The sequence below is a fragment of the Triplophysa dalaica genome, chromosome 13, assembly GCF_015846415.1.
Source record: "Triplophysa dalaica isolate WHDGS20190420 chromosome 13, ASM1584641v1, whole genome shotgun sequence".
In the NCBI taxonomy this organism is placed as follows: Eukaryota; Metazoa; Chordata; class Actinopteri; order Cypriniformes; family Nemacheilidae; genus Triplophysa; species Triplophysa dalaica.
The window spans coordinates 6,859,790-6,930,700 of NC_079554.1; the positions used below are offsets into that span (position 1 = coordinate 6,859,790).

The window sequence follows — 70,911 nt, forward strand, 5'->3', positions numbered from 1 at the left end:
CTGCTCTGTGGTAAGCCAATAGAGAGTGTTAAAACAAAGCTGTATCTTCTTAGTAATGGCGTGCTACAGCACCTCAGATGGACAACTTTAACTGCAATTTTGATTTTGCAATTCAGATTCCATATAGTTATATGTCAGCAAAATATTGTGCTATCCTAACAGAACCATGCATCAATGGAAAGCTTATTTATTCAGCTTTCAGATGATGTCACGTGAAAATCTCAATTTCAAAAACATGTACCCTTATGACCAGTTTTGTGGTCCAGGGTCACAACTATAAATGTTACCCACAGTAGCAATCAGCTTGCATAAACTTTTGAAGACACTTCAATTCAATTCAAGTTTATTTATATAGCACTTTTCACAATGTGTATTGTTTCAAAGCAGCTTTACAGGGGCAAACAGGAAAAACAGATAAGTTAGAACACAGCACAGTGCATGGTGTTTATACAACGAGTAAGATCATTCTAATAATAATATCTAATTTATAAATAAATAAATGAATGAATGCAGTCTCCCGGTGAGTAGGCCAACACTGCCCTGCTGTGGCGAGGAACCCAAACTCCAATGATTGATTAATGGAGAAAAAAACCTCGGGAGAAACCAGGCTCAACCGGGAGGGCCAGATCCCCTCTGACGTGTCATAGCTGCACTCAAACTGGTGACATGTGATTTTAGTTTAGCATTTAATACCAAATATTGTAACTTCAGCATTAATAAGACAAATAATCCGTCTTTGCTCTTGGTTGGGGATGTAGTGGTCTGAGCTGGGATGGTCTGATGGTCATATTTCTCTTGGCTGGTGGTGGAATTGCCTTAGATGGAGCTGGGATGGTCAGTCAGTCTGCAGCTGTAGCTGGCGTAATCTCAATTTGGGGATGGGCATCTGTCAGTCGTCTGGACACGGTGGAACTTCTTCTTACCTCGGGATGGGCATCCCGAGGCAGAGGCGGAAAGAGAATAAAGAGAATAATTAGCGTAGCTGCTGTTCATTACCTATGCATTAAGTGAAAGCTTGGCTGAAAAGATGTGTCTTTAATCTAGATTTAAATTTGGAGAGTGTGTCTGACCCTCGAATAGTATCAGGAAGGCTATTCCAGAGTTTAGGTGCTACGTATGAGAAAGCTCATCCCCCTTTGGTGGATTTTGTTATTCTAGGTGTTATCAAAAGTCCTAAGTTTTGAGATCTTAGAGAGCGTGATGGGTTGTAACGTGATAAAAGCTTGGTTAAGTAAGTAGCTGCTAAACCGTTCAGGGCTTTGTAAGTAATTAAACGAATTTTAAAATCAATACGATACTTAATGGGTAGCCAGTGAAGCGATGATAAAACTGGGGTTATGTGATCGTATTTTCTTGACCTAATAAGAACTCTGGCAGCTGCATTCTGAACTAACTGTAGTTTGTTTATCGATGATACAGGACAACCACTAAGTAGAGCATTACAATAGTCAAGCCGTGAGGTCACAAATGCACGAATAAGCTTTTCTGCGTCTGCAACACATAAACTATTTCGTAATTTGGCAACATTTCTAAGGTGGAAGAAGGCTGTTTTTATAAAATTGGAGATGTGATTTTTAAATGACAGGTTGCCGTCTAATATAACGCCTAGGTCTTTAACTGTATTTGTTGGAGAAACAGTGCAGCTTTCAATTTGCAGGCTGTAGTCGGAGATATTATGTTTACTTGATTTTGGTGCTAGAAGTAATATTTCTATTTTGCTAGAGTTTAAAAGGAGGAAATTACTAGTCATCCAATGTTTTATATCCTCGATGCACTCTGCCAGTTTGGATAGCTTAAAGGAATCATCTGGTCTTGATGAGATATATAGCTGAGTATCATCTGCATAACAGTGGAAGCTAATTCCATGTTTTCTAATAATGTTGCCGAGGGGCAGCATGTATATGGAGAAAAGCAAGGGTCCTAAAACCGATCCCTGAGGTAATCCGTAATTTACTTGCGTAAGATTTGATGATTTCCCATTTAAATGGACGTATTGATATCGGTCTGTTAAGTAAGATCTGAACCATTGCAGTGCCTGTCCCTGAATACCGATATAACTGTGTAAGCGATCTAGTGGTATTTTATGGTCTACAGTATCGAAAGCAGCACTAAGGTCAAGCAGGACTAAGAGTGAGATGTTACCTTTATCTGAAGCAATAAGGAGGTCATTTGTAATTCTAACGAGCGCAGTTTCAGTGCTGTGATGCGGTCTAAAGCCAGACTGAAACTTTTCGTTCATGTCATTATTTTGTAGGAAGGTACACAGTTGAGTTGACACTACTTTTTCTAGTATTTTAGACAAGTACGGTAGATTTGAAATTGGTCTATAGCTTACAAGTTCATTGGGGTCTAAGTTTGGTTTTTTGATGAGAAGCTTGATTACAGCCATCTTAAAGGGCCCTGGGACATGTCCTAGATTAATTGACGAGTTGATTATGTTACAAATGGGCTCAATTACAGCAGGTAGTAACTCTTTTAATAAAGTAGTCGGAATGGGGTCTAATAAGCATGTCGTCGGTTTGGATGTTGCAATTATTTTAATTAAATCTTCCTGATTTATAGGAGAAAAACACTCTAGCTTTTCTTTTTGGGTGACGGTTGAAACTAATTCTTCCGACACACTTGGAGGTTTGGTTTTAGCTATGTTTCCTCGTATTATTTTCTCAGTAAAAAACTTCATGTACTCATTGCTACCAAGGTGCGGCGGAATACCCAGGTCAGGTGGAGTCTGTTTGTTTGTTAGTTTAGCAATTGTACTAAATAAAAACCTTGGATTGTTTTTGTTATTTTCTATGAGGTTACGGAAGTGCTCGGCTTTTGCCGCTTTTAGTGCCTTTTTGTAACAGCTTGCACTCTCTTTCCATGCAATTTTAAAGACCTCTAATTGGGTTTGTTTCCATTTGCGCTCTAGTTTACGCGTTTCTCTTTTTAAGGCGCGAGTGGTGTTATTATACCATGGTGCTGTGATCTTTTCATTTATCCTTTTTGACTTCATAGGTGCGACCACTTCTAATGCATTAGAGAAAATGGTGCCCATGTTGCTGGTCATGTCATCGAGCAATTTTATATTCGTTGGAAAGGTTATTAGAGGAGTCAGATCTGGCAAGTTCTTTACGAAACTATCTTTAGTAGTTGAGGTGATTGTTCTACCCTGTCGATAACGAGATATACAACTGATTTCTGCAGTGCGCAGTGTACATGTTATAAGATGGTGATCGGAAACATCGTCGCTTTGAGGTATAATATCGATATTGGTTAGATCGGCTCCGTGAGATATAATCAAGTCTAGGGTATGATTAAGGCGATGAGTAGGACTATTGATGTATTGTGCTACACCACAAGAGTCTAGTAGTTCTTTAAACGCCACAGCTAATGGATCGTTAGCAATATCTACGTGGATATTAAAATCTCCAACAATCAGTACTTTATCGACATTAACCAATAGATCCGATAAGAAGTCTGCGAACTCTATCAGAAAATTAGTGTAAGGCCCAGGGGGTCTATACACAGTAACCAATGTAAGAGAGACCAATGTTTTTTTTACTTTTATTTGGAACAGTTATGTTCAACGCAAGCACTTCAAATGATTTAAATGTATGCATTGTTCTCTGGGTAACGGTAAGAAAGTCTCTAAAGATTGTTGCGACACCACCACCTCGACCAACCGGACGTGGCTCATGAATATAACCGTAGCTTGGTGGAGTAGACTCATTTAGACCGAAGTAATCATTTGGCTTAAGCCAGGTTTCAGTAAGGCAAAGTATATCAAAACTGTTGTCTGTGATCATTTCATTTACAATAACTGCCTTTGGATTTAGTGATCTAATATTAAGTAGCCCAAACTTTAGGCGTTGGTTTTGCTCATTAAATATATTGTCTTTTGGTTTAATCATGATAAGATTTTTTCTCATACTTTTAAATAAATTATTATTTGGTTGTATTATTCGGGGGACAGACACAGTCTCTATGCATTTGAAAGCAGTTACATTCTTAAGTGTAACATTCTTAACAGTTGGGTGAGAAGAACACATTAAGAATGTTACATTCTTAACTGTAACATTCTTAACAGTTGGGTGAGAAGAACACAGACTATGGTTAAAATTTGTACTTACTAGTCAAATGGTGCGTAGCGTCTTTGAGATGTTGTCGGACAGAATTTCCGCTCCAATGCTGCTGGGGTGCAGCCCGTCGGGGCGGAAGAGCCTTGGTCGCTCCCAGAACAGATCAAAATTATTTACAAAGAGCAGCTTCTGTTCAATACACCATGACTTTAACCAGTTATTAAGCGTAAATAGTCTACTGAACTTTTCGTTCCCTCGTCGGTAAGTAGGAAGCGGCTGATACGATGATCCTCGCCGTGGGTGATGCGTTGCGAACAGTATCGACCAGACTCCTGAAATCCCTCTTCAGGATCTCCGACTGCCGCATTCTCACATCATTCACCCCCGCGTGCAGAACTACGGCTCCCACTCTTGCATCCTCCTTCAGAATCGCAGTTACCTGCGCAGAGACATCGAGAACACGGGCGCCAGGAAAACAGTGAGTGCGCACCTTACCTTCATTGAAGGAGGCGCGTACGTTCCGGACGATTGAGTCTCCGATGACCACAGCGTTGGATTTCGTCTCGCAGAGGGCGGCATAGCGATTTCTCGTAGAAATCTCGAAGACCGGTGGCGGCGGTGGGGGAGAGGTCATCGCTCCGGTCCTGGATTTCGCCTCTCGCCGTGCGTGTGCAGGTGCAGGAGTGAAGTTCATTTCGGCTCGTCGTGCTCTTGATGTCACGGTTCATGGATCCGTGTGTTCATTCCTGCTTGTTTGCCTTATGTTCTGTGTACTGGTTAGTGTTCCCTTGGCAGCCTGGGTGCTAATTAGCAATCAGCTTGGCGGCACCTGTAGTGCATTGCCGGCTGCCTATATCTGCCCTGCTATCCCTAAACTCCTTGTCAGATCGTTGTGACTCTTGCTCTGTGTTCACCCTTAGTCTCTTGTCGGATCTGTCCAGGAGTAGTGGATATTATCTTTCTTGCTGAGGACTACCAGTGGAGATTATCATTCTTGCTGAGGACTACCAGTAGCCGTTGGGTTCTTCGGGACGGTTGGACTAGATCTGTATATGATCGGAGATCAGCATCTAGACACTACTCACTTTGGTTTCCTCCTATTATTGTCCTGTCTTTGCTCTCATTATAGCATTAAATCTGTTTACACTTGCGATTGGATCTTGTGTTCTCTCGGCCGTGACAGAACGATCTGACCAGCATGGATCCAGCAAGTATGACAGAGATCACAGACTTTTTTACCAACAGTAACGCTCGCATGACACAGCAGGATGAACAAATCTTGGCCACAGGACATGCTGTTCAGGCCTTAGCATCACAGGTTTCAGAGTTGACCGCTCAGCTTCAACAGGTTAGGACGGAGTCTGCTCAACAGCCTGCGGCGCACCACCCTCTTGCGGCTTCATACCCTCAAATCTCCAGCCGGAATGTCGAGCCCCGTCTACCGTCTCCTACCTGTTACTCTGGTGAGCCCCGATTATGTCGCTCATTTCTGATTACCTGTTCTCTTCACATTACTCTACAGCCATCATCGTTTCCTACTGAAGCAGCCAAGGAGGCTTTCGTGATTTCACTGCTATCGGGACGAGCAGCTCTGTGGGGAACTACTGTTTGGGAACAGCAACACCAATGCTGTTCCTCATTTCAGTCTTTTTCGGACGAGATCAAGAAGGTGTTTGACCGGGCTGCATCTGGTAGGGAGGCGGCACGGGAATTGGCTGAGCTCCGCCAGGGCAAGAGATCTGTGACTGATTACTCCATCGAATTCCGAACGCTGGCGGCCGAGTGTAAGTGGAATGTGGAGGCTCAATGGGATATGTTTAGACATGGACTGGCAGATCGCATTCTCGATGAGATCTACACTCTCGAGCTGCCCACCTCCCTCGATGGATTGATTGACCTGGCTATCAAGGTGGACACTAGGCTACGACATCGCGATCAACAACCTTTTCTGAGGACTGGGGTCGATGCTGAGAATCTACCGTTCATTGGAGCGTATAATACCACCGAACAGGGTTTTGATCCGGAGCCTATGCAGGTGGGCAGAGCTCGTCTCACAAGGGAGGAGAAGGAGAGGCGCAGAGCTCGTGGACTTTGCCTGTATTGTGGTACTGCGGGTCACATCGCGGCAGGGTGTCCAGTAAAATCCGAAGCCCGTCGGTAGGAAGGAGGTTACTGACGGGCGGAGTCGCTTTTGAAAAGTCCTCCTCTACAACTACTCATCTCCCGGTGCAGTTACAGGCCGGCGGCACCACTTTTTCATGCAAGGCTTTGATTGACTCAGGAGCAGAGGGTAACTTTTTGGACCGCAAGATTGCGTTGAGGCTAGGGGTTCCGTTGGTTCCTCTCAAGCCTTCCATTGCAGTCAGTGCCCTCTGCGGTCAACCCCTCCCACCCGTCACCCATGCCACGGAACCGGTGAGTCTCATTACATCGGGGAATCACTCTAAGAACATCTCTTTTTTTTTGACTGACTCTCCTTTGTCCCCGGTGGTTTTGGGTCACCCCTGGCTTTCATGCCACAACCCTAGCATTAACTGGTGCCAGAACACGGTCTCCTCCTGGAGCGATTATTGTCATGTTTCTTGTTTATTGTCTGCCCGTTATCCTGTTTCTCGTTCTATGTTGCAGGATGAGCATGCGGATCTATTAAACGTGCCCGTTATGTATCTTGACCTGAAGGGAGTGTTCAGTAAGTCCCGGGCAGCTTCTCTTCCTCCTCATCGTCCCTATGACTGTGCAATAGATTTAGTGTCAGGTACATCTCCGCCTAAGGGCAGGTTATACTCGCTTTCTACTTCAGAAAGGGAGGCCATGGAGAAATACATTTCTGATTCTCTGGCAGCCAAGATCATTCGCCCTTCCTCGTCTCCGGCAGGTTCAGGGTTTTTCTTTGTGGAAAAGAAGGATGGTTCCTTGCGTCCCTGTATCGATTATCGAGGGTTGAACAGCATAACGATAAAGAATTCATATCCTTTGCCGTTGATGTCGTCGGCCTTCGAGAATCTGCAGGGTTCTTCTATTTTTACAAAGTTGGACCTTCGCAATGCCTATCATTTGGTCCGCATGAGGGAAGGGGATGAATGGAAAACTGCATTTAATACCCCCAGGGGGCATTTTGAATATTTGGTCATGCCGTTTGGGTTGTCCAATGCCCCCGCGAGTTTCCAGGCGATGGTTAATGATGTGCTGAGGGACATGGTGGATCGTTTCATTTATGTCTACCTCGACGACATTTTGATTTTTTCTCAGTCGTTACAGGAACACACTCAGCACGTCAGACTAGTGCTTCAGAGGCTGTTAGAGAATGGGCTTTTTGTCAAGGCGGAGAAATGCGTTTTTCATGCACAGTCTGTTCCTTTCTTAGGGTACATTGTGTCGTCCGAGGGAGTACGCATGGATCCCGACAAGGTTAAGGCTGTGGTTAATTGGCAAACTCCTGATTCCCGCAAGGCCCTGCAGAGGTTTCTTGGGTTTGCCAATTTCTACCGGCGTTTTATTCGCAATTACAGCCAGCTAGCCGCCCCTCTGACTGCTTTAACCTCAACCAAAACGACGTTCAGGTGGTGTAGCGCGGCTCAGACTGCGTTTTCCAAACTCAAGAGTTGCTTCGTTTCAGCTCCTATTCTCATTGCCCCTGATTCCTCTCGTCAGTTTGTGGTTGACGCGTCAGAGGTGGGGGTTGGTGCGGTTCTGTCACAGCGTTCTTCCGCGGACGGCAAGGTTCACCCTTGCGCGTATTTTTCTCATCGTTTATCCCCTGCCGAGAGTAATTACGACATTGGTAATAGAGAGTTGCTGGCAGTCAAGCTTGCCTTGGAAGAATGGCGTCATTGGTTGGAGGGTGCGGGGAAACCTTTTATCGTCTGGACCGACCATAAGAATCTTGAATACATCAGTTCTGCCAAAAAGTTAAACTCTAGGCAGGCTCGGTGGGCATTATTTTTCGGTCGTTTCCGTTTTTCTATTTCCTACCGTCCAGGTTCCAAGAACGTTAAACCTGACTCTTTGTCCCGTATTTTTGACCAATCTGAACGCCCGCTGTCTCCCGAACCTATCGTGCCTATTAGTGTTGTCATAATGAGAACAGTGAGTTAAGCAGTAGAGGCAATATTCAGAAACTAAAGGCTGGGAATGCTAACAGCCGGAGTGCTAATAGCGAATGGTCGTACAAAACAAATGTATCTGTGCGTTATATGACGATATTTGGTATGTGGTACACTTAAGGATAGGTTTAACCCTCTGTGAGTTATCAATTTAGAACATAAATATTAAGAAATAACAGGAATAAACGATATATTTAGAAAAAGTTTGACGGAGCTCTGTCTCAAACCACGCTCTCTCCCAATGTCCCACATAAATACTTCTCATGTTGTGTTAACATTACTAAATAATTAATAATTGCATAATATTGTATGTTGTGTTGGTAATCAACATGACTGTCTTCATGTCATAAATCACCAATTGAGCAAATTAGCACTGAGCAAAATAAACCAGCATTAAAATTTGTGCTAGTGTAGGCTTGTGATTTCACCATTGTAGGTCCAATTCATTCCAAATGATGTGCTCTCCAAATGCTTTGCACACAATCAGCAATTTATTGCACATTGGTCATTAGTTTCTTGGATGAAAACAAACATGGTTGGAAAAAGTTTGTCAAAAAAGCTCCTCCAGCTATTCATTACAATGACGCACGCATTGGATGTTCCTAGGGTTTGCAGATTTACACTGCAGATTTGTCAAATCGAAAAATTAAAGGCCAATATGATGTGATGGTGATCCTCTGCCACATTATTGCAAAATATAAGGTCATGTTTTAAAACCTAGATGTAGCCTTCAAACACAGCATCTAAAAATACAATAATTGACTTGACATGTGCTATACACAAGGACAGACTCTGCACAGCTCAATTGTCAAAAATCAAATGAAAATTTAAAAATATTTTGCTCTTACTTAATAAACCCAGACAGGCTGATCTTGTATATTAAAATTGCTAATTTATGTTTCCTTTATTTTTAAGTTAATTATATGTAAGGTCAAGATGACTGTGAAGTACCCGGATAACAAACATTGTGTGACGAGTCACCCCTAGCACAATCATGGAGACCGAAGAAAACAGAGCGGCATTATCATCACCGTCACCTGAAGCTAGTTCTCAAGCCGCTACAAAAGCCGCTTGCACAAGAGTGAGGGTGAGCAACGGCTCCATAACAGAGAGTCAAACTTAGAGGTGTTATCTTGTGTCTTCAGGCTCGGACGAGTAAACGCAGGCCCACTTCACTTGCGTATACATTTGGGTGGTCTTTGTAAAATCATTCCACAAACTGACGTAGATTTGTGGGGGTGTGGTTGCACGAGGCGTTTCAGGAAGGTCTGGGTGAGCATTCACTTTTAGATATAATGCATCTTTTGATTTTTGCAATTTTACGTGTCTAATACATGCATGGGCAACTTGTAACAAAGACAACGATAAACACGTTCGCGCAATATGACCTCTTTAAAATGTTAGGTAGACCACTTGGTTTTGGACTACAGCCAATGTGTGTTTACGTTTGAGTACTTCAGACATGTCTACACCATCTCAGCATGGTTTGTCTACACTGAAAACAGCCTATTAGCAGCAGACATATCATTGTCTTACATCAGCTTGTCAGCGCCTCAGCACCTAAACACACTGTCTGATACACATAAAGATATGCCATAACCCTACAAATACGCACAGAGCGACCGATTTATGTGACCCTGCCAGTGTCTTTGATTTAAGATTTGCTGTTCAGTGTCCCTCCCTTCAGACAGTTTGTGTTGAATGCTATGCTGGGGATTCTTATAGGAACAATATAGTCTATATTAAGTATATAGTCTATAATAAGTAGTATACTACTTTCATCCACACTCACAAAGGTTGGTTATATTCTTACTAACAAACCTCAGCGCTGTTCCAACATGCTTCAACCGGCCTCCCCTTTAACCTTCTGGAGATATCCAGTGTCTCAGATAGGTCATCTCATAGCATTTAAGCACACAGGGTTAAGAAAGATTAAAAAATAATCCGGAATGCAAGAGGAGTCTGTGAAATACAATGTAATTTGTAGTTCCTAACCGTGTACAAGGCCAAACTTGAAATGTTGCAAACAAACACCTGCCGATAATGTGCTTCCAAAACTGTAAATTATCATTGGTATGTGTCGGCAAACGCTATTAGCCGGAATCTAAAAGTGCCAAAATGTAAACAAATGTGAGATTCATACTTTTGTTCAAACAAGTCGAGAACAACTCGCATCCTCAGATGTTAAGGAATTCTCAATAGAGTTTAAACACGGAGTGTTCAGTACATACAGTAACAGTGGGAGGATCTATAAACCTTTTACAAACAGACTTTATTGATGTTCAGTGGTGCCAAATAACAGATAACTGCCACGTGTTCTGACAGCACACACCTCTCTGAGACTAGTGGATCTGGTTTTGTTTTTTGAGAGCATACTTTCGTATGCAACTGTACATTTTGTGATAACCATCAATTTATTTGTTCCTCATTTCTCCACCTTCCTAAATGATGTAAAATATCTCTGTCCCTTTCTTTGTCTTCACATTACCTGACAGAGTGAACGCCCTGCCACGAGAGAGAAAATGTTGTTTGGTATTCTTTGACCTTGAGCATGGGTGTGGACACAAGCTTGCAGCGTGCAAGCTAACACAGTGATACATTTATAGCATCACCCTCCTCTCTCTGCTGATGCATCTTCTTTCTTTATTAAATTGTGCCTGAGTTTCCTTTAAAAGGTTTTGTTGCTATCGCAGAACGAAACATTCCAACTCATCAAAATGTCTTGGAGTTCTGTTTTCGATAAGGCTGCTATATGAGTCATCTACATGGGGGCTGTAAATGTGGGAGAAAGTTATGCACAACCCTGACATTTCAGTTTTCCACAATCAAATCTTAATCTGCCTACAACTGTGATTTTAAACACCAAGTTGTGGTCACCCTTGAACACTTCCTACTCCATGACATTTCAAAAATCTGTGAAATATTTACACAAATTTGGGTCAGGATATGTTGACAACCATAATTCTTAGTCTTTTTTCACATGTATAATTTAGCTCTTTGTATTTGAGAGATAACTTGTTGCCTTCAGCATGGGGGTAAAATGCGTGGAAATTGTACCATGTACTGTGACTTTTTCCACTGTGGAGGCATCTTTGAAGTATGTTCGAATCAACCCTTATCGTATCTATAGTAGGGTGTTATGGGAGTGCACGGAGGACAATGCTGCTACAGACAATCCAGCTGAACTACTGGAGCTCTAAACCCTTCTTGTTCTCTATAAACTGGCCTGATTGACCTCAAAACAGTAGTAATTGCTAAAAGATAAAAAAGGAAAATAATCTCATGGAGCCAGATTTATAGAATAACTGATAAAAAATAGCAAACCTACATTTTTCAGGATACTTTTGCTGTTAGCTTTGACTCTTATTTTTTACACGTTTCACTTCTCATTTGTCACTTGAATTGACATCTGAAGAGAAGACTGTGGTCATCTATGCAACTATGGCATCAAAACCCATGCATACGCAAAAAAATGCTTTTTGAATAGCTGCTGTAGTGACCTCTATGTGTGAAAGGTTTGAATGATAAAAAGCATTTACAAAGATTTTACTAAATATCTTTTTACCAATAAAATGTGCATTACTTAACATTTTACTTCAAACGTCAAATTAATTTAGAGGATTTCTGGGCACTTAATTTCCTAAACACAATGCATGATGGGTTACACCGTTGGAGTCTTGGCATTTTTCAGACCTGGGAAAGTCTTGCTTTCTTCCGGTTGTGTACACACGCTCTCAAGTGGCCAAACCGCATGTGTGGGCATTTAGACATGACTTTTCTCAGAAGTCAATTGGGTTTCTATCATCATTGTCTTGTTGCGGGTATGTAAACAGGGCTGTCAGTATTTTTGTGACTAGCCTCCATTTATCAATTCAATTGTATTGTTTCTGCCAAATAAATAGAGAGAGTATGAATCGTTAAATTTACATGAATGCATTTTGCAGATACCTTTATCCAAAACAGATAAGATTGCATTTATTTATTTTAATGGTACATGTGCTCCTTAGAAGTCAAAACCATCACCTTTGTGCAATGCAATACAAAGGTGCGGGAACACTTATGACAACAAGTCTCTTTAAGGAAAGTGTCTGCATTTAGCAACCACATTTGCAACAACTGTATTTCTGTCATACAAGACCAAGTCATATCTATTTGAAAAAGATATGATTGATGTCTTCCTTACTCCCCTTGCTAGTGGCCACATTGAGCCTTGCACATTACTCCATTCTTAATAATACCGCAGTACTGTCTTGTTAATAGTTACAGTCTTTGATAGAGTGGCGAGAAAGACTTTGAGATGCAAAATAAAGAATGAAGAAGGAAAGAATTGATTAAAAATTGATTCATATAATACCTGAAGAGGAGAAAGAAATCAAGTCAATGGATCAGAAGCTGGCAGTACGGCAATACTGTATAAAGATAACAATCATCTACTTATTTTTTTAAAAAACTGCCAGACCGTTTTTAGAAACTCAATGACCATATAGTGCTGATATATTAAGAGAAACAGAGAAAAAATTGTCATGGGAGAGAAGGACAGACTTCTGTTTTGTGGTTGAGGTGTTGATGTTTGATGAATGTGGTTTTTAGGTTCTCAGGCCTTCACAAAATCCTTCCTTCAACAAAACACAAACTTCACTGTGCTTTTGTTTTAAATCATATCAAAGTGAATTATAAACTTATTAATTTACAAAAAATGTAATATTTAATTAAAATCTATGACCATTCTTTAAGAAAAGAATTAGAAAACTAATTCGTATAAGCAGTTTATGAAACCGGCCATTGACCACAAGTGATCCACCAGTCAAGTGATCGTTGAGGTGATCACATACCCAAGTGCAAATGTCATGCCGATATGTGCAAACAAACCAAACTAGGAGAGAAAATGCAGCCAGGTCTCAGAACAAAACTTGAAATGAACTAGGTGTGAAAACGCCCTTAAAAACTTTATTTTAGTCTTTAAAGATGGAAAACACTTCTTATTGTCTAATGTATTCCCGTATTAAAAAGTTTCCTAAATTTCAACTAGAGCTGAATGAAGGCAGTTAGCAAATATTTCCCACATAGGCATATTTCAACCATGCCACTTGAGAACTGGAGGAAATGTGCTTGGTTTGGTTTAGCTGTGCCTGATGACAGTCATCCGGAGCCTGTAATGATTCTGTTCATTCTGCTTATTTGATCAGCTCACGGCTGTTTGTTTTCTTCCACTACCAGAGGGTGAACTACATTTGTTTCTACTTACAGACGCATTGACTGGCTCTAAGAAATCCAACAATAATTACCTCAAATTAAGAGTACATAAGCATACCAGTGTTCAGGGTACATGTCCCTTGTGAAGTGGTGGGGGAGTTTATTTGGGGGAAACATCATAATCAGGTAGCGGCTGTTAGCAGTGCAAATGTTTTTGGGGTCAGCTTTGTGTAAGATTTACATTGTGTTCCAAAGCTATTGGAAACATGGAACATAATACAGGAAATGTATTGTTGCAAAAATAAAAGTACATGGCGGTAGCACCATGGTACGTACACTGGTGGTTTCAGATGGTACTACAATGGTATTGAATGAAAACAAAATTCGACATTACGTGAAAATGCTGACTTTACATGATTATTAAAGGTACTTGAGGAATATCGTGACTATGGTATGCGTCTAAAAGAGCATTACCATTGTGCAATATAGAATTTTTTTAATTAAGTTTACTGGGAGACTCCCCCCATCTTCCATTGGTCAGCCAAACGGATGATCCCACCCAAAACTCATTAATAAGGATAAGATTTTCAAAATAAAAGACACTTTCAGCTTTAAAACCCTAGACCCCGGCAATCTGCCTCACAACCAATTGCAAAGATTAGCATAGAATCTTGGAATGCAGATAAATGATTCCTAACGACTGACTTTAATAGTTTAATATGTTTAGAATGCCTGGGGTGCTAATACTCTCCTGGGTCGTAGCATTTCAGGGAAAGCCCTTTACAGTCTTCTGGTTTTAGTTTTAGAGTTGTTTATTTCATAGAGACTTTATTGATTCCCGACCCACACACCGGGCAACAGAATGGTCCACACCCGGAGAGTCGAGTCCGAACTGTTTGTCAGGCAACTTTTTTAGCCCAAAAGGATCCAGGAGGTCTGTTAATAAGGACTTAAGCAGTGACTCGCTATCTGTGGGTAAGGGTGACTCATGACAGTGGCGTCGCTGGGTGGGTCTTACGCTGCGAGGGACATTAGGTTTAGTAAACTTCACCACACTGGGTAAACTATTTTTTAATTGGAATATATTACACAGCTGTGGTCTGGTGAATACATGGAGAAAACGGGTAAAAAGATGCTTTGTCCAACACTTGGTGATACTAGAAATTTATTTAGTCCATTGTTGATTCTAATAAGAACCATTTCTTTCTAACGTCATTATGATTCAAAGAACCTTTTTTCTTAACAAAGAACCTTTTCTGAAATGGAAAGGTTATTTTGAAGTCCCTGTGGAAGGAAGAAGAATTTTTTTCATTAAATATTGCAGTGTTTATTAAAAAACAGCTTATCAGTGTGGGTCTTTCAGGGTTCCCGCGGATCCTTAAAAAGTCTTAAAAATATTACATTTTTTTTTTTAATTCAAGGCCAAAAAACGTCTTACGTAGTGTTACTTTTACTTATGGTCTTAAATTTTTGTCTTAAATCCATCTACTGCAGTAACCAGTGTTGCTAACTCGGCGACTTTGTCGCTACATTTATCGATTTTCAGACCCCTTTAGCAACTAATTTTTCAAAAGGCGACTACCGAAAAAACTAGATGTTTCCTGAATAAGCCTTGGCGACTTAACGAAACATTGTGCTTCCCTTCTACTGCCCCAGGAGAGCGAGATATTGCATTCCCAGCACAGCACCGCCTCTCTGTCTACTCTAAAGTGTGAGCACCCGTCATGGAGAAGCAGCTGAAGACCTCTGGCTATCTATCTCCGATGACTTAAGTCAGACGGCTTGGGCGGAGCAGCTGTTAACTACTCCCTTCAACTTTAAGTTGCATTTTAAAAGGCAACACCCGTTTTAAAACATGAAATCAATTCGCAATCGAAAACACTAGCCACTCTCACTATTTTTTGTTTTTTAAATTACAAAAATACGTGAATTTGTTTACTGAGCTGATGGAACCGGCGAATGCTGAACCATGTTGTACTCTTCAACAGGCAGGGGGTGGGCGGAGCTATTTGTACCGACCCGAACACAAAACTTAGAAAGTGTGGTTGCTACGAGGTTGCTCAGGTAGCAGCAGCAGTAGAATTTGTCTAGTTAAGAGTTGTTCTACTACTGAAATCATTTTAGAGACATTGTTTTTAGGTCTAAAAACCACACAGTGTTGCTTTAATATAAAAAAAATGTTTTTTGCAGCCATGTAGAAGTTGCCACATTTGATTGTGTCATTCTCAGACTCAGGTTTGACGTTGACATGTATGCAGATTGTTTCAGCGTAAAATTTTACCAGTTCATGTGATCCCTGGGAATCAAACTCCAAATCCTGGCATTACTAGCAACATGCTTTAAGCAGAGCTATAAAAACTCCTCGTACGTTCATATAACTGTACTCTAGCCTGTCCTATAAAGGCAAGAAGCCCATAAATAAAAAAGAAATAGGCTATTTCTGTATTTCTGCTTGAGTTGGACACCCAATTTTTAAATAGGTAGGTTATATTCTGTCAGCAAAACCAGCAGGGCCCCAAAATTGAGGGAGTAAGAGAGAACATGCAATGAAAGAGGTTGGTCGATGGATTTTGAGGCCTGTGACGTGCAGTGGTTTTCACACTTAGCTGAGTCATCTGGCTGAAATACAATCACAAACTCACTCCCCCTCGCCAGCCACCACCCGACCCTGTTTGAATATGTTGTGTGTGTGTGTGTGTGTGACCACGCATATGCATGTTCATACAAACCTCCAGCTGAGCACTTCGGCTCCCCATGCTGCCTTTATAATTACAGGCCAAAGTTCAGGGGTCAGAGGCTAATTGAAGGCTCCCCTGAAATGGCAGCACATGGCTCACGGGGAGAAAAAAAGGAGGTGGGTGGAGAAACAGCAACAAAAAGCAGATTGAGGAAAATACAGCCAGAAAAACTGCTGGTTGAATGTTTGGAATTCCAGAAAACAAGAAGGTCAAGATCGCCTGTCCTGCATCGGTCGCCATGATTTCCGATGAATAGCGACCCCTCACTTAAGATCAAGATTAAACCGAGTTCATACTGGTGGGGATTTTTAAGAACTCTTTCTGAGTTTTTCCTCTATTTTACGACACAATAAGAGCGTCTGTTGGGGCAGCACTGATCAAGTGGTGCTCTGTTTCTTGTAAAAGGAATTCCCAACCACTTGAATGTGAAGCGGGTAGGGAAAACAAGAGGAGGAGGGGTGGTGTAATTGGTTGTGAAGAAAAATGTGTGTCCTTGACCCTGTCGCTGTTAAGAGATTGCAGATACTACGAACCCTCAGTGTGATTATGTGGGGGGGGGGGGACTGGGTATGAGTGAGCTTTCTCGGGATCCATTAGCAGCTGATAGCAATAGCTTTTAACACTGATCATCAAAAAGAGTCTTGACTCGCAATTTTTTATTTTGATCAGTAAAATTATAATGAAACGCTTATTTTCATGAGGCAAATGCATGTCATATGTTTTGTTTGATTATTTTACTTCTGTTTTATACTTATAGGACCTGAAAATGATCACAGATTTTTTTGTGTGAAACATGTATTTAATTTAGAACTTAGAGTGCATCTTACGGTAAGGTTACGATTTGCAACCTATGGCTCACTTCACCCCTCCCTTCCGAAGCCCTGCGGTGGCTGACACAGCACTAAGATTTCATAATGTTTTCATTTCTTTGTCGAAGGGCATAAAGTATTGACGAAACGCGCTCTGTGGAACAGTTTGTCTGTTAGGTCTACTTTAGAAACAACTTGTATGTTGTACCACGGTGTATGTAGATAGAAATAGCTTAAAAAGTTAACACTTCATTACGTAAGGTATTTATACACCTCTAAAGACATATTCACAGACACATTTCTGTCAATAGATCATCCAAAAAATTACACACTGGACCTTTTCGATAGAAAGTTTCAGTAATATATTGCCTTGAATAATGTACTTCACATTGGCCTTTTCAGCATGGAAAATCACTTCTTGAATTTGTATATAAAAATAGTCTGTTCTGCGTTTTTGTAATTGTCCATTTTAAATCTATTCATTACATTGGAAATTTGATTTTTTGACACAATGTGCTGGTGGACAATGTGCAAAATGGCATTCATATTCATTAGTCATAATTGCATATGTATTGACTTACCTGACTGTGTATTTCTGGAAGAAATCACCTGCTAAGCATTAAAAAAATTATCTTTCACAGAAGTGAAGAAACACACCTCTTTCAGTTTTTCCACTACAGGAATGGTTCGCAGAACTCACACCCTAACGCGCACCCTAACACACCCCCTGCTAAATCCCCACACCCCCACAAAACAACACAGACGCCAAGCAGATTAGTTTAGCTTATGGACAATAAGAGCTCCACATTTGGTATCCACTGTATGATGGTAAATAAGCTCTGAATGAGAAAGAGGGAGTGTAAAATAAAGAAGACATGCATTTACACTGTACAAGATTTCACATCAAAAGAAGTGATGAGAACTCCATTATCCCGAGTACTGTGGGATAAACTACACCAATGATTGATGGGTTTGTTTTAGGTGGAGGTGTGGGAAGGTGTAACAGGGTGGCACATAGGATGAAAGAGAGACGACTGTTTCGAAACCAAGGGAACTGCCTGCCTGGACAGATTTTTAGACATAGGCACACACTCAAAAGGGAAAAAAATGCTGTGTAAATGCACATTGGAAGCATCTACATTTGTTTGGATGACACACATTCATGAGAGTAACACAATAAAGAACCTTCAAAACAAACAAGGCACTCATGCTTACTTTATCAGAAATGAACCAAACTTAAAGTGCCATACTATATATGTTAGTCATTTGATTGGTGTATCAATCCATATTGATGTATTGTTAAACACTTTAGTCAGAAAGACTGACTTCATAACCAAAATGAATGACACTATTTCACATTTATCAAAAAATTTATAATATTTCCCACTACATTTAATAGCTGCATAATTGTTAGTGAAATCCATGTTTGTGTGGTGCATGGCATTGTGACCTATAAGGAACGTTTTGTATCCCCATAGACATCCCATTTGATTTAGGATTAAACCTGTCAGCTAGCTAAACGTATAAATGTCATTCTCTGAAACCAACATCTTTCAATGACAGTACACCACAGCACTGCTTTTGCACAAAAGTCTCGTGTGAAGCATACATTGGTTCTACTTAAATGTGTGATATGTGTTTCTGAATGAGATGTAATGATGGGGTAGGTGTGATGATGAGTTGAGTCAAGGGACACGACAAAGAGATGATCACACACAATCAACAAATAAACACAATGACAGAAATGACAAACAAGACTTTAACTACAACCATTACAGTATAATAAAAGACCACTAAACATGTTCATGTATAAATATGTTGTTACACAAACTCTACGATTATGACCTCCTGAAAACTATTATACAAATATAATTTTAAAAATTAACTTTTCTCTCACGCCATCTGACATCTTGAATTTGTTTTTATAGAGCTTGTCTCAGATTGCCTTTCTGATGCTAATATAAAAAAAATATTGCTTTACATGCTTCTTCCCTTGGCGAATAAGAAATAGAATACATTCCACATTCATATTTAGTCCTTCAGCAGACGCTTATATCCAAAGTGACTTAGAGAGAAGTCAGGGAGCAAAAAACGATATGTCATACAGGAGGAATATTACATTAGGGGCTTATACAAAGTTACTAGTTTCAATAAAAGCCAGACCAATACCTTTTGAGAGAAGGAATTTATACTCAGTTATTGGATTTGAGGGGTTTTGCAATGACTCTTGGCTAATGCAAAACGCCTGATCCAAAAAGTGTCAGGCCATGTTACCTTATTACAGGTGTATGGAGTCTACTTGTGAAATGTGATCAAAGAGGTTTGTTAAGATGATACACAGAGTCTAGGTGGCCCATGATGCTTTAGAGCAAAGAAGACAAATAGCTGATAGTTGATAGATGTGTTTTTGTAACACTACCTAACTCTACCAAACACCAAAGAGTCTTGGCTCATAACACTTTATAAAATGACCAACCAATCAAAAGCAGTGTTATAAAAAATGAATGATCTAAGTTAACAGCTGCGGCCAAAACATCCAATCCTGGCATGCCTGGCTTTGACTTTATGGGCACTGAGGACAAGCCTGCCCTGACCCAGGTGCTGGCAATGAGAGGACAGGAGCAGTGCTGCAGGAGCTTTGATCTATGGGCTGATGTTTTACTTTACCGGTAAAAGAGTACACAAACATCAAACGCAGTGTTATATTAGATCTGAGTCAATTTTACGGTCAGGTCTCTGTTGTGGTTTGGCACTGACTAAAAGGAAAAGACAGAGAGAGAGAGAAAGAAGGAGGTATGATAATTATGGTACAACAATGAATGGGGTTGTGAAGAGAACATTCAGCTTTACCCTTAAACACTTTTGACCTTTGACCTCTTACCCAGATTGTTGAAGTCATGTAGCTTTCTTTATTCCATGTTTAGATATTATTACTGAAAAGCGTGCTTTCTTTTTCATTCTCAATGCATTCTGTCTTTCTTTTCATCTGATTCATTCAAGTTAAAATATCTCCAGTCAGATATTGATATTGTTGTTCCAAGTGCTTCTATTTTTTGCTTTGTCACTTTGGATACAAGCGTCTGCTATATGACTAAATGTATATAAATCTAAATGTACGTTTATGGAAATGGTTCCATCTGCACATGTTCTCTTAACTTTATAATGTAATGTAATGTGTGAACTTTTTACACAGTCCCTCACCATCCGTTTTCCAGTATTCGATTTACGCCACCTGCATTTGACAGATGCTTTGGACAAGTGACTTGCAATGCATTTAAACTAAACATTTTATGTTTTTTGCCTTGAAATGAACCAATGATCAATTTATTTTATGAATCAATAATTGTCATGCAGATTAAACCTCACCAAGCACTATGGGAAAAATTCTTGTCCCATCTATTGTTTAGTATAGCTCATTTGGGTCATATTTGGGGGTAATGACAAATGAACAATATTGTTATACTGACTTTGCTTGCAAGATATGTTCAATGAAATAACTTTTTTGCTATTCTTGTCATGATCCCAGTCTGTGTTTCCCCTGTGTTTGTGAATTTTTATGTTACTTGCTGTTCTGTGCCATGTTTTGTAGTCCTATGTCGTTTTTTGTGTTACTTAGTTCCAGTTGTGTCTTACTATCTTGTTAGTTTCTTTGTATTCAAACCTCAGTGTTTTCTTTGTCTAGTGTGAGTCGTTGTATGTTTGGTCCTGTTCCCAGTGTCTTTGCTCAGTGTCCTTTGGATTATTTTTATGTTACTTTTTAGTTTTATTAATAATTTGTAATTTCAGTTTTTGTTTATTAAAATCTTACTGCATGTGAATCCGATGCCCTGCCTGGTCACTCCTTGTTACAGTACGCCTCACCAACAATTAATCCAGCAGTCTGTTTAGCCGTCTAAGCCTAGGTAAAAATGCCCTCAAGGACCATGTACAAATTTATACATTTTTCTAGATATCCCAACTGTGTGTTAATAGATCCATTTTGTGATAGCCTAAATTATCATTATCAATGAACAAACTCCCATTATGGTCCTTGGCTCAGTTCGTTGACGACCCTCTTTTGTCATGTGGCTCTCCCTTCACCGTGGGTGAGGCTTAGGGTAAGTCTTTGCCTAAATGTTTCTTTTGGGGGGCAGTAGGCCTCAGGCTCCAGAGGCCATGGAGTCAGACCAGTCACGGAAGCAGGCATGGCACACATCACAGCCAGGAACTGATGGCCACCTCTCCTGAGCCCATTCACAAGATGGCCGCCAGTCCAGAGCCAATTCACAAGATGGCAGCCAGTCCATAACCCATTCAAAAGATAGCTGCCAGTCCAGAGCCTGTTCACAAGATGGCTGCCAGTCCAGAGCCTCCAGTAACCATGGCCGCCTCGCCAGTGGTCCAAAGTCCGGAGGTCCCAAGTCCAGAGGTCCCAAGTCTGAAGGTTGCAAAGTCCCATGGTCCCAGAGGTGTGTGTTCCTGAGGTTCTACCCTTGGAGTCCGCTCTGGCGGTGGTAGCTGCTGCCCTGCTGTGTGTCTGGGCTGTGCGCTGTTCATCCAAACTAGAGGCTGTATCTGAACCCACTGAGCTCCTTGCCTTATCCAAGATGGCCGCCTTTGACCTCCCTGCCCGAAGGGGGCCTCTGTCACTGTCCCAGTCTATGTTTCCTTTGTATTTTTGTTATGTTTATTAGTTCCTCCATGTTTGTCTTGTTATCTTGTCAGTTTCTATATATTTAAACCTCAGTGTTACCTTTGTCTAGTCTGGGTCGTTGTATGTTTGGTCCTGTTCACAGTGGCTTTTCTCCTTTTCCCAGTGTCTTTGCTCAGTGTCCTTTGGATTATTTTTGTTCTTTGTTTCTTTGATCTTTCATTTTTTTGTACTTTGTGTATTTGTTGATTAAAATCTTTCTGCATGTGGATCCGAACTCCTGCTTGGTTACTCCCTGTTACAATTCTGTTTGGAGAACATATACCTACCCACTTCCTCTTTCAATTCATGGCTATGTTTATGTGGGTTTCGTGTAAATACAAAGCATTTTACCACGCTTTTTTAGGCCATCATATGTATCCACACTGTATATTATTTCTCAGGCCAAAAAATCTATGTTTCCCTCAATCTCTTTCTCTGAATATTTAGTATTCAGTCAGCTTGCTGGGCCTATTTGTTGTAGGACACCCCTATTGAGCCACAGCCCAATGACAATGTACTGCAGTCTTTGTAATGGAAACGGTGTGCACATGGACTCCTAACTACCAGTTTTGGGAAAGAGCTCCATCTGACACACGCTCTTGAGGCTATTTATCATTTGGGCGATCATGGCCTGTCATTAACATTCACTTAGAGATTAAAGTTAGTTAAAGAGCAGTGTTTGACAAGCGTCCTCCTGCTGTCATTTCTGCCTAAACATGCGACAATGACCATGTGATATTGATACTGAAACCTCAGCAAATGAAAGACAAGGCCCAGACATACAGAATGTCAATACAGAAAATTGGAAACAGTGTAAAATCCCCAACGTTATCTTTCTCTCTCTCTGTTTCTATCTCACACACACATAGACACACACATTTTGGAAAACTCACAAACCTCATCATCTGGAGCCTTGAAAAGGGAAGATTGTATAAAGATGCAAAGGGAAAGAGTAAGAAGGGGCTACGAGAGCTTGCTGTAAACGGCTAAATAACAGTAAAAGACAACCAGTAATTTACCTTTAGCTTTCTACTTATTGTACAAAGAGAGAGAAAGAGAAAAGAGAGAGAGGGAGAGAGACAGACAGAATGACTTTAAAATGGTGCAAAACACATGCACTGTACACGCACTGTTTGTACAAATTGTAGCTTCACTGTTAGATAAAATCTATATGATATCTGGTAATCCAAAGCTGTTAAAACACTATCTACTCTGTCAGACTGCTTCCGACATGAGGGTAAGATGTTATCTGACACAATTGCAGCACTGTTTTGTGTACACACCTTAGATGTTTACATTAGCCCGTTGTCGTATGAGAATGATGTTTTAAAACGAAAACGATTCTTGTTTATATTGCAGTTTCCACGTGTGTTTTAGAAAAAATCTTGGTATACCCATACAAATGTTAACAGCTGTATGGTTACAGTTGGTTACTAGTCACAGACCGGTCTGTACAAAATGAACATGGTGGCGAGTAAAAACAAGGACGTCTACGTGTGGATAACGTTAGATGAGGTAATCCATGTTATCAGGCTTGTTAGATTTCATTCAGCGCTGCGTAGACCGATCAACGGATGACATCGCAGTAATGAGTGATCTATTTAAAAGCATGCAGCTCTCGATTGTCTCTCGCTTTGCTGTAATGTGTCGATCCATGTACGCAGCACAGCTTGAAGTGAAACAAGCCTGTTGCTCCTTGCGAATCTGGTTATTGTCGCCTTCAGTTAGCGTAATGGTTCATTAGACAAGGGCTTAACGAATCAGGCAAGCAAACACAATGATACATACGACTCAATCAGTAAGCAAATGTGGGAAAATCCCAGGGTCTGGAGCATTTCCAAAAGTCTCCATTTTTGGGATTCGAAATCTCCAGAGTAGTGTAAACACCAAGCATAACTGTTGCAAGAGTTATGCATTTTAGAGGGAAACTCACTATAAACGATTTACTATCTATCTTTGGGGTTTGGTTTCTTGTTTAAGAAAGCTGCCTTCATAAAGTCATAAACTGAATTTTCATAACCGAATATGAAAAATATGCTCTGTTCTAAAACAAAATAGAGCAAAACTGGGTTTTTATGATAATATTCCACTTAGTGTACTTTAAATAAATCTGGTCAAAGGTTCTTCTAAAATCATAATTTTGTTTCTTGGACCCTTAAATCTTGCTGCCTAACTATTTGTTCTTTTGTCCTTAGAGCACAGTGACAGCAGGCAGGTCTCAGGTGAGAGGTTTTGCATGAACACTCGCTCTGTCAGCAGCACAAATAAACCTTTACCACAAAGGCAGCTGTGTGTGAGCAGTGACTCTAATGAGTTTGACTGAATAATGAGGGACCTGCTGTTACTGGCAGCTCTAAACATACAGGTATTAATGGCAACGGTCATTCTAATCTCAAAAGGCCACATTAATAGTGAACTGTAGAAACCAGAGGGTCCCAATGGTCTTTTAAAGGCAATGCTGAAGGACCAAACATGCCTTGTGCCAGATGAGGGTGTGTATGTGTCGGTGCCAAATAATCTGTACCTATGAAACATTATTAGGGCGGCAATTCTGCTAAATCCCAAAATGTTATGCATGATACCAAATGGCTACAACAAAGTCCTTTCTTTTTAGTAGCCTTTTAACATTTTATATTAAATGTTAAGTTAAAAATATAGTTTGATGTAAATCTAAAATATATTCAATTGATTTATTTTTTAAGCAACAAAAATAGTGCATAGTTCTGTAAAGAATTTGGCCTTCATTCTAATCCAGATGGTTTAAGCATAAGTGGGTTTATAGTATGCCAATTCCCGCCTGCTTTGTAAAAAAGCAGATCTCAAAATCCCCAGTCCCCAAAACCTCTTGCCAGCTCAGCCGGGATAACACGCGGGGATGATGTCATCAAGACGTGAATGCACCTAATGACATACCCAGATACAGTGAGGTGCTATCGCATCTCTAAGTCGTCTCCAAAGATACAACAGCAGGTCAGGCTGAGATTCAATAAGGGTGGATACGATCATTTACGCTTGAGGTGCATGTGATAAGAATTAGGTCTCTTGTGCTCTGGGGAGCCTAAACAGGTTCAGGCTCCTAAATTTAGGAGCTGCATACTGACGGAAAGGCACAGGGGAAATCCCTCCATGTGTTTATGCACCTTTCCAACAACTCCAGCATGCCCAATCAACAGGATGAGTTGGCACACACACCAAATGATCTGATAATTATAATGGGGTACCCCTGCTATGAGGTTACAGTGGTATACAAATATCTAAAAATGTCACAACCTAAAAAAATTGCATCTCAAATTATTCTTATGATTTATGCAGATACAATGTGTGAAGTGTGTGTGAAGGTGAATGCCAGAGTAAGTGTGTTCTGTAAATCTGTTGTCGAATGGCACTTTTAAGAGGATTTTCATGTCTATTATTCGAGTCTAATTAAATTAATGAACACAGACACACTGCAAAGACAAAGCAATGTGTAAGTGTTTATTCTAAAACGTCCCATTTGAACCCATGTTTATATTAAACTTTATCCACCGTTTTTACATTGGCCATACATTTGCTGTTATGCTATTTCAATATTTTACATTTTGTTTGTTACCATAAAATGTATTCATATGTCTTATGTGTATTCTGTGTATTAGATTGAAAATGTAAACATATACTTTATAGTCATTATACTTTATAATCTTGAAAAAAAACAGTAGATGTCTATGGCATTGCTTATTTATTCCTTTATTATATATAGAACACCATGATGCTTCTATGTAAACACTGGATGGCTCACCATATTTGGAATTGTGATTAGAGATTTAAATATGCATCAAAGTCACCTTTAATCCCAGGATCTGAGATGGGGAAGAGCTGCTGTATTTCATTATGGATATGTTGCATCTTCAGCTAGAATTTTCTCAGAGCAGCCTTAACTTGGCTGTCTTAAGAAAGCTGTATGCATGTGTGCGTGTGTTTGTGTGTTTGTGTGTGTGATCGCGTGATCGGTAATGGACATTAGGGAATTTCCTGAATTGCTAAACAATATATAAACAATATTTTCAGAATGTTATAAATAAACACACAGCAAAATAAAATGCACACACACTCTTTTGAATATCACAAGCTGGGCTTTACTGAACAAATTTTTTGCAAAGCATTACTGAGTCTTGCACTCATTGCAATTTAGAGCCTTCCATGACAAGCCATTAAAACCTTCAGAATAAGTTACTTGCATTCTGTTTTCATCTACAGTATGTTGTGTCTGTGTTCTTTATCTTATCCTCGGTGGCATTGGCATGAAATAAAGTGGGGTCCAGAAGTCACATTGAATATATAAAAACCAAATTCTATCTTTGAAGTAAATGTATACATAAAAAGATGTTACAAACTTTATATAACTATTATTCTGCAAGATTCACTAAATAAAGAAAAAAGAAATTCTGTGATACTGACAATATTAATTAGAAAAAAGTCAGATGGTCTTGTATACATTGCAAAACGCAAGATGTATTTTGGAACATTGTCAATTCATGCTGGAAAAATATTAATCATGGAGATCATGTCATAACAGCTTTATTATTCGTGATCATAAAATATTATCCCTGTGAAATGTTTCACTGAAATTCTTATCCTAATTATATAATTTACAATGACAAATATTAAAAAAATGGAAAACACAGACTTTAGAACTTTATGTGTTTCTCTGTTATTTCTTCTCTATTGCCCCCTCTGAATTGCTGGCATTGTTGGGAGATCTGCTGGAGTGGGAAAGGTTTTTGGCATGCCTTTTAACTAGTCCCATCCTGATCAACACGAGCCAACACACTCAAACCTGGCCTCCAGTAAAACAACACCCAATCAAACAAAAACTTTATTAATAGAAACAGAAAAGATATGGATTTGGCAGCAACCCAGCTGACATTACCCTTGAGCAAAGTTTTTACACTTTTATCTGTTGAGAAACTGCCAAGGATTCCCAAACTACGTATGTAATTTGTGAGCCCAAAATTGAATAAACCCTTCACCTTCAGCTTTAAATGTACAACTGATTGTGAGCTAAAATGTGTGTTATAGTGCATCCACACAGACATGCCGTTTATTCAAAAGTGTTGTGATTGGGCGATACATTCATCCTCAGATGAAAACTTGATTAACAGGGAGGGTCATGCACCAATGTGTGTTTTCAATGGGAAGAGAGATTAAGTGAGGGGTGAAACTCACTGTTTGATGGATAAAAAGTAAAAGTTGTACAAATACACACACCTCAGCAGTTCGAGCTGAATAAACACTAAAATGGGTTTCATGGTCATTTGATTGGCCTACAGACTGACTTCAGCCAGATGTTGCCCATGGGATTTCATTCAAGGTAAAACAAATATCTTACCCACACACATAGGTTGTGTCCCATTACCTTTCTTAAGAAAATATACACTTAAACATACAAACACAAAAAATACATCAAGGCATAACAGCTAGATATATAAGATATATAACTTACAATGTACTTGAACATACCAAGTGATCCCTGTTTAATAAATTAACCTTGTAACTTCAATAATGCTTCTAGCATTATTTCTGTCTTTGGATTGTTTGTTTCTGATTAGTCGGCAGTGATATTTTGCAGTTAAACATTTTTACATAACGACTGCTAAACTCTATAATTGACCGTTGACTCTCGCACCCAGTTCCCACGCAGTGTTAGTTTCACGTCTCTTGCAAGTCCCAATGCATTAGGGTAGGATTTTTCCACATACTTTAGTAATTCTATAAAAATCACTAAAAATCACTGCTTTTTATGTATGTACAATGTACTCTCTTTAAAAAGGGTCTTCATGAAGCCATAGAACCATTTTTGTCTGAACAAACTTTTGAGATCTGAAGAACATTTCTGTTTAAAAAAAGGTTCTTTGAAGGGAAAAAACATTTCTGTAGATGAAAGTATGAAAGAAATGGTTCTTATAAGAATCTTTGATTGTAAGGTTCTTTGGTGAACCATAGTTATACAGTTGGGTTCAACTCCTCATGTTTTCCTGTATTTATTTTATGATAATGACCAGATGACTGTACATTATTGTCAATTAAGCTCTTTGCACATACAGTCAGAAATTTCCGTATGTGTTTTTTTGTATTTGGCGCTCGTTTGTATGGTGTCTATGAATTGTTTAAAAAGGCCTCTCAAAATGCTTGCTACGGATGCAAAAAATTCAGAAAATTGAACCCACTCCGATTTAATTTATGAAGGACGAAAATATCGGAGGCAGTGTGTGAATGTGATCGACACAATGTGAGGTCATATTTATTTTTTAACCTGAGGAAATTTTCGACGAAAATTTCGGACTCAATGTGCTATGGCCTTTAGACTGGTTTCTCAGATGGATCAGTGTTTACATTTAGGTTTAATGAAAAAATCAGGATTCCAAGTCACAACAGGCTGTCCTGTTTCTGCCAAACCTCACAATGTAATCCACAGAATGTGCTTCCAATGTGTAATATACAAATTAGTCATTTACCTTCATTAAGGTTATAATATTTCGACCGAGAACATTCCCCAGGCTAAATGAAAATGAAAGAAATGTTCAAGGAGCTGTGAAACACTTTTCCTCAATAATGTTCCAAAGGTTTTCATCACAACTCTATTGGAAACACCATACCACCCTCTCTCCTTCTTTCTCTTCTCTTGCTCACTCCCAGTGAACTTTGTGAGTTTCTTTTATCATCGTTTGCTTTATGATCTGGGCTGTAATTGATTGCTCAGCGCGAGTCTGCCTAAAATCACTTCATGAACATAAACAACTAATAAAGTAAAACATGTGCTTGCCTCTCCTCCCACTAAAACCACACCAAGCACTGCCATGTCATGTGACTTCATGCAAGCCAAAGAAACAAACAACACATACACACACACTTACATATTTATATACATGCCTGCAACACACAAACACTGCAGATGCTGCATATAAAAACACTTTTGTGTACACAGAGCAGAGCCAAATATTCAGCGTTTTTCTTCCTACAACCTTTTCTTTGAGTACACACACACACAAACTCAGAGCCAGCAGGACCATGCTGTTTTCATTAGCACCCTGTGTGTTTTATTGCCCAAATCGCTCTGCTATGGTCAGGAATCTGATCCAAGCCCCAAATAGAAACCATGGTAACCCATTTTTGTGGGAATTCTTTTGCATGCCCCCTGCACACACTTACACACATACAGAAACGTACAGTCACTCAATGGAGTGACTTTGTATATTTTCTCTGACCTTAATAAACAAAAATGTATTACCCGGACAAACTGCCAATTTGTAGGTAGCCTACTTATGATCCAAACGCACTCACACATCATTTTCATATTCAAAAACATTTCTATTGGTTGGCCTGTATTTCGCATTTTATCCTTTCTTAAGCGGCCTGTTATGCTAATCTTGTTTTTTGACTGAATAAAACAAACATTCAAATTCATGCAAATTTCAGTACTAAAGGGGGCGCTAGAGTTTCCCTGAAAAATGTAATAGCCTCAGTGCTAAGAACCCATTAGCGACTTGTTTTTTTAAAAGAGACTTGCGAAAAATCTAGCAATATTCTAAATAAACCTTGGTAACTTATCGTTACATTCTGCATCACTTCTACTGCCCCGCTAGAGCATGTTTTTGCTTTCCAAGCAAGTTTTTTTATTGTGCATTTGGGTCTATTATGTTTAAATATGATCCTGTATACAAAAGCTCAAAAGAGTCAAAACATTTACGAGACCTAAAGCGCTTACACATATATATATGTAAAGACGTAAGTAGTGTGTGATGTCATCTGGTGACATGTAGCGACTTTTCAGGCAGGCCTAAGCTACTTTCCATTGAACACTGAACAGCATATGCTATTAAATCAGATGTGTTATTATTCAGGTGGCTGGCTACACTTTGATAGTTAAACTAACTTGCTTGGAAAGATTTTGTTCACACTGTTGTTACACCATGACAGTAGTTCATCTAAAAAATGTATTTCTGCTGTAGCGCCCCTTGTGGCAACATTGAACATGCAGTGCATCTAATGTTATGTGAAAAGTGTTTTTAGAAAGCAATAATGCCTAAAACCGCAGAGATAAACTGGTTCAGAATATGAATAGATGATCCCTGAAATTTCAGGTTACCTGAATGAGACTTATCATCTGTCTGAAGGTGACTGATATATATTGGCTTTTGCCAATAGTGTAAGACTTGTTATCAAAAGCATCGATGTATGGTTTTTACACAGCCTTCGATTTCTCTTGCACTGGGTAAACCAGTGAAGCCTTTCATTAAATATTAGTCAGATTTTTACTTTTCATCTCAAAGCTGTAGAAAATCTTATTTGTGATAATGAAGGGTGTTCAAAGAAGATCTCTCCCATTCGCACTTCTCTCTCTCTGTGGAGCAGCCAATCTTTCTCTGTGCTAATGGTCCTGTTTGAAGTCTGTGTTTAATGGTTGGGGTCTCTTTGTCATGATTATATATGTGTGCCATTTGCGTTCATCCTGCAGAAATGAGCTGTGGGTTGTGGCGGCGCATGACGTAGACGCGTGTGCGGTCTGGGTAAGAATGATTTTTTAATTTGTCACGACTTCTTTCATTCCTCAAATTATATGGAACTGGCGGCTGATTTATTTTTGGAAAAGTAATACGCTTGAGACATTAACAGCCAAAACTGTTTAGTAGAGTATAGCACAGTGACACAGACACATTATATTATGACTGATTGTTTTTCTCACTCTACTGGACCTGGGAAACTGAAGCATCCCATATTATCAATTGTATTACTCACCATTATAAATGTTTCACACTGTAGGTCTGATAACGTAATGTTGTTCCATTGGATTGTGGGTAGAGAAAATGTGTGAGGTTTTTCCTGACCACTTTAATTATATGAAAGCCTCTAGCTTCAAAGGAACAACCCAAAAATTTTACTTCTTCTATCAGTCACAAACCCTACACCAATGCTGCTCTGAATTTATATAACTTTCTTCTGTGAAACATAATATGAAAAATGGCTTTAATGTATTTAATGAAAGTGAATGCTGCGTATCTGTGTTGCAAAGTACAAAACTGAATTCATTAAAGATGTTCATATGCTTGAATTTTCATATGAGCTTTATTCCAAGTGAAGTGTATAATATGATGGTGTCAAATTTTCTAATCTTATTTGTATTTCCACATATTAGGAACTTTCCTCATCACAATCTGTCATGTGACAGGCCGTCAATCACATTTAGTTAGAGCACATTGACATAAAGCATGTATGCAGATTGTGGAGATCTACTGTAAGTATAAATACATACATCTCATTATATAAAGAATGGAGGTTAAGTCCCCGTGAACCAGACATTGCGATCGTTTTTACTTCCATATTTTGACGCATTTCCAAGTGAAATGGAATTTTTTATGAGAAAAATAGTGGGCATGGATTTTGTCTTTCTCTTCGATTTGATTGGATGTATAAAAATAGCAGATCCATTTTGAAATTGAACTGGCAGCAGTTATCGGATGCTCTGCCCAAGTCGTCTATACGTCATCTAAGATGGATAGTCATTTCAGGACGGAAGTGCATTTTCAGATTTTAATTAAAGATTATGAGGGAAAAAGATTTTTAAAAAGAGAATGACCCACAATGATAAACTATTTACAAAAACGCTGTTATATTTCTGTGCCATGGAAGACAGAATCCTATGCAGGTTTTAATCAACATTATGATAAGTCGGCTAAATACAAAAATAATTTTCATATTTCTGTGAACCATTCCTTTAACAATCAAGAGCGGGTGTGGTGTATGTGTGTGTTACCCCCCTGGTCTGTGTGTGTCCAAAGGGTCACACAGCAAACAAAAAGCTTGAGAGTTGGAGTAATGAGACATGTGGGGTGTCAAAAAGATAGAAAGAGTAAAGGAAGAAAAGGGTGGAGGTTTGAGGTTCTGTGCTCTGTTTTTAAGATCTGGCGACACCTGGTTAAATTCACCTCTAAAAATAACTAAAATAACTCTAGTTTATAGATGATAATTATTGATCTACAGGTGCACATACCAATGCAGAAAATGTATGATTTTATTGAGGGGTAATATTTGGTCTATGGAAATTATGTTCAGGTATTTAATTTCATAAGGCTTATTTTATCAAACAAAGTATGTTGTCAACATCAAATACTTATATTGAACGATTTCATTAAAATGATTTCCAAGACTCTCAAATTATCATTTAATTCAGTGTACAGGAGGAGTGATATTGATGGCATGAATAGATGCCATATGCCATCGACTGAGACGCAGAAGTTTCATTCTCTGTTTGTATAGCAAACAGGCTGTCTTTTCATCTCAACACAAAACAATTGCACGCATATAATCAATATAAATATAGCAGTGCAAGTTGTTTTCAGGTTGCTTTTTTCCAAGACATCTCTAACCTGTCCAGGATACTGCCCCACAAATCTTGTCATTTTTATAATAATAATATCTAACACATGCTGGTAAAATGTATACCTTGTAAGTGTCTGCCAAATTCTATAATGAAGAGGTATTTTTAACTATGTAAACTTAGAAATCACACTATGTACACACATCCTATATTTGTCACACTCTGTCACACTCAATGACATCTATGAGTACGGGAAGTGTCTCAATTTAGCTTTGTGGAACTGTAACAGTGACCTAATTTTGCAAGGAAAAATTCCAAAATGGTCTGAAAATCTCAGCATGCACCATGATGGACATTAAGACAGAAACATTTACTACATCTATAGTAAACTAAAACATTGTCTCACTAAGCAACTGCAGCAGTTTCTTCAGCAAATACAATATAGTATAATATGATACTTGAAAAGTTTGTATTAAGAAACCATATGGCCAATAAAATTAAATGTCACATGCAGATGGAGTGATTTGTTACAGCCCTTTTCGAAAGGCATTTCAGTTCAAAGAAATAAAGCGTGTGTAGAGAATGTGCCTCTTCCACATCACAAATGGGCACCACACATCGTATCCACATAACACCCATTCTGTATTTCTTAAATTCTCAAATAAATAATATAGTACCCATCAGGTTATACTCATAAGAACCAAGAAAGCGATATGCCAGACTGGTGGGAAATAGAATAATGAAGACCAGAACATATGACCACACAAAGCTGGCAAAAAAAAGCCCCGATGCACAGCTAGAATGGAAACCCTCAAACATGGTGTTTAACTGAGGTAGTCTTTGCTTAGCAATGGTAGAAAAATCAAATCAACCGATGCTCTTCATTGTTTGGCAGATCTAGGCAGATAAACAGTAGGTGAAAAGCAGACAGGTCTGTGGGGAATGAGCTCCATGTTGTTGACTGATACATGATACCAGCTGACATCTGGCACCCTGTTAGATTGGCGTCCCCACAGCACGCACACACTTTAAGAGCACTACAACTCACGCTCTCCAATAGATACTACACATAAGTACAGGTCCCAATAGGGCCGTATAGTCTATGGGCCGCTGGCACCACTGAGACACACACACATACACCAAAAAACATGCCACATGAGTCCCTCATGTACCGGCTAGACAGAGGTTATTCTGGGAAAGTGGAGGGTGTAGCACCCTCTTAGGAGTTACACGATGGAGACTGACCGTCTGACTGTGAGTGTGCGTGTATGAGTTCAGTTATAGGGAAAGAGGTAATGTCTGTCACTCACAATATTCTGACACTTGCCCTTGTGGTCTGGTATGTGAGAAATGTGTTTGATCTGTAGAGGTGGATGCTCGAATCTGCTTTTGTATTTGATATGTACAAATGAAGTGTGTGAGAATATTCCTGTGAAAAACTTTTCTTTACCCTCCAACAACCCTCATTTCTCATCTGTCACTTAAACGCTGCAGCTGCTTATTGTCTAAAGGTCTCTGGTTACCTTTCTTCTTGTCACAGATCACACACACAAATATTGACCAGGCTGCATATTTCACTATGAAACAACCTTTTAAAGTTTTCTAAAGTTTAAAATTCTTCCTCTTTTATGTTCACACACAAAAATATTATTTGCTATAAAATATCCATGTCCAAATTATTAAGCCACGTAAAATTACATATCAAACACAGGTTTCTGATATTAAGTCACCCCTTTATCCCAGTGTACTAGAGGACTTGATTTTTATAAGCAAAAAATATGAAATGCAGTTTAAAATATCTATAGACACAAAAAACGAAAGAAAAAATGTACTAGGAATTTTCTGCCAAGACAGAAAATACAGGTGGAACTCAATACAGAAAGGACACAATGTAGAAAAAAAACTTAAAATGTACTGGTAATACTGGTACCTTGAAAATACTTAACTGGTATATAATAAATATTATATTATGTTTTTATATTTTATAAAAAATATTAAAACTGGTTAAACAACTTTAAATACGTAATACTTAAAATTCCTTCATATTTCTACAGTATATAGCTAACTATTTTTGCAAAAATTATTGTTCCCTATACAGTATGCTCTTAAAAACAAATCCCATAAAAATACATTTAATTCAAATAAAAAGATTGTCACATAAATATCCAAGTTTTTCCTTTTTTTTTTCATCTGACCAGTACATTTTGCTGTCTATTTCTGTAATTGACATGTTTTTACCATATCACAAAAACAATTTCTGACTTCTAAATTTTGTAAAATAAAACGGTGAAATTCTGTAGAGTTTTTACCGTGTGCAATTAAGTTTGAGTCTAAATTTGATACATGTTAACACATTATAAACAACATTTGCAGGCCACTTATTGACATGTCTTTGGAATAACCTGTGATTTAGTGCCTTGCCGAGGGGCACAGTGTTGAAGATTAATTGCTTACCCATTGTGCCCTAACCTGTCAATTTCCAGGCCTAATGTTGAAAAGCACACATTTTGTGAAAAAAAGAGATCCTTTAGATGAGTTTAATGGATGTATCATATTGCGATTTGGTTACCATAACCTTTGAAATGCACACTGGAACACAACTTACCATCATTGGTTAAGTTGTCTTGTGGGGTTTACCTACTGTATAAACTCCCAAAAAACAGTATTATAACAGTTGTGTTTACTAGACAGACTCAAGGACTCGGCAAAGTTAAGTACTGCATCTAGTCCATGCAAACTGAAGTGCTCATGCCATCTAGTGGTGTTTTTTTTCTTTAAAAACTTGAAACTTTTCGTTTCTCTGTTTACCAGCTAGGGAGGTCACGCTCTTGCCTGAAGAACCTCTGCAGCTGAGGGGGTGAGATGGGAATCCCTGTTATCTTTATGACATTCTGGGGAGGGAATAATGGAGGGGAGAGAGAGCGAGAGCATCTGGCCCTCTCCGTTAAACTTCCATGACCTTCAGATTGTTATATGATCTACAGTTACTTAGATTGAATAGTTCTGGTAACTCAAACCCTGTACGGGTCCCTGTCCTATCATCACTACAGCTATCACCTGCTCTTCAGAGCCCACGGCCAAACCCGGGGAGAGCGCTTCCTGCTGGTTACACTGGACTGAGGATTGTGTGTCAATGATTTACTCAGTTAAGTGCTTGTGTTGGAACATTTTTCATCTTTTAATGGACAAATGGAATGTTTGTGATAACAAGGCCCAGTATCATGCCTCATTGGCGCCCGGTCTTGATGTTTCATTTCTTAGTTTTAGAATTTCTGGATGCCTTTTGCGGCGGATCAACATGTTCAACAACATACCAGCAGGGAGGTTACATAATTTGTCATCTCAAGGCATGACACCTTAAACTTCTAGTATAGACTTTGAACGTTTGACCCGTTGTTGTAGATTGGGTGAAATGGCATTTGAGAGATTAAATAGGAGATCTTATTCTGCCATCTATTGGTTATCGCACCAACTGCAGAAGACTATCTGATCACTTTTCAGTTTATTTTTCAGGAGTCATGTTAGATGACATGTTGGATGAAAATTCATATTCATATACATTTCCCCCAATTTTAGATATTAGTAAAATATGTAATCCACTGAAAAACCACTCCTTAGAGCACCCATTCTAAAAATCTATATGTGAATATATACACTACATTCAAAAGCTCAATGTAACTAGGGGAATTAAAACAATCCCAAAATATATCAAAACCTGTGACATTTTTACATCATTGTAGTCGATATGATTTTATTGAACAGCTTCTTAAAGCCTCACCCAGAGATGCCTTTTTAAGGAGTTCCTTTTAATTGTGGGTTCTTATTGGCTTTTTTTCTATGATTATTCAAGTTTAGATTCATTTTTATTAAACGTTTTCTAAAAAGGTCCGTTTGAGAAATTATATTTTGAAAAACTGATTTCTGACATTTAAGCATAGACTTTAGATTAAAAGGTTGTTCTGAACTTTTCTCTCAAGTGCCATAAACCTTTGAATGCTACTTTTATGAAATAAGCATACTTATGAAAAAGATCAGGCTATTATATGTTTTTATCAATGCCCTTTTATATTTTTTTTGCTTTTCTGTAGCCCAACTCCTGGCTACACCAAGGTCATGGGTGCGATTCCCAAGGAATTTATGTACATACTAGGATCTATTGACAGAAATGCAACATAATATACATAACTATGTCTCCAAAGCTGTGTAAAGACCTTACATGTGTTAAAATCACATTGCTCCTTTAAAGTTATAGTTCACCCAAGAATGAAAATTCTGTCATCATTTACTCAACCTCTTGTCATTTCAAACCTCTATGACCTACTTTCTTCTGCAGAACATAAAAGGACATATTTTTAAGAAAGCTGGTAACTGAATAGCACTGCCCCATTCACTGTTGTGGGGACAAGCCAATGCAAGCAAATGGGGGCCAGTTAACAACATTCTTCAAAATATCTTAAGTCATACAGGTTTGAAATGACAAGAGGGTGAAAAATGATGACAGAATTTTTTTTATCTATAATTACAATAGATTAGTTGGCACCTGACATTTTTGATATTAAACATGGAGTATTACATGGATAACATGGATATTAAACATGGACTGTTTATTATGCTGTATTTGTGAATTGCAAAAATCGCAAAATGGATCGTTCTAAATGTGGTGTTAATTTAATATCTGAAAATCATTCTCAAGATTTCCAAAAAATCTCAATTTTTCTGGTCTCTCAAAAGGGTGGTTAGGTTAATTAAAATAATATGAGTCAATAGGGGTTAGATTTGATAATCTTCCAAATATCTTCATGGGGGTTCAGCATAACAAAGAAATTTGTACAGGTTTGAAACAATCAAATGATGACAGAAATTTCTTTTTTTGGGGGGGGGGGGGGGGGAGTATACCTTTAATGACACTAATAAAGCTGAATAAGAATCGACCCCTTTGCATGTGAAGCATTATGTTCAGTGTTTGATTATACAATTAGTATAACAAAATGGCACAATCTACCAAAAATAACAACAGTAGACTTAAATGAAAAAACAAACAGTTTTATTGAATTTAAGGCACAATACAACAACTACATTGTATCCCTAAAGTCATTTGACCAGTACAATTCAGATTTTTCAATTGTTATATAAGAAATAGGTGATGGATCCCTCATGAATAAATGAGAGGACACAAAGAACAGTTTCTGAATCTAATCCCTGAGGATCCCCAACAGTACACATTCTGGATGACTCATGTCTTTGTGTACCTTACTACACGAACACGCTAATGTGTTTAATCAGGTGAGTTTTAATAGGAACATATTTGAATGATGTACTGTTGGCGAACAGGTATACAGGTCTCAAGGAACATGTCTGAGAACCACTGGACTAAGTGCTTATGTTGGTAAGGTGCCATTTCTGTAGTAGTTCCAATGTAGATTACTTTTTACAGTTACAGTTTAGTGTAGCGTATGTATTTTTTCCCAGAAGGCACCTCTTTAGTGGTAAAGCCAGCTGGGAAAAGCTTGTTGGCCTCTTCTTCTGAGAGGGACGGGATGACCATGACCTCCTGTCCAGGCTTAGATAAGCACAGAAAACATATTTATTCCAGCATTAATAAAAACACAGACTTTAAAACAAATATAGAAAACGGAATAGAAAAAAAAATTACAGAATAGAAGAGGATATTTTAAAAACCTTTTAATACAACATTCTATGACTATTTTCACTTTCACAATATGTAGCCAAAAATCTAATTCCACTAAAGCATTAATAAGTAAATCGATTCAAGGTTTTCTTATACTTCATACCAAATCAAGACATTTGAAATCTTACCTTCCAGTCCACGGGTGTGGCCACCTTTTTAGTAGCAGTCAACTGCAGAGAGTCTAGAACACGAAGAATCTCATCGAAATTGCGCCCCGTAGTGGCCGGATAGAGAACAGAGAGCTTTAGTCTCTTATCAGGACCGACAACAAAGACCTGAAAAAAATAGGACAAATGGCAGAGTTTGATATATTTACACAATTTTAGCTTCAAGAGTTCTTGCTTGTTTCATAGCTAGAGTGCTATATTATATACTTCAAGATCAAATGTATGAGGCTACTCCCTCCTAATAAACAGGTTACTATTCCAGATCCACCAGTCAATAGTACGTACACAAAAACAAGCATGTAACATGTAGCCTAACACATTAAGATTGCATTCAAGGATTACAATTCATTTTAATTTCATTCCCTCCATCCTCAGGGTTGTTAGCGTTGCTTTACTGTTCAAGCTATGGAAATACAGTACTGTGTATATACTGTATGATAGCGGGTCATTGGGGTAAGCAACAGTCAACCTTTGCAGAACCTGCTGTGAGACCAAAGTGCATTAAAACGCACAACAAGATAAACCAATAGTGTTCTAGAGGCATAGGGGACTTTGGGTGAGTTACATTTAGCAGAAAATCAACAGAAATTTTGTCAGGCGGATCAGTTTCACAATCATTTTCTATTCACTTTGTCCATTTCCAAGAAAAGTGGTTGTAACATGTTTACAGGCAAAAATACTTACATTACTGTAGTTCTTTAACAAGTATTTTTCAATTTTATTATATAGAAACCTTTGACATGTAATGTGTATGATCCAGGTAAATTCTACAGGGCATAATAGGAAAAGACCTCATATTCTATTTTTATTGAAACTCACACAGCGGGCAGTGAGTGGGATCCCATATTTGTCCCTCTCATCAGGGTCCAGCATCCCCAGCAAGACCGCTAACTCCCTCTTGTTATCTGCTATGATTGGGTACGGCAGTGGACTGCATACATTCTCTTGGTTGAATGCCATAATATCCTTGAAAGAACAGAAATTAAGTTACTACAGAGTAAAAATTATAATTATTTATCAACAGTGTTTATGTATAAATGTGTGCATAGTGAGTGCGTTAGAACAGTTTCAGGCAAAGTGTGGGATCTACCAACTTGTACTTATACGTAGAATTGTGTGTAAATATAAGCACACCTCTGAGCATGGTTACGCAGAAAATGTAGTGGTAGAACACTTATACCACTAAAAGGAAGTGTGTTTCCAGTGTCTTTTATTTGCAAATACTCAATTAGTTAAATCATTGTTCAAGCTAGACATTCATATAATTGGTGTGAGAAGCTACAAAAGAGAGATGGGAAATCATTTGAAATAAAGTTATAGTGCCATGGCTGATCTAGCTCTGCTGGAAGATTTGGCAAACCTTTTATTGAAAGCACAATGTAAAACACACACTTAACAGAACAATATATAATATATGAAAAACTAAATACAAGAAAAAACATTCAAACAAACTGAAGAGAAAAAAGAGAATTGCAAATTAATCATTATTAAAAATTATATAAATAAAAATGTTTAACATCTTATTGCTTTTCCATGACATCGTCGCTTTACCAAATCATGATAACATAATTTCACCAAAAAAGAACTGCAAATTTGGTTCCTTTTCTGAACATTTTAATTTATGCAAAATAAATCTCCTATACATAATTATGAATCCCATATTGAGCATAACATGCATTGCACAAAGAATACGTTTTCAAAGACGGCTGTGATCTGTTTAGTGAGAGCACGGAGTACATTCACTTTTATAAAGGAAGGTTTCATCATCTATGGTTCATTGGGGGCATTTCCGAATGCAAATGACATAAAGTGAATGAGCATTGTACTTAAGAACATCTAGGATTTATCAACAATGATTACTCACTGGTGTGCGTAAGAACAGTGTTTGATAAATGGGTGTTTCTGCAGCTACGGGCACCTTTGACTCTCCAAATGTTTTTTAAATCAACCCCCTGTGAATTTTTATTTTAATCATCAGAGTCTGTAATACATATAAAACAGTCAACAAAATTGCATGGAGTCATGTAATTTAACAAATAAAATGTGCTAAAGTAAAAGACATGTGAGCAACAACAATGACATTTTGGCTAATATTCCAGCTTTCTGGCAGCTAGCAAGGTCTACCGAATTAGTTTTGACTATTAATATCTTAATATACATGAGTTAAACAGTAATATACATTTATTTTATTTAAAATGTAGTTCAAATACAGAATTACTAACTGTACGGTAAGGACACATAATAAATACTGTGTTTTGGGGATATTGTGAGTGAGTGAGGTGGCCAAATCTGTCAGCAATGTACTCATGTGGTAATTTCTTTTTAATAGAAACTAGTTGTGGGTCGTGAACAAAAATGGTGTTTGGACCTATAAATGCTTTATAATTTTATATTAACTCACATTAATCATTAATTCTATTTTTTAGTGACTATATTTATAAAGCGTCATATGACAAATTTTGACAACAATCTAAAATGAAACAGCTGGGACTTAAAAGTGGCAGTGTAGTTGCAGAAACACCCAAATATGGATTTTTTTGTACTTTCATTCGTAGGACAAAATATAGAACCTTTTCTATGCACTTTTGATAAATGAGGCCCCAGGTATTAGGTGAACATGACCTATTTGTCAGTTATGGTGACCCATACCCGAAATGTGACCTATGCAATTGCACAGCAATTGTTGAACACACGTTCACCCGGAGCAGTGGGCAGCGATCACTGCAGAGCCCGGGGAGCAAGTAGGGGTAAGGTGCCTTGCTCAAGGACACCTTATCTTTACCTGCCAGCCCTGAGAATCGAACCAGCAACCTTCTGGTCACGAGTCCCACTCTCTTAACCATCAGGCCACGCCCCTTCGAAAATGCGAAAAATAAAAATGCTTGGTTGTTATTCACTTCTACTATGAGCATCAATGCAGAATATGTAGACCTCTGCATATTTGGATTGTGAATGGGAAGTGTTGTGGTTAAACAGACACACTTTCTGTTAACCGTAATGTGATATCACAGCACACAGTGCTGTGGGAACTGAGAGTCTGCTTAATTTACAGGAACCCAGCAAGAGTTCAGCCAAAGTTGTGGGGGGGTATAAAGTTTGTGTCTATCCCCAGTAAAAGGGAGCGAGCACACAGACCACACAGACCATTTGTTTAGATGTTCAAACATAAATTTTCCATAACGAGGCAGCAGTCAGGAAGGACTTAGCATTGAATGTCTATGAAAACTTTTCTACAGTTCATGTTTCCATGTATAAAAATGTATTAGGAAAAAAAAGAGAAGCCCTTACTGGAGTGAATATAAATGTTAAAATAATAAATACTTTGAGTCAGTTCCTGTAACTTTGATAACATATTTGCCAAAAATAATTGAATAACCGATTTATTTTAACTTTAATTATTACCGGTCACATTCAGGAAACTCTTGCTTGTTCTTTTTAGAAAGTATATGAAGAAAGTATGTACATATATACACAAACCTCACTCCATTTGCGGTGGTCCTCGACACTGTCAATGGACAATGCGATCATCTTTACATCACGTTTCTTAAACTCATCACTGAGCTTTGCTGCTCGGGCTAGTTCAGTCGTACATACTGGAGTGAAGTCACGTGGATGAGAAAACAAGATACCCCATCTAATGAGGAAAAAATAAGTTGGAACATGTGACTGTAGTCTTTTAGGTGGTAAAAGTTGCATTCATGAAAAGAAACATGATGACAGGGTAGTTCAAGATTGAGTTTAAACAATTACTGCCTAGAGATTTCTGAGAGTTTTTGTTCTCAGTTAATACAACAGGTGGGAATTTTAATCTTTCCAAACTAGACACACCCACAGGCTCTCCAGACACTATTTTACTGTGTTATTATGAGATCATCTCCCATATTTCTCAAGGGATATAGCAAAAGAATCATTCACTCCCTGCAGACATGAATGTAAGCCAATCTCAAAACATTATTTTATCTGGGAAACCACTATAAACTAAATAAAGGAATGGAGGCCTTTTATACTAGATAAAATGTCAGACCGATTCCAGTGCTCTAAATCACATGTAATCCCTACCATGCAACCCTGTTGCTTTGACAGGTTTTCAGATCATTGTTTAGGTAAATGCATAGGACAGCACTTTTTATTGAAGAACCAGAAGAGCTGTGGCAACCACAGTGTAAAAGTGTGTCAAGCATTTGTCATGGCCCCACAACGGAAGGAAACGGTGTAAACTCTTTGTTCTGCCAGGCTTTGTAGTTTAGTGATTGGATGATAGCCATAAATATGTTTTACATATCACAACCGAATAAATTCCCAAGCCCCTAGATTTTGCAACATGGAGAAACGTAATCCAGCCAAAAAGAGGAACTTTTCCGATTTAGAAATTAAAGTTTAACCTTGAAAAGCAGATTCGAAGGAAGCAACACAGTATTTTTCTATTGGATATTTATGTTTTGTAAATACGAGCGAAAATATCATATTTTATTATTTGTGTTACACTATTATTTTTACACCAAAAGTATTGTTGTTTCTTTAAATTAGTTTGGTTGTTTAATACATTTAAATTTAAACAAAATTAAACTGACTTTAGTCATTAATGTGTTAATGTAAAAATAAATCTCTATACTTTACTGATCATTTTAGGGCGCAATTATAGAATTATTTTTATATGTAAATGTTTTTATACAGTTTTCTTAAGGTAAAGAAAATATGGTCTGTGGTGGAGATGGCAGATGGCTGTTTATAAGCAGGATAAAGGTTTAAAATATAATGCTGCTAATATTGCATTTCAGGCTGCTTAAATCAAGCACACACAGTTTTATGTAAGCTTCATTATTTTTTCTCATGCAGATCTGTAAGACGCATTCCTACCGTGACCCAGTACACAACTTCCACCCCATCGAACATCGCACAAATAAAAAAACATCAAAGCATATGTGTTTTCTGTTTTTTTATAAAATGCATATTCGTCAAACAAAGAAGCTATCACCTTGCAAAGACATAACTTACCCATTGCTTGTTATTGATTATTGTAGGTTTTTAAATGTTTTACTTTTAATTGTTTATTTTAATTGGGGTAAATTATCTTAGAAGTAGCCTTAAAGCTCATGAAAGTTTTTGAAACATGAAACATGAAACAACAGCACCCGTTCGCCTTGTAATTTCAAACATTTAACAGTCATGAAATTAGGCTAGAAAGGAAAATATAGAAATCGCATCAGAACCTATTTTTACATTTGTTAAACTAAACGAAAAAAAAACTAATCTTTCTATTTGTCATTATTCCTTTTCAGGAATAATAAAAGGGTAAGTGTACAAAGACATCCACGCTATCTCAAAACTTGCGTACACAAACTGAGACCTGTCGTGACCAACCGCTCACGTTCATATTGATAAATGGGAAGTTTTGCGTGAAAACGACCGTATGCTCAGTTTTCATAAATGAGGCACATTGTGTGCAAAGTTTGGCTTGAAGTAGGAACCACAGAAAAGCGCCTTTTTTGTTAGGCATCACATCCAGGCCAGATGGGGACAGTTATGCAACAGGAATACAGCTGGAATACAGTCAGTTCAGTGACCCCAGCCTGCTTAACACCAACATTTAGACCTGTCAATAGACGTTTTATAGACCTTTTGGGGTTTGCAAATTATATTAACAGGCACATATGCAGGTGACAGTTAACTTAAGGCATTAAAGTGCTTGATGCATCATGATTATGCATCAATGAAGCATTTGCAATTTAAATCTTCCAGTTCCATCATTTATATTATATAAATGAGCAGTGTGAATTTCAAGCACATCAGGCTCTTGCCCAAAATCTAAACAATTCTGATCTTGTTATCACAACAAATACAGTCACAATGACTAAGCACATTTTACACTCCTTCAAAATCAAAACACAGACATATTTGAGAAAAATCATTACTGCTACAAGAAAAGAATAGCTGCTTTGTAAATTGCAATGTAAATCTTCACTAATTTAAACTGCTTACATGTTAAATTTCAACAAATACCCTTGATCTTTGAGCTGCTTACAACCTCTCCCCTGCTATAATATACTAGTTGTGATTGTGAAAATACATAATAAAGTTTATGAGTGCATGCATTATTATGTCATTTCAAGGCAAGCCAAAAAACAGGTTTTGTGCCGAACTTCTTGATAGCACATTAATTATATGGTATGCTACACCATGGAAGGCTGTCACTTCTATGGAATGTGCTGCAGTTAATAAAGAAATGCAAATGAAGCGAAAATAAACACAAATATTAAAACTAACCCATTATTTAGTTATGAGTTTTAAGCAGTTACTGTAAACGCTAAAGTCTGCCATATTAACATAAATTATATTTATTTATTCAGCAGACGCTTTTATCCAAAGCGACTTTGATGGTAAATGAGGGAACAGGAATCCCATAAGCACAGTATACAAAGCTATGTTTATAAATAGGCATATTGAAACAGTATTGAGATTTTAGCACTGATGCAGATAATCATCACATAACCTTCCGACTGTTAATCACATTATTCTTTCGTGTCAATGGAGAAGGCGTGCTCTAATCACATCAAACGTCAATATCAGCCCTAACTAGGCCAACATACTAAAATACAATAAGTAACACAATTGGTTACTTACGAATTTCCCAGGAATTCATGAAATTTAATCTTGCCGATCGTAGTCTCTGCTTCAAAATTAGGGAGCACGTCTCCCAGTAGAATGCCTGGCATTTCTGATTTTCAAAGTACTTTCTCTCAAATCTTGTTGGCACATGTAACCATGGTACGGCAGTTTATGCAGCACAAGCAGGAAACTTTCACGTCACGTGGGCGGGGCGACGCTGTGATTGGATGAAATGAAGTTCAAGGCTCAAACAAGCAAATGATTGTAGTTCTTTTAAATTATTAATAACTATTTTAAGCAACATATGGAAAACGAACACTGATATTATACATTTAAAACAAAACGTCCTTTATGGCCATATGCATATAATTTAGTAACTAGAGATTAGAGATTAGAGAAATAGATATTTCATTAAGAAATTAACAAACAACATTATTGCTGTTTTTACAGTTTTAATGAAATGCTGGTAAATTAATATTTTTCTTTCATTAATTGCTGTTGCGGAACTGAGTTCCGCGTTTTATTTATTTATTGTTAATAGATTAAACCAAAATTGTGTCATCTCATAAACTCAGTAACATTATATTCCATAATTTAACACATGATCTAGTATGTAGAAATACACTACGGCATGTCAAAATACTCAATATAGGGCAAATGTGCTACGTTCAGCATGTTCTGTGAGTATGAGCTGCTTTATATGCATCATTTACACATACTTTTTTAAACATATTTTTAATAATCTCATTGACTCGAATTGAATTAAAAAATTACCATTTGGCCAGTGAACTGTTTTCACATCCCAATTTATTCAGTGCTATGTCTTGAGGGGAAGAGAACTTTTAGACAATGACTCTCAATATTTCCATTCAAATCCAATATGGCACCAATATAATGTACCGAAAGTACATTATAGAACAAAAGAAATACAAGCAACAACCCTAATATCAGTTTGTACTGTGTTTTTCTACATACTAGATCTGTAGTGTATTTTATTCATCAGGGAGTGCGGCCACATGGCAGATTTTTTTTCAAAACTAAAATTATTTGTTTTATGAAGTCATGTGGTTGAATACAGTACGACATTTCCCAGAGTTCATTGCGCAGAAAGCTGCTGTTCAAACATGGCGCTGTACGGAGCAGTGGTCCGACGTGTTCTCTTTTATTACCTGTAAACTATGATCTGAAAACGAGACATCGAAAAGATCCAACAAAAAAACGGAAGACACTCCAGTCATATCGGACCAGCCTGTCTTGGCATCGGTAAAGTAAAATGCCTTCTCCTAAAGCGCGGAACAGTGCTGGGCGCAGCGGCAGTGTCCCGTCTCCCGGCGGTGGAAACGGACGCTATGAGTTCAATGCTCTGAACCGAACTCCTCAGCACCTGCTGCAGAGACAGGGTTCCGATCCCACATCGGCCAGGCTCCGAGCCTCCGAGAGCCCCAACCGACGACGGGGCTCGGGTTCATCTACCTCCTCCACCGGTGCACAGCAGTTACCAGAGGAGGACTGCATGAAATTAAACCCTTCTTTCATCGAGATTGCGCTCAGCTCTCTGCTGGCTATCGACCTGTGGCTGTCGAAGCGGCTCGGTGTGTGCGCTTGTGAGGACTCGTCCTGGGGCAGCGTGCGGCCGCTCATGAAGCTCATCGAGATCTCCGGCCACGGGATTCCATGGCTCGCCGGTGCCGCGTACTGTCTGTATAAAAGCGACAGTATCGCCGGTCAGGAGGTCATGCTTAACCTGCTCATGGGTAATGCACTCACTCACACTGTGGTTTTAATTCTGCCAAATCAATGGTAGCCTATAATGGATCATTATATGTGTTGATTTGTCCCTCAGAGTGCAAAAAGGGAGAAACATATTAACAATAATAAGTATACCCTTTTATTACTTATACGATGTAATAATTTATGCGTATCATTTACAGCATATAATTTGTCATTGATGAAATTACCTTACGTGCCCCATACATTTACTGTTAGGGCGTTCCTGGATATGTTTTGGTACAATTAAAGAGTTTAAACTATTGAATAAGCAACATAGCCTGACTCTCATCTGTTCTTAATCAAACCCTGATGGTTGTTTTACATATTGATTTCTTAAGGGCTTGTGCATTGTCTTCTCTTTCCTTTTATTTTCAGACTCATTATTTTCCTCCGGTGTAAAATGTAATCAAATCATTATTACCCCCTTTACCTGTTACTCACCCCTGATATTTTTCTTTTGGACCCTTCATTTACTCACTCAAGTGCTTTAAGTTCCAGAGAAATGCCCAGGTGAGGCACATTTCCATTGCACTATTACTGTGGCTTGCTGCAAGCTCTGTTAAAATGCAACAGGCTTTTTATTTGTTGCCTGCAGTGTTAAGAAATATAAATTTACCATGAGTGATAAGGAGCTATGGTGATCCTACTGATACCACTGCAGCAGTTTTAACTTCTGTACCTTTGACATACCATTTAATAATTAATGTACAATATGACCTCAGTAGTTTGTCCAGCTTGTTTGTGAGTTATATGCTTAAGGCCCGGCAGACCTTCTTTATTTGATTCCAGATGTAAACTGTCATTTCACAACTATACGCCCAAGTGTTTCAGAGAGATCTGTTCATTTCTGAATGAAAACATTAATTGTATTCATGCTGGTAATAATACAAATATTCTGGTTGAAGATATCCATAATTGGTCATAGATTATTATTATTATAAACAGATTAACGCTCATCACTCAAATTAGGGTTAGGTATCGAGAATCGGTTCAATTTTAGAACCGGTTCCAAATTTCAAAGAACCGGGGATTCGATTGGATGCGCGCATTACGGTTCTGTTTATCGATTCCTTCCTGTTTTAGTCACTCGCGAACACTGGTTGTATCTGTCTGCTAGGAGGACTTGCGACAAGGACCTTGTCTCATTATGCACATGCGCACTTCATTACATTCGGCACTATGACTGACCGCAGCTCACGTTCAAAAGTTTGGTTAAACGTTGTGCAAAAAGATGATAGCATTGCCACATGCAATTTATGTGGTAAAGATATCTCGTGCAAGGGAGGAAGTTCCTCTAATATGATGAAACATTTGCTTCGACTCGTTATTAATCTGTAGGAATGCACCGTGTTTAAGTCTCCAAGCAACAGTCCTCCTGCTACAAGGCACCAAAAACAGCTAATATTAGCAGCGTCTCACACTCTGGTACATATATATATATATATAGATGAAAGAACTTTGTTTAAGTTACTTATTTTTTTTAAATAGTGATCACAATTAAATACATTCGAGAAGTTGCAAGACAACAATTATTTAAATTATATTAATATGAATTATTCAATCAATTTTTAAAAATGAATTAATTCAGTGTTTTATTCACAAATAATTGTTCAGATATTGACAATCTACCGTTTTGAACGACTCTTGAATGAATGATTCAATTAAAAATTAATGTTAACTGTGCTAATTAATTTTGTATTTATGAACACATACACATAAGTGCACTTGTTTAAGAAAAAATATAATTAATAAACGTTTATTTAGAATTTAAATTATTGGTAAATATTAATTAAAATACTTTCTAAATATATGGACAAGTATAAGTTAGCTTTGTGTTTATAAATACAAAATGAATATGCACTGTACACAAACATATATTATGTAAACACAGACTTTTATTCTGGATGCGATTAATCGTTTGACAGCCCTAATTTAAACACTTCTTATGTTGTATTTATGTGTTATACTTAAATAGTATTGGTTTGAAATTGCTTCTGATTATTCATTAATGGAAGTGTTGTTATTATTTGATGAATTGTCACAGTTAACAGTTAGCCTACTAGTTAGGTTATAGCCTCAATGTAGCAAGAATAAAAGGTAAAAACTTTTTTTTTTCTCCTCAAACAATATTGGAATAGGAACAGAAATTCGATAAGAACCAGATTCGATAAGCAGATCGGAATCACTAAATTTAAAACAATACCCAACCCTACTCAAATGTGAGTTTGGAACTGTTTTAGAACAACCCTCAAGTGCCTTGAAGGAATAGTTTCCCCTAAGTGTAAAAATCCTGCCCATTACATACTCACCCTCATGCAATACACTGTGTGGTGTTGTTGATCTGCCAAATGCAAAAATGTAAATATTTCCTGTGTCACTAAACATCGGTCTGAATTCTATTTTGTTAAGGGCAACATTATATGTCAGTTAGTTGTATAGTCTCGCACTAATTTTACTCCTTTTTCTTCGGATTTTCAGCCTTGGTTCTGGATCTGGTGCTGGTTGGTGTGGTCAAGGCAGCGGTGCGACGCCGACGTCCTACCCATAACCAAATGGACATGTTTGCCACTTTCTCTGTGGACCGCTATTCCTTCCCATCAGGCCATGCCACACGTGCTGCAATGTGTGCCCGTTTTCTATTGGCACATCTGGTGCTGGCTGCCCCACTCCGGGTGCTTGTTCTGCTCTGGGCGTCTTTTGTTGGTTTTTCTAGGGTTCTCCTCGGACGCCATAATGTGACAGATGTTGCGTTTGGTTTCTTCATGGGTTACTGGCAGTATAATTTGGTTGAGATGCTGTGGTTGTCACCACTAATGTTTCAAGGCATGATCGGACAGCTCGCCTGAGAAGTTGTAAGAACTTGAGATGGGACTAGATTTTTTGGGGGGATCTAGACTAAATCGGTGTTTGGTGCAATTAATTCCATGTTGTCATTCTTAATTGTTTCATATGTCTGCTAACTAAAATGTAAAATATTATCCATCTTCCAGCAATGTTCAGGGTTTTTATGAAGTTATGTTCTGTCAGAAATCTGCAGTTGATTGTCAGAGAGTGGTATGAAGGGTCTTATGTTCTATCACTCATCACTGTCTTCCTCTCTTTTTCAATTTTTTGGCTGACCACTGTTGATTGGATCATTTGTGACTAATTTGAAAAACAGGTGTAAAGAGGGAACATTTGCTGTTTGACATCTATGGGGTCCATTTTCATCAAACATCAGCCAGAGTTGTATCTCTAATTAATATGAAAAACTCTTCTTAGGTGAATATTTAAATAAGCAAAGAAAGATATGAAACAGAGGGCTGAATTTTACTGCGGCATCAATACCTTAAGGGTATGTGGTGTACTCAATAGATATTCACAGGGGAGTTGTGATTGAAGTTCTGTTGAATTTCGTTTATTTACGGGTTGTATAAGGCTGCTTTGATACAGTTTTTTTGTTGTCCTGTGGAATGTTATCTGTTGTGTAGTGTGATTTCTGGATTTAATGCTTTTCTTTGTTCTGTAATGTTTTCTCTCAAATGAATGTAGCCCTGCATTATTGTGACAATGCCAAAAGATATTGCACTTTTAAACACAATCTTTTTCAACCGTGGTGTACATCAAATGTAGTTAATGTTTTCTGGGGTTTTTTTAGAGGTAAAGTCTCAGCTTTGATTATAGAGCCATAAATTGCATGGTATGCAGCAAAACTGTAGCCACTCATCACAGGAGAATCATTATGACTGTTTAAAAGTTTTACATAGGCCTTCATGGCATCATGATGGCTGTTACTTTCACCAAAGTCACAGAAACACCTCTATAACTAAATTGCACAATCTGTACAGTGATGGTACTAATGGCACTTTGATATATATATATATATACATAATTGTACCAAGTGTATCTACAAAGGTATTTAAGATATGTTAACATGTGCAAAAAACATGGATATATCATTGTATACCATCACTCTTTTATAACATTCTTGTTGTTTTATTATTGTTAAATTAGTACTCATGGTAAAAGGGATTTTTTATTTTATAGTGTGTCGGATTCCAGAGCATGTTTCTAACCCGAAAATAACCAACAGGTTTTTTTACTCCTGAAGAATGTGTATGGACAGTAACAGACTCAAGTTTGTGTGTGAAATATGATTTGAAGTTAAACTCAATGCTGGAAAAAATTATTTACAGTATGTAACGGATCAAACATGATATCGACTTATCATTTGGCACGCTGTTCCTCTGTGGCATTCGTTTTTCAATCCACACCACGTTTTTTTGTCTCTTTGAGGGCTCATGACTTCAAAATATATAAGTAATAAGTTTCTTGTGATGTTTGTGGGAGTCTTCACTGTGTAAAGAGAACCATCTACATCATTCTTTTCCTGTGCAATAATTTGGTTGTTTCATAAAAGTGCAGCCATTGTCATTTGTGCAATATAACAATATACAAGACAAATGGGAACAAAAAAAGAATGCTGTATTTAAATTGCAATAATGTGATGTTCTGGTGCTGTGTTTGTTTGCTAGAGACCATGCATATTAGCCTTTTATACGTGTAGTTAAGGGAGGGGACATTTTTATGTTTAAAGTCTTAAGTGGTTTCACCAACTATTACACTACAAATAATCTCACATTTGACCATTGCTGTCCAAAGTGGCAATGTAACTTCATGCTTATGTGGTAGATGCTATGATTGTTTACTATATTTGTGATGTAAAATATACTCTACATTGATAATAACGTGATTGTATTTTTTAAATAAATATAACAATTTCATTGCGTTGATTCTTTTGAAATTTTGCCCCATATATTTACACTTTGAGAATAAAAGAACAATTTGAACCCATTGAATAGAAGTGGCTCTATTTTCTATTATTATGCTATACATGTGTTAGACTAACCGGACACAAAAGGTACTTTCGTTAATAGTTATGTTTGTATTGAAGCATTTGGTACAAATACAGTAAAGATTTACAATACATTATTTATAGAGTGTAGAGTACCACATAAGTTTTTTTTTTTTTTTCAAAATGCATTAAATTCATAAATACAAATTATAGTATACACGTATAGTATTTATAATGATACGAAACACATTTTTATTTATTTAGATTTTATTTTCATGCAAGAATCCTTCACTAACAGCATTTGCTGTGGAGATCTTATTTTCAGGAGGTTTTGTTGCATGCTTTATTAGTGCAATTTTCTCATATTGTTATTGGTTTATATGGCATTACTCACAAACTTTATGATCAAATTGCATATTCTGTTCACTGTGAGATTTCTGTGAACTGTTTAATGAGCCTGCCAGATGTATTCTCGTTGTTTTGCATCTGGTACATCCACTTCTCTCTGTCCTGTTAGATCAAGTTTCTTTTAACACAGTAGTGTCAAGATCGAACTTTAATCTGCCTAGAAAAAAATACTTTTTTTATGAGAAATTCGTTCTTGTCTTCTATTTTAAAACCCAAATTCTACTTTCTGGTATAAGGGGACTTTATACTATATTTTATATTACTAAAACAAAATGACCGCCCTTTGAGACAATTAAACATGATTATGGTGATCCACTAACATGAACATCTAGTGTGCTATAATGTGTCTTTTTTAACAGCTGCAGTTAATGTGGCATGGACATCACAATTAGTTTAGCATGGCATCAGGGGAACTAGGAGAGCATGACTTCAGCAGGCAGGAACCTGTGTGCCCTGGACTCTCCAATTTTCTCTCGCTCTCTCTCTCTCTTCAGGCAGATCAGCAAGCACTAGTTACATTCACAACGAGAACTGCAAAACAGTAATAAGTTACAAGCCATATAACATAAAGACAGAATTAAGGGGCATCAGTCACAATAAAAATGAAAATTCTGTCATCATTTACTCAACCTGTATGACTTTCTTTCTTCTGCAGAACACAAAAGAAGATATTTTGAAGAATGTTGGCAACCGAAAAATGGCAGTGCCTATTGATTGATTTTGTGTCCCTACAATAGAAATGAAGGGGTACAGCCACGACCGTTGTACAGGATTCTTCAAAATATCTTCATTTGTGCCAAGCGGAAAAGGCATGCATGTTTAACATGACCAGAGGGTGAGTAAATGATGACAGAATTTTTGGGCAAACTATCCCTTTAAGCAGAGGACTTGTTTATTCTCAGCATGTTTCTATTAGCATGCCATGGGATTAACCTGCTTGGTTTCACTGGTAGAATTTGATCTCTGCGTCCACACAGTCGAAGAACAGGTCACCAAGCTCCTGGCCCCGTATCTCTCCTCTAAGCATGGCCTCTATCTCCTCAAGACATTGAGACTCCAAATTTCTCATCGTCTCTTGTAGAGAGACGGCAGCATCCTGTTACACACACACATACAGTACATCCATGCAAATACAATTATTTACAAGGTTATTTCATTAATATCTGTGTTTTTGCATTAGAAACTGATATTTCTTTTTTAATAGAAGAAAAAGCCTTTAGTCTCCATTACACCTCAGACTTACTGAATTGGTCAGTGCTGTCTGGTGGGCTTTGTAGAGCTCATGTTTGCGATCCACTTGATGCTGAAATCGAGGCTGTGTCTTCACAGGATCATCTGGACCGTACTGCGGAGATACCACCATGCTGACAGGCCTCATGTTCTCAGAGAAGATAAAAGGCTTGAATACAGACCTGCAATTAGGGACAGTGAAAATGTAAAATATCTGCCTGGAAAAGAAGCACTTGGCTGAGTGTGTTGGGGTCAAACCTGGAGGGGTCAGGAGTGCCAGTGAAAAAGTGGACACAGGGCATGCCTGGCTTTCGTGGGAGAATGGAGACCATGCTGCCTGTGGTACGGAAGCCCTCTGAGTCCATACAGATCCCACTGGCTTTGTCCCTCAGGATGCTCATCATCACCTCTGCTGTCACAGAGCCTGTTCACAGGGGTCAAAGGTCAGTGAAGGAGGAGAGTGAAGAAACACAAAATAAACACAACACACAACTGGATACATCATCATAAGATTAGAGCATATTATATCGGACTTGAATGGGGACATAAACGGGATGGTATGTTTAGCTGAAAAACTAAACCGAAGACAAATGTACATTTGGGCAACCAAAATAAAAATAGCATGTTTACAGTCCTAAACGTAACCCCACTCCCTCTATCAGTCATGACATCAGAGTAAATTGCATTTACCATCATGTTGCTGAAGCAGGGCTGTGCCTCCCTTGTAGCGCTGCTTGGCCATCTCCATCCTGGCAGGGGGGTTATCAGGGCTGAAGGCAGCAGTGAAGCTAAATTCCCCCTCCCCACTCCACCAGCCCTGAGTCTGGGCCACGCTGCGCAGATCCAGATGCTCTGCAGAGATCTCCGAGCCTATCGTCAGCTGGTTTGAGATATTCTTGACTCCCTCTGATAAAACAAATAAACTCAAGTTTATTTTTAGAGACAGACACAGTAAAACAAGCTTTTTTAAACATAAGCCCTCACTACATAAGATATTCAATATTATGCATATGCAGATTTTGCTTCTGTACAGTACAAATAAACGTGCAGTTTGGTCCAAAAGACAAACCTGAAAATCTGAGATTTAAAGTTGCATGGCAATTTAAACCTGGCTCAGACTACAGGAGTTTTAAAATCCTGACAGATTTGAAATTCTGGTTGCAGCTCACACATAAGGAGAATCTTATCAGATTCTCTTATGTAAAATCTTAAACCTGGCATTACATCTACATTTTAATCTCTTTTTCAAGCACTACAAAAATAGGTTTGCCCTTTGTAATTTATGAATGTGAAATGTCCAGAGAAAACGATTGAGAAAACGTTGTGGGTAGAGTTGTGTTTATAAATAAGACTAAATGTAGCAAGTGCAAAAATAAAAATTAATTGATTGGAATTTTTTATTTCATAATTGCACATCAAAAGACATTTTAAGACACCCAAATATAGGATAATATTAAGATCATCATACCAATGGACGCCTCTTACGTCATCTCACCGGGAAACAGAAGTAAATAAAGCTACATCGCCGTTCATTTCACGTGATCTATTTGTCCTATTATGCAAAAAGTGTATTTCCACGATAGATGAAGGAAATGCTACGGCTACGCAACAGGTCTAGAGTATGTAACTGTACCGTTTTAACTGTAGGGCTACAACGGCATATCCGCGGTGAAAAGCAAATGTTTCTGTAGCAATTAGTAGCAAAGGATTTATACTTTATTGTAGCAAAACTGTAGCAAGGTGTGTAACATTCAATCCTGGAATTCTGAGTCTTTGTCGCTCTGAATGATTCTCTGTCTGTCAGTCCAAAGTCGCGGGAATGTATTTTGAGCAGATGGTGCTTTATGATTTTTTATTAGGGCTGAAGTTATGAGTGTGCTTTGGACGAGCCGCTTAAGTTTAATGTTAATAAATAACGGAAGAAAACAATTCTCGCTGCCGAGAATAAAGATGAATGGCAATGTGATTATAAGATACAGCATAAAAACAAACACATAAACACATGTTATATGTGTCCCTGTAGCCAAATAACAATCTGTTGACCGAAACTACAAGCTGCGCGTTAGCAGTTACTTTACCCGGTACATTTAAAACCGACGCGACTTCTCCCTGCAGCTCTTTTCCTTATCTATGCGGTTGTGGTATGTTTTTGAGGATAAATTATAAAGACAATCCTGTTGTTGCCACACGTTGTTCCTCCATCTCCGCTGTACAACGTACCCTTGCAGGTGCTTTTGCGGTTGACATTTTTAAAGGTCTGTCAGTCATCTCCGTCAACTTTCAGATCTGTCTCTCATTGGCTGTAGCGAAAGTACCAACGTCATCAGCCCGATTTAAAATCCTAAATATCAAACATGTTTGATATGATCGGGCGGCTAAGATTTCTCTCGGAGCAGATCGGGAGGTATAAGATTCGATCTGTGAACGCCTCACATTACGTGATAATCTGGGCCGATTCTCGGGCCTGATCGCGGTTCTAGGCCCGATTTTTTCAAAGATTCTCGGGAGGGGAAATCGGGGTAAAATCTGGCCGAGAATCCTGTAATCTGAGCCAGGCTTTAAGAGACTGTTGGCATTAAAGCTTAAAGGAACAGTTCACCCAAAAAAAATGTCTGTTATTATTTGAGTTGTTCCAAATCGGTTTAAATGTCTTTGTTCTGATGAACACAGAAAAGATATTTGAAAGAATGCTTGTAACCAAACAGTTCTTAGCCACCATTGACTACCATAGTAAGATTAATGTCTTTATAAATGTCTTTGTTCTGATGAACACAGAGAAGATATTTGAAAGAATGCTTGTAACCAAACAGTTCTTAGCCACCATTTACTACCAAAGTAGGAGAGATGTCTTTATAAATGTCTTTATTCGGCTGAACACAAAAGAAGATATTTTGAAGAATGTAGGACAGCAAACAGTTCCGGGGCACTTTTGGCAACCAATGTCAGTTTTTATATCATATTTTTATGATTGTCAATGGTGGCCAAGAACTATTTGGTTACAAGCATTCATCCAAATATCTTTCTCTGTGTTCATCAAAACAAGAACAGATTCAAAACAAATCGAGGGTGAGTAAATGATGACAGAATTATTTATTTTTGGGGGGGTCAATTGTTCCTTCAAGTAAACCAAATTCTAAGAAATGTTGAAATGTTTTAAAAAAAGAGTTAAATAGTTATGCTCATGCCCTTACCCTATAACAATACATTATTTAATCCATAAAATAACAAATCATTTACTTTTTTATTTAAAACATACCTGTTTAAATACCCATCATCCTCATAAACCACAAGCATGTCTCCTCACTCACCTGTGACTTTTTGAGCAGCCCACAGTTTTCCAGCAGTTTCTAGGACCCAGGCTTCCTGTCGGTCCACTAGTAAGAAGGTGTTGTGGTAACTTAAGGGTTCGGTGGTTTCCCTACAGGTTCCACCCTGACCATGCTGCTCCAGTAGACCTGTGATGACATTCAGAGCGGACCACGCGCTGTCCCCGCGCTCCAGTCCCAGCCTGAACACACAGACACAATAACTTTTGTCAATGGAATGTTTGCCTGAAGTATTCGTCATTGTCAAAGAAATGGAAAGCAAAACTGACAAAGATTTACATTGTACCTTTTAAAAGACATTAAAAAGTATTCCTGTATAATTAATGATGACAATATGTAAAAAATGCTGTATAATAAGGTTACGTTTTAATGGATAAGAAACCTAAAGAAAAAAAGGGTAGTTATTCTGGTCTCACCGAACCAGGTCCATTCCCAGCAAAGCTTCCTTTGGATCTACAGGCTCCTTGGTCCACACCGCTTCATTTCCGATACACACCCCATGTTCATTAGCTCCCATCTCAGCCCCCCAAAGCCAAGCGGGTCTGGTCAGCACAACCCCATGGGTATGCTCAGCTTGAAGGATAGAAATGTATGTGCACTACATAGAAAAAAATAAGAAAGGTTTGGCCTGCTGTATCTTTAATAATATGCCTTCTCAAGAAAATTCAAGAAATCATAAAAAAATATAAAAGCCATCTGACTGTAACTATAATGCATAAAAAATTAACATAATTGAGTAAAGTAAACTATATTTTGTCACAGATGCCAAAACCAAAACTATAAGGTTACAGCAAAAACCTAATTCTTAGCCAAAGGAACATCTTATTCGCTTGTTACATCACATGTAAGAAACATGCACATGAGCGTGTAAAACAAACCGTCTCTTAAGGCAGGTGTATTACCTCCAATGTAGACCCAGGAACATGTGAGGACCCAGGGTAATACACCACCTCCTGCACCTCATCTCTCGGGCGGTCAGAGTTTTTACCAAAGATCACATAGTCTTCTTTAGAACCAGGAGGTAAAGATACGAAACAGTCACATGACTGAGGCGGTTCGGCCATCCTATCCTAAAGCAATACACAGGATCAATGCAGTGGATAAATTTAAAATTGGAACACACTTTACTAGGCTTTATGTAATAGAAAGATTTAAAGAATGGAAAAAATCACCAATATTAAATATACTGAACGCAGTCAAGATGAATGTATTTGTAAAGTGGTTTACACAACATACACTATTTAAAATCATCATTACATACAATGGTACTGCAGTTGGGACACAACATTAGGCTACTGTTATGTATTTCTTGAATGCACTTTAGATAAAATACTAGTTATGTATTATTATATAACTGTTACTTCATATAATGAAAGCACAAGAATATCTCGTTTTCTAATAATAATTATTCAACTTATAATAATTTAACTTTTGTAATAAGTGACCATATATTGTTCGCTATAGTTAAAAATTGTGCACTGGTAAAGGGGTGCTGGGGATTACTGTAGCGTTAAATCTCAGTGCTGGACAGGTAATTTAACAGTTACATAGGCTACGGCTTATCGCTTGACCTCCATTTCACCGATTATTTTGTTCAGATCTTGAATTGAATGCAAAATAGAATTAAATTCGCTCTTTAAAAAAGTCCCGACTGCTGACCGAAGTGTTGAGTTTACGTGTGTTATGTCCATTATTTTTTTTGTCTGTTGGTGGCCTGTTTTCGATAGCGAATCACCTATATTAATCATCAACTCACTCATGAAATGTAAAGGATGACATCCAGGTACATGCATTATTGGAGTTTCAATTAAACTATGTCTTGAGTGTTTAGCCCATATCTGATTGAAATTGATTAAGTTATTACGTACCTTATAAAGCTCCAGATCCGTCAGCGAGCCGATGAGAGGCAGAGCTGAGTGATCAACATGCTACAGTACACACTTCAAAATAAAGGTCCTCTGAACGCTTCGATCAGATTAAACTTCATTTTAGCCAGACATGCGAAAAACGTTGATTTTTAAGAGACGCTGTCAGAACCTTTAATATGGCCCAGGTTTTTCTTCAGATATTTCTGCTAATTCTAAAGAATGGGTAACACTGAAGGGGGGGCTGCTTTAGAATTTAGACATAATTAATATTGCATGTAAGAATTTATAGTCCGTTTAATATTTGACCTGTGTTTCTCTCTCCTATGTGTGCTTTCACTGTGCGTGTGTGCGATTGTGTTTGCCTGTGTGCGTCTATGTCAATGTGTGTAAGTATGTATGCATATTGTGTGTGTGCAGCATTTGTATGTCTGTCATTTGTTGTTTTCACCTGCTTCTTGTTTTTACAGGTATATTATGCCTTTAGTTGTTTTTCTTGTATTCAATGTGTCTCATGTACAGCTGCTTTGTAACAATGAAAATTGTAAAAAGCGCTATATACATAAAGTTGAGTTGAGTTGGGTTGAATGGACGGTTTCATCATAAAGTCCCAGTGAAATTAACCACCGCTGATGGTCCTCAATCAGACGGGAACAAAAATAATGTTAGCAGATCAGGTAAAGTTGTGTAATTGTTGCGAATAATTGTGGACCATGAATAAGTGACTACTCGAAACAAGTTAGTGTCTTGCTAGACCACAGGTGCCCAAACTTTTTCCTATGAAGGGCCAAAAAATATATTTGATTGAGGGCTGTGGGCCGAAAAATCGGTAACGTTATACCAAACTGTATAATATTTAAACTCATGTTTATCCCATTTATTTATGATGACTATAGCATTTGATAAAGTAAATAAATTATTCTGTGATTTGTATAATGAATTCAGTTTATATTCCAAGGTTTATAGTTCAATGAAACTAGAAACTTACAATTCAATGAAATTACAATTACAATTCAATATTCAACTTACAATGTACACTATATAAAATACATTGAAAACATAGAAACCGTGCTACGTACAAAGTAGTGTGCAATAAAAAAACACAGAAACCGTCACATATACAAAGAACAATTAAAATTGAGAAACAGTGCAATTGAGTGCACATCAATTCCTAATACAGCTAATCAAGCTATAATAGCAGTGCAGCCAGTCTCCTCTAATGAGATACATGAAGCTGGTCCTTATTTTTCTAGTGTTTTTCCAAATTGGGCTGCAGCGAACTTACTGACAAAGTCAGTAAATTATGTAGGTGAGAATCAGTTAGTGAGCTTCTCAGTATACACTTGTTCAAATTCATCAGACTAAAAGTCTGCTCACAGAGGTAGGTGCAATCAAACAGAGGCAGTATCACTTGTTCCTGTTTGCACAGCCTTGGGTACCTGTTTGCTGGGACACATTTGTAGAAGTCTATCAAAGGTTGGGACCTGAACTTGTGTTTGAGTTCTGAATCACACTGAAGGTCAATTGGTTCCATCTGAAGATCATCACTGACTGTGTCCACACTGATGGTGAAGGGTTGAGTAAACAATTCAAAGTCAGCGGCACTGTTTCTGAAGTGCTCAGAGCGAAGGGCAAACTCCTGGATAAGATTGTTGAGAACAGCATCATACTCGGATACCTTTTCTTTCATCATACCTGCCTTCTCCATGACAGGGAAATATAGCCAATATACAATTGTGTTCAAAATTATTCAACCCCCAATGCTGTAAATGGTTTTAGGGAATTTAGTGTACATTTGTAATTGTATTCAGAATGAAATCCTACAAGGACTTCTTAAAGAACCATATGCAACTAAAATGACATCAATTAGTTTTGTAATACAGTAGTAAATGTTTCTTTTGTGAATTCTTCATTGACATAATTATTCAACCCCATAAAGACTACCACTCTGAAGAACAGAGGTTCAATGAAGTGTTTTCAATCAGGTATTGAAAACACCTGTGGATATCAGGGAGCAGCAATAAAGCCTAATAAGCACCAATTAGGCAGCTTTAAAATGACTGTGATACTCAGCTCCTTCTAGACATTTACTGGTGTGGTAACAAACATGGTGAGGTCAAGAGAATGGTCCAGGAAGACAAGAGAACAGGTGATTACTTTTCACAGGAAGGGCAATGGCTATAAGAAGATTGCAAAGATGTTAAACATACCAAGAGACACCATAGGAAGCATCATTCCCAAATTCAAGGCAAAGGGCACTGTTGAAACGCTACCTGGTCGTGGCAGAAAGAAGATGCTGACTTCGACTGCTGTGCGCTACCTGAAGCATAGAGTGGCGAAAAGTCCCTGTGTGACTGCTGAGGAGCTGAGAAAAGATTTGTCAGATGTGGGTACTGAAGTTTCTGCTCAGACAATACGGCGCACCCTGCGTAATGAAGGCCTCCATGCCAGAACTCCCAGGCGCACCCCCTTGCTGTCCCCAAAGAATAAGAAGAGTCGACTGCAGTATGCCAAAAGTCATGTGGACAAACCACAGAAGTTTTGGGATAGTGTTCTGTGGACTTATGAAACAAAATTAGAACTGTTTGGGCCCATGGATCAACGCTATGTTTGGAGGAGGAAGAACAAGGCCTATGAAGAAAAGAACACCTTGCCTACTGTGAAGCATGGCGGGGGGGTCAATCATGCTTTGGGGCTGTTTTGCTTCTGCAGGTACTGGGAAGCTTCAGCGTGTGCAAGGTACCATGAATTCTCTTCAGTACCAGGAGATATTGGATGGCAATGTGATGCAGTCCGTCACAAACCTGAGGCTTGGAAGACGTTGGACCTTTCAACAGGACAATGATCCCAAGCATACCTCAAAGTCCACTAGAGCATGGTTGCAGATTAAAGGCTGGAACATTTTGAAGTGGCCATCGCAGTCACCAGACTTAAATCCGATTGAGAACCTCTGGTGGGACTTAAAGAAAGCAGTTGCAGTGCGCAAGCCTAAGAATGGGACTGAACTGGAGGCTTTTGCCCATGATGAATGGGCGAAGATACCCGTAGATCGCTGCAAGACACTTGTGTCAAGCTATGCTTCACGTTTAAAAGCTGTTATAACTGTAAAAGGATGTTGTACTAAGTACTAAGATTGAATGTCACTTGGGGGTTGAATAAAACTGATAATGATGTGAGCTCAGAAAAGACATTTGTGGTTATTTCATTATAAATGTTACGTTATATTTGTCTGACCTACACGTGCCTCTTTGATTTAATTGTAAGCAGGATGACTGAATGATCATAATCAATGTCAAACCGACCAAAACAATCAATTTCAGTGGGGGTTGAATAATTTTGAAAACAACTGTACCTGAATTTCAGGATAGAAGAGAGAGAGAGAGGGGAACAGTGAGAGACGTGTAGTAATGATTTGAACAATATGCAGCTGGTATGTAAAAACTGGCAAAAAGCAAAAGTTAGCATTATTAACAAATATGTAAAATAATACAGCTGATACCCCTGGATATGCAGTACAAACTAAATATAATTATTGACTGCACATAAAATGTGCAATATTATAGTTATGAATGTAACCTGCCGAGAGATGCCTTTGAGCAGCAGTAGTTTTTGTTTGAAGGCTTTGACATGATCGAAAAGTTGGGTAATAATCTGGTCTTTAACCTGGAGCTGAACATTCAAAACATTAAGCAGCTCTCTGATGTCCCCAAGGTAAGCCAGGTCAGAAAGCCATTTCTGGTGCATGGGCACTTGGAAGTTACTATTCTTGCTTTCCTGAAAAGCTCTGATTTCATCGCGCAAATCAAAAAACCTCTTGAGAACTCTTCCTCGTCTCAGCCATCTAACCTCATGGTGGTACAGCACATCGCCATATTGCGCATCCATTTCGTCCAACACTACCTTGAACTCTGTGAGTCAGCGCCTTGGAGCGTATGTTATTCAAAATTGTGACGACTTCACGCATCACATCAACAACCCAATAGATTTGGCACATAGCTGTTCTTGATGTACAATACAGTGGTACTTCACAACTTTCTGAGACACCAACATAGCAAGGCCACATTTCTTCCCTACCATTGCTGGGGCTCCGTCAGTTGTAATTCCAGCCATATTCTTCCATTTTAATTTGTTATTTTTAACACACGCTCAACGGCGAAGAAAAGGTCCTCACCTTTTGTAGTCCCTGAAAGAGTCTCAACTCAACTCAACTCAACTCAACTTTATTTATATAGCGCTTTTTACAATTTTCATTGTTACAAAGCAGCTGTACATGAGACACATTTAATACAAGTATGAATTCTAAAGCAGCCCCCCCGGCCAGGCAGATAGTGCAAAACAATATGCAAACGGTGGTGAGGAACCCAAAACTCCCATCGAGAAAAAAAACCTCAGGGGAACCCAGGCCCAACCAGGGGATTCCAGTTCCCCTCTGGCAAAAGCTGCTGCCTCTGCACAAGCTCATCAGTGCTTGCACAACAAGGCTTAATAAAAATATAAAAATTAAAGATTATCATTAACAATCTAATAGCATTTGAAATGTTGTAGAAAAAAACAAAGTTGTCGCGTCCTTTATCCAGCTCTATCCTCTCAGCACTTGTCAGGTCACCGCTTCCCATTCTCAGCTCTGCCATCAGGTCTGGGCATGAACTGCATCCTGCGGTAACCTTGGAACAAAGAGACAAGACTGGCTGAGAGTAGAGTACTGTTCTGCACTCTTTGATGCAACAAGTACATCATTTGTTGTTGGATGTGTTCCTGGTTCCGGTTGATCTAAATAATGCAGCCTAAATCCTCTGAGGATTAATATTATGGAGGTGTAGTGTATGCAAGATTAAAAAGATGAGTCTTTAGTCTAGATTTAAACTGACAGAGTGTGTCTGCCTCCCGGACCGTGCAGGGAAGAATATTCCAAAGTTTAGGCGCTAGATAAGAAAAGGATCTACCACCTGCACTTGATTTTGAAATTCTAGGTATTACCAACTGACAGGACCCCTTAGAGCGTAATGTACGTGGTGGTCTGTAATACAATAGAAGTTCATTCAAATACTGCGGCGCTAGACCATGTAGGGCTTTATAGGTAATAAGCAAGATCTTAAAGTTAATGCGATGCTTTATAGGTAACCAGTGCAAGGTTGACAGAACCGGGGTTATATGCTCATACTTTTTTGTACGTGTAAGAACTCGAGCTGCCGCGTTTTGAACCAGTTGCAGTTTTTGTAATAGGCCCGCAGGGCAACCACCTAGAAGTGCATTACAGTAATCTAGTCTTGATGTCATGAATGCATGAATTAATTTCTCTGCATCTGACAGTGACAGCATATGACGTAATTTAGATATATTCTTAAGATGGAAAAATGCAATTTTACAGGTGTTTGCGACATGGCTTTCAAATGAGAGAGTACTGTCAAATACAACGCCAAGATTCTTAGCTGATGACGAGGATTTTATGGAGCAACCGTCAATCGTTAAGCAGTATTCTTGGTTGTTACGCATAGCAGTTTTCGGTCCAGTAAGTAACACTTCTGTTTTGTCCGAGTTTAGTAGTAAAAAATTGTTACTCATCCACATTTTTAAGTCAACTATGCAATCCTTTATTCGATGAAACTGCTGGGTTTCATGAGGCATCGAGGAAATATAAAGTTGAGTATCATCAGCATAACAGTGAAAGCTAATTCCGTGTCGCTTTATTATATCTCCTAGAGGTAGCATGTATAATGCGAAGAGCAGGGGTCCCAAGACTGAGCCCTGTGGTACACCGTACTGGACTTGTGATTTGCGGGACACCTCATTGTTTATTGCTACAAATTGAAAACGGTCGGATAAATAAGACTTAAACCATTTCAATGCTATTCCGTTAATGCCGACGTAATTTTCGAGTCTATGTAGAAGTATGCTGTGGTCAATGGTGTCAAATGCAGCACTGAGGTCTAGCAGCACCAATAACGAAATACAGCCACGGTCAGACGCTAAAAGCAGATCATTTGTAACTCTGATCAAAGCAGTCTCTGTACTGTGACATGCTCGAAATCCAGACTGGAATTCATCATTAATGTCATTCCTTTGGAGGAAGGAGCATAATTGAGTTGAAACTACTTTTTCCAGAACTTTAGATATAAAAGGTAAATTCGATATAGGCCTGTAATTCCCTAGGTCTTTGGGGTCGAGTTTTTTTTTTTTTAAAAGAGGCCTTATAACAGCCACCTTAAATGCTTTAGGCACATGTCCTAATATCAGAGATGAGTTAATAATACTAAGAAGAGGATCTATAATTTCGGGGAGCATTTCTTTCAGTAGTTTTGTAGGTATAGGGTCTAGCATGCATGTTGATGATTTAGATGATTTAATGATTTTAGACAGTTCATCGTGATCTACTGTAGAAAATAATTGCAATTTCTCCTTAGGGGTGCTGTAGTTAGTTTGTTCAGCGGATTTCACTACAGGTTGCATTGTTATAATTTTTTCTCTTATATCTTGGATTTTACTTGTGAAGTAGTTCATAAATTCATCACTGTTATGCTGATAATCAGAATCTGACGTCGATGACGACTTATTTTTTGTTAATTTAGCCACGGTGTTAAATAAGAACCTAGGGTTGTGATGGTTTTCCTCTATTAGTGTTGAAAAGTAGGCGGATCTAGACGTTTTTATTGCATTCCTGTAATTTCGAGTACTATCCTTCCATGCTATACGAAATACCTCTAAATTCGTTTTCTTAAAGTTGCGCTCCATTTTACGGGATGCTTTTTTTAGAGTCTGAGTGTGTTCATTATACCACGGTGTTGGGCTGCTATTTTTAATTTTCTTTAAACGCAGAGGAGCAACTGTGTCTAATATTTCCGAGAAAGTAGAGTTAAAATGTTCAATAGTAGTGTCAAAATCGTCAACGTTATTACTCATGCTGGATATTTTAGACAATTCAGGCAGATTATCGAGAAACGCATCTTTGGTAGTTGAAGTAATCGTTCTACCATATTTGTAACAAGGAGTTTGATTTGCAGCCGTAGGCCATTGAAGCAAACATAATATCAGATAATGATCCGAAATATCTTCACTCTGCTGAACGATTTTAACATCGTCCATAAGAAAGTATTAAATCTAAAGTATGATTACGAAGGTGAGTGGGTCCTGACACATGTTGACTAACGCCCATGGAGTTAAGAGTGTCTTTGAAAGCCAGTCCCAAGGCATCTGTATCATTGTCTACATGGATATTAAAGTCACCGACGACAAGGACTCTATCTGCGGCCAGTACTAGTTCTGATAAGAACCCACCAAAATCTCGGTGCCAGCAAGCTCTTGTGTCACTTCAAAATCTTCATTTACTCCACGTCAAAATACCAATAGTTGTGCGGAATCAGATTTATCTTTGCTCTCGTCGTAAGCTATTGAAAAGATGAAAAGGCTCCTGCCTTTGCCTTGATTTGCTCACCAATATCCTCTGCCATGTCCAATATGCGTCGGGTAACGGTATTCATTGACAAGCTGATTTGCGAAAATTTTCTTATTTGCGTGGGGCATACTGCTTCTGCAGCTACTGCAAGGCATTTTTTGACAAACTCTCCAGTTGCGAAGGCACTTATACCTTTAGCAAATAATGTGGAAATTTGATAGCTGGCCCGTGTGGCACTTTCTGGAGCTGACGAAGGACGTAGCAGTGTACTCTGCTCCGATCGAAGTTTAGCAAGCAGCTTGTTAGCCTCTTGTTTTCGCGCCTCTCCGCTGTACTTTGAGAAAGCCGAAGAATGTTTTGATTCATAATGACGACGAATATTGTACTCTTTCAACACAGCGACTGACTGTTTGCAAACTAGACACACTACCTTTGAATTAAGTTCAGTAAAAAGAAAATCGTTTTGCCAATTTTTTTTAACTGCCGCCCCCTCTCCATTATTAATTTTAACGTTCCTTGTCGCAAAGAGCACCGTTTCTGCGAGTCACAGTAGGCATGCAGAATAAATTTGAGTCAAATTCGCTTAATCAAAAATAATTAGAATTTTAAGTACATTATCGTCATTTAAAAACATGTCATGTAAAATGTTAAAATATTATGTTAAATCAGAAATTAAAAAAATCGGCATGATTGCCATTTTCCCCTTTTGACATATATGGCATCCCGGGCTAAAATAAATGTCTAAGCGGGCCGACTTTGGCCCACGGGCCCTAGTTTGGGCACCTCTGTGCTAGACACTAGACACTACTTCTGCATTTGTCCACGACACTGTTGTAACGCGGTTTCTATGTCAGTAAAGGCGGTAACAAAGGGGAATGCAAATATGACGCCATTGACAGGCGACAGCAAAGCCCCGTGTCAATGTTCAGAATGGCGATTTTCTCATGTTTTGAGATATTGTAAGTACTCAGCTGAACAAAATATATAACACTAGATTAGTGGTTTATGGATATTTGACTGCAAAATTGCAAAATTGTTTCAACATTCTGGTTTACAGTTGAGTGGGTTTACAGAGATTTTTTTTAATTCATTTTTAGTTTTCATCTTATTTTTTATTTTTTTTAAATCACATAAAAAGAAGCTGTTTTGACCTGTAGAGATGAAGAGGCCCTGGTGAGGGCCTCTTCAACGCACAATAAAAAACACATGATGTGTTAACTCATTTTGGAACCAATCTCTTTATATGCAGCCTTTATTTTAGTTACAAAAAATAGGCTTCATACGTAACCGGTCCTACTCGCACCGCTCTGCGCGGGCCTCGAACCGACATCGATCCGGATGGGAGGCGGGTAAGTACTCTAACGAGGAGGCTAAAGACCGAAACCTCTAAAGCGTCTCTATTGGTGGATGGGGGAGGGAGGTTTACAGACTGCGCCTCTTTTAACTAGCTGACCTCCGTTACATGTATAGCAGTTCAAGAAAGTTACTGCAAGAGTTAAAGGAAAAAGTGAGGGTGGAAAATAAGGTTTCTTCAAGGCACTCCCTAAGAAATTCATCTTAGTGTAGTAGAGTGGGTTCGTTTTTAATGTGGCGCGTGTATGCTTGAAATGAAGCATGTGTTGCAATCAATTAACAATCACTTAAGAGGTGACCAATGAGCTATTGTTTGCTTTGGTATAAAAGCCTGTCAGTTATGCCTCTTGGCGTATGTCATTGTACCGACCTGCTTCTTCTTGGTGGAGCTTGGAGGATGTGTTTGGAGCTGGAGGCATGTCTTTGGAGCTGGAGGCATGTCTTTGGAGCTGGAGGCATGTCTTTGGAGCTGGAGGCATGTGTTTGGAGCTGGAGGCATGTGTTTGGAGCTGGAGGCATGTGTTTGGAGCTGGAGGCATGTGTTTGGAGCTGGAGGCATGTGTTTGGAGCTGGAGGCATGTGTTTGGAGCTGGAGGCATGTGTTTGGAGCTGGAGGCATGTGTTTGGAGCTGGAGGCATGTGTTTGGAGCTGGAGGCATGTGTTTGGAGCTGGAGGCATGTGTTTGGAGCTGGAGGCATGTGTTTGGAGCTGGAGGCATGTGTTTGGAGCTGGAGGCATGTGTTTGGAGCTGGAGGCATGTGTTTGGAGCTGGAGGCATGTGTTTGGAGCTGGAGGCATGTGTTTGGAGCTGGAGGCATGTGTTTGGAGCTGGAGGCATGTGTTTGGAGCTGGAGGCATGTGTTTGGAGCTGGAGGCATGTGTTTGGAGCTGGAGGCATGTGTTTGGAGCTGGAGGCATGTGTTTGGAGCTGGAGGCATGTGTTTGGAGCTGGAGGCATGTGTTTGGAGCTGGAGGCATGTGTTTGGAGCTGGAGGCATGTGTTTGGAGCTGGAGGCATGTGTTTGGAGCTGGAGGCATGTGTTTGGAGCTGGAGGCATGTGTTTGGAGCTGGAGGCATGTGTTTGGAGCTGGAGGCATGTGTTTGGAGCTGGAGGCATGTGTTTGGAGCTGGAGGCATGTGTTTGGAGCTGGAGGCATGTGTTTGGAGCTGGAGGCATGTGTTTGGAGCTGGAGGCATGTGTTTGGAGCTGGAGGCATGTGTTTGGAGCTGGAGGCATGTGTTTGGAGCTGGAGGCATGTGTTTGGAGCTGGAGGCATGTGTTTGGAGCTGGAGGCATGTGTTTGGAGCTGGAGGCATGTGTTTGGAGCTGGAGGCATGTGTTTGGAGCTGGAGGCATGTGTTTGGAGCTGGAGGCATGTGTTTGGAGCTGGAGGCATGTGTTTGGAGCTGGAGGCATGTGTTTGGAGCTGGAGGCATGTGTTTGGAGCTGGAGGCATGTGTTTGGAGCTGGAGGCATGTGTTTGGAGCTGGAGGCATGTGTTTGGAGCTGGAGGCATGTGTTTGGAGCTGGAGGCCTGGCTGTTTTATCATATCTTAAAGTAACTCTTGTGTTTGTTCAGTGGTAATTTGGGCCACTAAGTGCGTGACGTGGCAACACCCTTTCCAACGGTATGCCTTTTCGGGGCTGTATTATGTGGCATTACAGTTCGTTAAGTGTGACATTCGGGATGCACTGTGCATAGTCTGCTGCTCATTCCCAGGTAAGTCGTTTACTGCATTGGGGATGGTAAGGTGTATGTAGATTATGTATACACTTGGTTTAGTGTGGTTTGCCTATAGGCCATCAATTTTTCGTAGAATCGTCGAAAGTAGTTGCACAGTATACACTATTGTACTGATTTAAGCACATGTTTACCCTTTAAATACACTAAACACTAAGCCAGGTAAATGACAACGTGCAACAATGTGCCTTTCTTTTTCAGATGGATGTATGTGCATTTCTTTTTTAAGCTTTTAAAAGGTTTTGCCACAGTTAAATTCTGATATATGGAGCTTGACATGTAACTGTGGAATGTCAGAAAAGGATGGACTAACAAAAATAGGTGATGCCATGTGAAACCTGATTTAAACCTGGTTTAAACGCTAATAACAACGTGAGAGCAATGTATAAAAGATGGAGTCAGATATGTATTTGTCAGACATCTTCAGATGAACTCTGTATGTCTCACTTTGACTTGTTCGTACAAATTAAAGATTTAAACCCTTGAAACTTGGCTTCTTGGTCTTTGTGATTTCTCTCAACATTTGATGATCGATTTCGCCACGACAACTGCGCCTCTCTTCACTAGCTGGCCTCCGTTACATACGGTATATATCAGTTCAAGAAAGTTACTGCAAGAGTTAAGTGAAAAAGTGTGTGTGAAAAATAAGCTTTCTTCAAGGCACTCCCTAAGAAATTCATCTTAGCATGTGAATCGGAATGCACAATAAAAAATTTACGTGATGTCTTATCTCGTGTTGGAACCAGTTTCTTCATACGTATATTCTGTTCCAAAAATATAGGCTATATTCACATTAGTTAATGGGAGCTACTTCAAGAGTTAAATGACAAAGCCAGAATGCAAAATAAACCTGTTTTTTAAGGCACTCCCCAAGCAAATGTGCTCTGAGGTCAGCCTATGTGCTTGAACCTAAAGAAAAGCTTCATTCAGCAGCTAAAACACAAGTGTGAAACAGCGCCATCTAGTGGTGAAGGGCGGTAAAAGTAGGAAAAGTAAAAGGCAGTGTAAAAAGAGATTTAAACTACTTATTGCGCTGTTTAATAACACTTAGTTAAAAGTGCTGCGCAAACAAATGTCATTGAATGTTGTTTGGCGTCGTATAAACAGACTGCTAAAAATGTCACCATTACATAATTATTAGAAGGATTGACGCGATGACGACCTCCAGTGGTAGAGGTCACCTAGTGGTAAAAGTCACCCGTTTGATCCAATATAAACTCAAAAAGAAGTTAACTTGAGACAATTGAATAAAGTGAGGATTCAGTAAACCTTTTCAAATGACCCCAAACACGTGTTGCATCTGTGAAAGAGGAAAACGGGCATACTGTAGCTTCTAAATGTGATTTGTAATCTATGTTCTAGCTTCACGAGATGTCGCAGGCCATGTTCACAATGAACAGAGAGTTTGCTTTTTCAGCTTTTTCAGTACACCCAGGTGCTGTTGATTTCATTGGTTAGGTGGTGAAAAGAATAACAACACATCCGTATTCAACAAAATATCTTTATTTGGAGGCGTGTACTTTTCGTTTTATCAGAATACATTACAAAACTGTAAAACTCAATTTATTAAATCTTGGGGAGTTAATAGTGGAATGTTCCTTTAAGGTTAGGCGCCCTAACCTTAGGGCTGGGAACAACTTGTTATAGTTAATAACAGAATGATTTGACATCATTCGGTCTTATCCACAGGATGTGTGGCTGTGATGGCAAAAGAGAGCATTTTTATAAAATCTGGCAAATAAAGTCAGTCATACTATAAAATCAGAGGACAGAAATGAAGGGGTGACATACATAAATATACGCATGCTTTTATCCAAAGCGACTTACAAGTTGGGTAAACAATGGAAGCAATTGGGTCAAACATTAGGACAACAAAAAGCATGTGCCAAGCTAACCAAGCTCACATCCACGAAGAAGAGGGAGAGCCCACCACCCGCAACCCAGGAAAATAACATTGATGAATCATGTCAAATACGGTCCTTTTGGTCATCTAAAGCACGCTCGCCGAGGAGGCTCACACAGGCTGTCGATCACAGTGTATTGACCAACCTGGCTAGATCGGTTGGCAATGATTCTGGTAAAACCAATTTTTCCTTTGGATTACCTTATATACGATCACTTTCCACTAAAGGACCCTTGGTGTGTGATCTACTGTCTGACCGTGAGTTTGACTTTTTCTGTCTAACTGAGACATGGCAGAAACCAGAAGACTTTTTTCCTCTAAACCAGTCTGTTCCCCCAGGATATAGTTATGTTTGTAAATCTCGTGATACAGGAAGGGGAGTTGGGCTAGCAATACTTTACAAAGAGAAATTGAAAGTATCTCAGTTAACTTTGTCTACATATTCCTCTTTTGAATCAATTGCCTTAAAAATTAATGGTGCGATTCCTACCATCCTCATAACTATCTACCGCACTCCTAAGAGCAATAATGCCTTTTTAACAGAAATATCTGAACTCTTGACTTACTTATGTTCCATATCTTCAAATGTTATCCTTCTGGGTGATTTTAACATTGATATAGATAATGTCAGCAATGCATGTACAAGTGAGTTTGTATCATGTTTGGATTGCTTTGGTATGCAACAATTTAACACATTCC

At 38.6% G+C, this 70,911-nt stretch overlaps 3 protein-coding genes across 3 annotated transcripts; 1 reads left to right on the plus strand and 2 right to left on the minus strand.

Annotated features, from left to right (window-relative positions):
• Positions 1-36,954: 36,954 nt before the first annotated feature.
• On the minus strand, positions 36,955-44,567 carry prdx6 (peroxiredoxin 6). The gene is made up of 5 exons (XM_056765252.1): positions 44,405-44,567; positions 41,261-41,417; positions 38,603-38,749; positions 37,745-37,891; positions 36,955-37,487 (listed from the first exon to the last, which is right to left on the minus strand). The coding sequence occupies exons 1-5, from the start codon at positions 44,494-44,496 to the stop codon at positions 37,362-37,364; spliced, it is 669 nt and encodes a 222-aa protein (XP_056621230.1). The 5' UTR covers positions 44,497-44,567; the 3' UTR covers positions 36,955-37,361.
• Positions 44,568-45,507: 940 nt separating this feature from the next.
• On the plus strand, positions 45,508-50,992 carry plpp6 (phospholipid phosphatase 6). The gene is made up of 2 exons (XM_056764621.1): positions 45,508-46,143; positions 48,638-50,992. Exons 1-2 carry the CDS (start codon positions 45,663-45,665, stop codon positions 49,003-49,005), a joined length of 849 nt encoding a protein of 282 aa, XP_056620599.1. The 5' UTR covers positions 45,508-45,662; the 3' UTR covers positions 49,006-50,992.
• Positions 50,993-51,242: 250 nt separating this feature from the next.
• scrn2 (secernin 2) lies at positions 51,243-57,921 on the minus strand. The gene is made up of 9 exons (XM_056764618.1): positions 57,826-57,921; positions 56,860-57,027; positions 56,374-56,555; positions 55,940-56,139; positions 53,322-53,537; positions 52,890-53,055; positions 52,645-52,813; positions 52,335-52,497; positions 51,243-51,932 (listed from the first exon to the last, which is right to left on the minus strand). The coding sequence occupies exons 2-8, from the start codon at positions 57,019-57,021 to the stop codon at positions 52,345-52,347; spliced, it is 1,248 nt and encodes a 415-aa protein (XP_056620596.1). The 5' UTR covers positions 57,022-57,027; positions 57,826-57,921; the 3' UTR covers positions 51,243-51,932; positions 52,335-52,344.
• Positions 57,922-70,911: the final 12,990 nt, after the last annotated feature.

Coding starts and splice junctions, on each gene's coding strand:
- prdx6 (XM_056765252.1), bottom strand. CDS start 44,496: ATGCCAGGCATTCTACTGGGAGACGTGCTCCCTAATTTTGAAGCAGAG. Junction 41,418..44,404: donor CATGAATTCCTGGGAAATTC/GTAAGTAACCAA, acceptor TTTCCTCATTAG/ATGGGGTATCTTGTTTTCTC. Junction 37,892..38,602: donor TCCCACTCACTGCCCGCTGT/GTGAGTTTCAAT, acceptor TATTTTTTTCAG/GTCTTTGTTGTCGGTCCTGA.
- plpp6 (XM_056764621.1), top strand. CDS start 45,663: ATGCCTTCTCCTAAAGCGCGGAACAGTGCTGGGCGCAGCGGCAGTGTC. Junction 46,144..48,637: donor CATGCTTAACCTGCTCATGG/GTAATGCACTCA, acceptor TCGGATTTTCAG/CCTTGGTTCTGGATCTGGTG.
- scrn2 (XM_056764618.1), bottom strand. CDS start 57,021: ATGGCCGAACCGCCTCAGTCATGTGACTGTTTCGTATCTTTACCTCCT. Junction 53,056..53,321: donor CCTGCTTCAGCAACATGATG/GTAAATGCAATT, acceptor CCCTGTGAACAG/GCTCTGTGACAGCAGAGGTG. Junction 52,498..52,644: donor AGACAGCACTGACCAATTCA/GTAAGTCTGAGG, acceptor TGTGTGTAACAG/GATGCTGCCGTCTCTCTACA.